This window comes from Semicossyphus pulcher, unplaced genomic scaffold (assembly GCF_022749685.1).
Source record: "Semicossyphus pulcher isolate SPU_LCO1_2020_fin unplaced genomic scaffold, fSemPul1.0.p SCAF_17, whole genome shotgun sequence".
Classification (NCBI taxonomy): Eukaryota; Metazoa; Chordata; class Actinopteri; order Labriformes; family Labridae; genus Semicossyphus; species Semicossyphus pulcher.
Genome location: NW_027211681.1, coordinates 25,207,603 through 25,279,691, shown reverse-complemented (window position 1 = coordinate 25,279,691; position 72,089 = coordinate 25,207,603). Strand labels below are relative to the sequence as shown.

At 41.1% G+C, this 72,089-nt stretch overlaps 3 protein-coding genes across 3 annotated transcripts; 1 reads left to right on the top strand and 2 right to left on the bottom strand.

Moving 5' to 3' along the window:
• Window positions 1-29,995: 29,995 nt before the first annotated feature.
• LOC138595052 (venom factor-like) lies at window positions 29,996-60,313 on the bottom strand. The gene is made up of 41 exons (XM_069666371.1): window positions 60,234-60,313; window positions 58,698-58,932; window positions 58,128-58,293; window positions 57,937-58,007; window positions 56,663-56,754; window positions 55,995-56,077; window positions 55,769-55,856; window positions 54,617-54,719; window positions 53,261-53,375; window positions 51,759-51,874; window positions 51,501-51,641; window positions 51,134-51,349; window positions 50,844-51,044; window positions 49,571-49,726; window positions 49,233-49,362; window positions 48,480-48,548; window positions 47,491-47,793; window positions 45,891-46,200; window positions 43,291-43,376; window positions 42,533-42,672; window positions 41,942-42,151; window positions 41,659-41,719; window positions 40,636-40,719; window positions 40,352-40,555; window positions 39,143-39,218; window positions 38,757-38,919; window positions 38,061-38,174; window positions 37,755-37,908; window positions 36,979-37,139; window positions 35,818-35,973; window positions 35,597-35,656; window positions 35,386-35,476; window positions 33,518-33,569; window positions 33,277-33,364; window positions 32,592-32,681; window positions 32,274-32,379; window positions 31,237-31,326; window positions 31,070-31,153; window positions 30,833-30,913; window positions 30,460-30,607; window positions 29,996-30,140 (listed from the first exon to the last, which is right to left on the bottom strand). The coding sequence occupies exons 1-41, from the start codon at window positions 60,311-60,313 to the stop codon at window positions 29,996-29,998; spliced, it is 5,319 nt and encodes a 1,772-aa protein (XP_069522472.1).
• Window positions 60,314-62,088: 1,775 nt separating this feature from the next.
• On the bottom strand, window positions 62,089-66,135 carry yju2b (YJU2 splicing factor homolog B). Its single transcript, XM_069666240.1, has 10 exons — window positions 66,078-66,135; window positions 65,268-65,307; window positions 65,102-65,155; window positions 64,933-65,015; window positions 64,777-64,832; window positions 64,620-64,680; window positions 64,368-64,510; window positions 63,970-64,142; window positions 63,741-63,879; window positions 62,089-63,402 (listed from the first exon to the last, which is right to left on the bottom strand). The coding sequence occupies exons 2-10, from the start codon at window positions 65,268-65,270 to the stop codon at window positions 62,891-62,893; spliced, it is 1,224 nt and encodes a 407-aa protein (XP_069522341.1). The 5' UTR covers window positions 65,271-65,307; window positions 66,078-66,135; the 3' UTR covers window positions 62,089-62,890.
• Window positions 66,136-66,624: 489 nt separating this feature from the next.
• gtf3aa (general transcription factor IIIAa) lies at window positions 66,625-68,301 on the top strand. The gene has a single exon (XM_069666257.1). It carries the CDS (start codon window positions 66,704-66,706, stop codon window positions 67,778-67,780), a length of 1,077 nt encoding a protein of 358 aa, XP_069522358.1. The 5' UTR covers window positions 66,625-66,703; the 3' UTR covers window positions 67,781-68,301.
• Window positions 68,302-72,089: the final 3,788 nt, after the last annotated feature.

Sequence of the window (72,089 nt, the reverse complement as noted above, 5' to 3'; positions counted from 1 at the left end):
GCGAGTGGATTGGTCATCTTCCTTCTCTCTCTGACAGGTACCTTATATCTACAGTTAAATTCATTGCATTAAAAGAGGGGATTCTGGGAAAATGTGGGCTGATAAATGTGGGTTAAAGTGTGGAAAATGTTGATCACAGGAAAGCGAGAAACGCTACAAACATTGGTTTTGTGTTGTTTAACTCTGTAGACAGAAATGTGTCCAACATCAACATCTTCTGCTCCTGTTTTTTGGATAAAGAAGCTCTGTGTGAAAAACTTGTACATGCTGTAAACTGAAAATATTATTGTACACATTTATAACTGTTCCCTCCTTACTCGTTAAAAACCTGACACCCTTTGTATCTCTTTTCTGAAGCCGACCCTGGTTGCAGAGGCTTCAGCTCATGTGGTGCACGATCAGTTTTTATTTCTATAAATAGAAACTTTGATCATTGTAAAGTTTTTTGACAGGTGAACTTGTTTCACTGTGAAGTCTCAAGACACTGTTTGAACTTCATCTTTTAGCATCTTACATCTGAACTACACAGTACAGTTTCTCACGCCTCAGTGTTCTGCATTTCTCTTTAGTTTTCACACTTAACTCAGCAGCAACCTGACCACAGAGTAAACTTTCCAAAGAAAAGCACAGACTCTGTGATAATTCAAGTCATACATGTTGATTGTGTTTCCTGATGTGCTCTGTGTTACAGTGGTACAGGGTCAGAATGGCTGGAGAGTGACGTACTCTCCTAAGATCTGTGCTGCAAAAGGATCAACAGTGGACATCAGCTGCACCTACACATACCCATCAAGAGTAAATAACAAGGATAACAAAGTTGAGAAGAAATTCTGGTTCACCAGAATAGAAGGTGGTGAATATATAGATGTTGAAACAGAATCAAAGTATTCAGGTCGTGTGCAGAATCACTGTGAGGGGAACAGATGCACTCTGACAATCACAGACCTGAGAGAGAGCGACTCAGCTGAGTACAAGTTCAGGATCATAACAAACCAGGACAAGTATTATGGTAGTCCTGGAGTCACCCTGTCTCTCACAGGTAAAGTTTTCACTAAAATATTCAATTATTTATTTTATAATTTCCTCTTTCATAAATACTGTAAATGATTGTGCACACGTGCAAATGAATAAAATGTAAATTCTACACAGGTTCAGCTCCCCAGCTGCAGGTGAGCAGACCAGATGGGCGTTTGCTCTTTGAGTGTCTCAGTTGTCCTGGTGCTTCTTCCTACGTCTGGATCAAGAACGGACAGAAAATTGAACGTGAATATTCACTGTTTTATTATCCAGGCTGGGTTGGTGATACAGACAGATTTTCCTGTGCTGTACGAGGATATGAGAAGTTCCCCTCTCCTTCAGTGTGTGAGTACATTCACAGTCTTCCACTGACATTAAACTCCTGTACGTTAAAGCTGCTGTGAGGAGTCTTTAGCTGGTTATGACCTACCTACAAAAGCAGTTGACTTTTTATATATAGTTATTTTAAGTCCTGTCACGGCTGCCACCAGGTCGGTCTCAGACGAGGTGATTTACAGCCTTTGTTTACATTTTGTACAGCAAAGTTTTATAGTGAGTGATACGATTGACTGTTAAAAGACAGCAGGAGGAGATTTTTCATCAGAACACACTACAAACACATGTACAGGACAAGATCAGCAGAGAGATAAGATGTACCGATGTGTCCACAGGGGTCGCCAAGATCGACACACAATGAAAGTTGCTCCCAGTTGCTTTAACTGCATGAACCTCAGTGATATTTGCTGATTTAATTGGCAGAATTGAGTGAAAAAAGTCTTTGCCCCGTGAGATTGTAGAGATATTGTATAATAATCTCTTCTCCTCTGTCTGCACTACAAAATTAAGCCATATCAGAAGCTTACACTTGAAATTTAGCAACACAAGTCAGCATCATTATGTCTTTAAAACTGATTTATCAGTTAACAGTCTCCACAAACACTAAACCAGGATCACTTCCTTGTTCTCAGGCCTTCAGCACTGCCGAACAGTTCTTTATATCTGTGATGTTGATGAGCTTTAGGTTTGATTTCTACCCGTGTCTGACCTTTTGTCCAATTAAAATATTGTCAGATGTGAAACTCATCTAAAATTAAATGTGTCATTACATATTGTGTTTTCTCCTCCAGATGCTCCAAAGCTTCCCTCTGTGTCAGTGAGTCCCTCTGCTAAGATAGTGGAGGGCACATCAGTGACTCTGACCTGTAGCAGTGACGCTAACCCAGCAGCTAAATACACCTGGGACAAAATTCATGGACCTCTAAACAGTCATAATGTCAGTTCAGGACCAGAGCTTGTCTTCAGGTCCATCCAGGCCTCTGACTCTGGAGAGTATTACTGTACAGCTGAGAACGAGCTGGGGAGGAAGACATCTACAAAGATCTCTGTTAGTGTTGAATGTAAGTAGACCACAGCTCTATCTATCTATCTATCCATCCACATCTGCACAGATGTTCAGGGTCAACCATCGATCAAGATTCAGATGCTTCCACACACACAACAACTTGTAGCACCAGAAGATTGTAACATATTTTTTTTTATCTTTTCCAGATGCTCCAAAGCTTGCTGCTCTGGATGTGAGTCCCACTGGTGAAATCAGAGAGAACAGCTCAGTGAATCTGACCTGTAGCAGTGATGCTAACCCAGCTGCTAAATACACCTGGTACAAGGAGAACCAAACACTGCCTAAAGAACGAGGCCAAACTTATCATTTCACCTCCATCAGCTCTGAGGACAGAGGGACCTACTACTGCAAGTCTGAGAATGTACACGGGTGGAAAAGGTCTTTGTCTCTCTTAATAGATGTCCAGTGTAAGTACAGAACAAGAGCGAATATGATGCACAGCTTTATAATATACATTATGGGGTCACAGTGTTACATACATGACCTTACGCCAAAATGTAACATGACAAAGCTATGCTAACATTTGATACAACGTTATCTGATATGAATGACATTTGTCTCTCTAAATCTCCTCCAGACTCACCAAAGCTTCCCTCTGTGTCAGTGAGTCCCTCTGCTGAGATAGTGGAGGGCAGTTCAGTGAATCTGACCTGTAGCAGTGATGCTAACCCAGCTGCTAATTACACCTGGTACAAGGAGCATGATGACTCACCAAAAGCTTCAGGACAGATCTTCACCATCACTGAGTTCACAGCTGAACACGTTGGGAATTATTACTGTGAAGCCAAGAACACAAGAGGACATCATAACTCCACCTTACACCTGATTGTGGCGGCAGGTAAGATTTTGAATTCAGCTACACACACACCTGTTCACTGCACCAGACCAGATTGATGTTAATAAGTAGCATCTTATAACTGATGTAAAGAAAAGGTCCTGTCTTCATTCCCAGACAGTTGGAGTGAGGTTGATCACATATCTGTCTTTATTTGAAGGGAATTCCACATTAATCATGAACATCATCAGGCTGACTCTGGTGCTCTTGCTGGTGATTCCTCTGCTTCTCCTGATTGTGTGGACAAGGTAAAACCATTAAAATCCACCAGTTCACTCACCTCTCTTTCATTTAGCTCCTTTAACTTCCTTTAGTTTTATAGTTGTGAATTTCTGTGATGAGTTTTGTCATTTTTGTGTTTTGACTCAATCCAGGAAGAAGACTCTGAGCTCTGCAGAGACGATAGAGGTGAGAGAGAGAGAGAGTGTCTTTGAAACATTTATAAATAGATTCTTAATTAAATCTTATCATCTGTCTTCAGTTAGACTCTGGTGCTGAGTATGAGGACGTCTCAGACTTGAAGGCCGTCACTGCAGCACAGACAGAAGACACAGAGGAGCAGGAAGACACGGTGTGAAGTCCAGTCAGGTTAGAGCCTCCTGCAACGAATAAAAACGTGCGACTACAGTTTTATTGTCACAGTTACGACTATAACTTTAGTTTCATGTGATTTTCTTCAGATGCAGATGAACCAGAGGCATGACTCACTGTGGAGAGCGAGGATGTGAAGGATGTAGGGGGAGTGGAAACATTTACCTTCTACTGCATTTGATTGTTTTTAAAGATTTTTGGGTAATATTTTATTGTAATTAATAAATAATAAATACTTGAAAATATTCTGATCAGGGTCCTGGTTTGCTAAGAGTTTAGATTGTCACACATTTATATCCAAGAGAAGCTCAGTAGAACCACAGTTTGCTAGATGGTCAAAGTATTCCTGTGTCTGATTCACATAAACAGCCAGCGTCCACAACAGGTGACGGATCTGTTTAAACTCTGTGGTCGGAAACATTAGAGAGCTAAATGATTTGGATTCAGCTTTAAAGGAAATTTCACATCAATTTTAAGTATTATTTTCTTTAACAGCTATCAAGACAATACAACTCAGATCTGTTCTTTAGCTTCTGCTTGTTTCTCACATTTTGTGTCTGTAAGGATGAAATGTGCCACAGTGTTTATTATGATGTGGGATGTTGCTGAGAGGAAGGTACACAGACCACAGAAGGTCATCTTTGAACTCTAAACCTCCTCTTGGTCCATTTAAAATACCTGGGTCCTTCATCCTAACAGAGTAGGTTAATGTTCACCAAATGTGAATCCCTTTCAGAATAAAAGCCCACAATTTATAGCCTGTGCAAGCCAGTAATTATGAGCCTTTGCTCAACTACATCAACATGTTCTGAAAGGTTGTTGCTTTTGCACTGAGTCAAATATTTTGGTCAACAATGTAAACTGACTGTAAACCACTGACACTTCATGAACGTAATCTGGATCTCGTCTGTTTAATGAATGAAGTATCTGTGGTCAACAAGTTAAAATGCAAATGTTGTCAATCATAACAAATAAAGTTCAAACGGTTAAACAAATTGGACTCAACAATCAGAGCTGGAAGGTAAAATGTTGTCAGGGTCCTGATTCAGTATCTGATGTTTCACTGTCCTCTAGTGGAGAAGTTTCAGTGGCACATTCAGGCTTCATCAGCCTGACTGCTCCCTCTACGTCCGGCTTTAAAGGAGCAGTTCACCAAAATAACATATTCACTCACTTACCTGCAATGGTATCCATCTCTTCAGACGTCTGAGGTGTTGTTTTATTTTGTTGCACACTCTGAGGTTTGGTTGTTTTTTTCTGATGGGTTCAAACTAACAGGCATGAGAGTCTCTCCACGTCTGTGTTCAGCTTCTCTCTACAAACAGCAGCGACCTGACCACAGAGTGAACAGAGAAGAAACTGACCAAGACAAAAGTTACACTTCATTGTTACCTCCTCTCTTATATTTAATAATCTGTCTGATTTTCATCCTGTTCAGTCACACTGCCTCGTGGTTCACAGGTCCAATCAGTCCTGTTCCTTCTCCTCACCTGCAGACTGTAAGGCCTCCTGCCTCAGTGCACACAGAGATGAACTGTAGAGGCCATGTGTAAATATTGATCATCAATATAAGTGATTGTTGTTTAATATGTGCTTTGTGTTAAAGTGATACAGCGTCAGAGCGACTGAGTGAGTCGTGTGTTTTACATATTTCTCAATAGTAAAAATAAACTCTATTCCTGGCTGCACGGCGGTGCAAAGGGTTAACGCTGTTACCTCACAGCGAGAAGGTCACTGGTTTAAACCCCGGTATGGGCAAGGTGGGCCTTTCTGTGCTGAGTTAGCATGTTCTCCTCGTGCATGCGTGGATTCCCTCTGGGGTCTCTGGCTTTCTCCCACAGTCCAAAGACATGCTTGTAAGGTTAATTGGTGACTCTAAATTACCCATAGGTGCACCTCACCCCTATCCGACTGTTTCCGAGCCTCCAATCACGTCTTCCCAATTTCAGCTTTGAAAGCCAATTGCGGATTTCAGAATTCTCATCTTTCCCAACCGATGGCGCTCAGAGGATTTCAGCTTTCTAGCTCCCGCCCCCCTCTTTCTTTCAGCCAATCTTAGCCATGTAAGTCAAACTTGCTACGGGGTAATGGTCTACACCAGATGCGGCGGCAAACTCAAACTCGAAGAGGAATTTCATCTCTCAATCTCAAGGTAAATGCCATCAATAAAACTATTGTCATCCATATATTACTATTGATCGTTAGCATCATTGTGGTTAGCGTCTTTGTGTCAAATCCAGTTGTAGGTAAAAGAACAAAAACACTTCATTCACTAAAATGATTATTGTTGTCAGAGTTAGAGACGTGTAAGTTATGTTTGTATTGTATTTTGTCGTGTTACATCGTCATGCATCCTGTATCTCCACACGTCGTTGTTGTATGAATTCGATCCTAACGTTGTTGAGGCCATTTCGGCTAATATATTTATACATAGAATATAACATTGCCCTATTTCATGAGCTTATTCACTATTTATGAACATCTTGTGGGGGGAGGGGTCAGTTAGTAAAAAAGAATGGGGATTTTTGCTGTGTGGTAGGCTAAATAACAAGATGAGATTTTTCTCCGTGTTGTCACGGTAACAGTGTTTTGTTTACAGTATGACCTTATAACTTATAATGGAACTAGAATTATTACACACAACATTACCTTGTGACCCTCACTTTTACCTCTTGTACCCTTCATTTATGTATTTTTGCCCTATATTCCATGCTTAAGCTCTATGTTTTATTAGTAGTTGTGAATAAGTTAATTTCACATATCTATACTATATTAACATTGACTTTGTTCTGTCTTATCTTATCTTATGATGGTAGCATTATGTGATGAGATGGTGGCATTTGATAGTGTAAGTTTTTTTCTCCTCTTTGGCCACAGATGGCTTCAACACAAAAAAAACACAGGACTATGGGTGATGATGAATGGATGTCACACCTGCGGAGGTTTGCTGCCACAGGTGTTTGGCCGTCCGATGCAGGAAACAGGCCTGCTCCCCGCCAGAAGATGTGACATGACCTCTATCAGAAGGTAGAGTTGTATAAAGCAATAAGCATACAGTTATAAATGATGAAGCTAAATGTTTTTAAAAAGACACTTGCCTATTTGTTGTCATGAAATATTACAGATTGAGAAATACCCAATGCAGCTGAGGGGGCAGGTAACTCTGTTCAGGGGCCCACAGACATGTGAATGTGGTTTCCATACTAAGAAGGTATTTGTAAACTAATATCAAATTGTCATGTGCAGATTGTTGATGTTGTGTTCTTAAAATTAATGTTTCTGCTTCTCTTTAGCCTCCCAAGAAAGTGTGGCCACCGATTAAAGTGGCCACAGCTACCATCTACTGTCAGACCCAGGGGCTATGTGACGCTGAATTTGCACAAAGATGAATTGCACTTTATGAATTGCACTTCATGTGACTCTGCTGAGTATTTTATTTCTTATGTATTGTTCATTGTTTTTTCTGACTATTGTATGTGTGTAGTGGAATGTTGTTGTGGGTGGAATGTCCTGTCTGCAGCAGACCCCTCTGTCCGAGACAAGTTTCTCCCACGGGAGACAAATAAAGATACCTTGACCTTGACCATGCAGGGACACCACTGGAGCAGTTGCTGGAAGGCATTTGGTGGAAACAGGCAGAGAAGAAAAAAAACAGGTGGTCTTTTTTGTATTTTATTTATTTTTGTTTGTGTTGTTTTTATTCATTATTGTGTTCTTTGCACTACTGGAGTCATTTGATTAATAATTTTTGTCATCATTTTTCTTATTTATTTTGTTGTGTTCAATTAATTGTCGTTCCATAATTTTGTGTGTGTGTGTGTGTGTGTGTGTGTGTGTGTGTGTGTGTGTGTGTGTGGAGATGGGGTGTGTGAAAGAGAGGGTTTGGGGGCCGGGATGTTTTTTTTTACTGTGTTTTCTATTTAGAATAAATGTGTGGTTTGTTTCTACAACAATTCTTTCATTTGACTTATTTAAATCTCAGTGTAATACCAGGAGTCAAACATGGTTTTGCTTTTTGCCCCACCATGCATGATAACACAATACAGTACCATAATATTGTGGCTATAAAATAACCCTTTCTTAAATGGGAAGGAGAAGCTAAAAGCTAATATTTTCAATTCCTTAGTTAGAAATAATGTCTTATACCTAATACAGTTCTATGAATTAATGTCATTAAAAGTTCTGAGGAAGAATGAAAATCACAGTATCACTTTCCTGCACATCATGAATGCATAATAAAACACAGCATGACAAATCATACTGATTTAATTAAATCTGAATACTAAAAAGTGTTTTTTTTATGTCATATAATTCATTTAAACTTATTTCATCTAAACATTCCAAAGCACTTTGGATTGGGTACAATTTGTTTTGATCTTTAATTCTCATTTATAGAAACTGCTAAATTAAATATTTGGGTGATTTCTCGAATTATTATGAAAAATGACGACCTGGAGGGACTCTTCACATGCAGAAGAGCCACTAAGAGTCCTCATTTTCTGTCCTTTTCTGTCTTTTTTCCCTTTTTTCCCTCTCTTTTTCCTCTTTCTTCTCCCCCTCTATACAGACAATTGTTCTCTAGCTTCCAACTTAACTTCTTTTTGATGTGGATGTTTACTGCCATTTGGCTCCTCATGTATTTTAATCATGTAAAGAGGAAGGAAATGAGACGTTTGACAATCTGATATCAGTCTTCTGCTGACTGACTGCAGAAGAAAGGCATCTTTAAACACGACGTCCTTCATCTTTGTAAGTAAAGAGAATATTCAATATGTCCGATATTGTTTAACTGCTGTGTCCTTAATATTTTTATCCTCTGGCTTGTTTTATGGTCACTCAAGTCACACAGAAAGATGAGAGGAGCAATGAGGAGTTTAACTGCAGCAGCGAGTGGATTGGTCATCTTCCTTCTCTCTCTGACAGGTACCTTATATCTACAGTTAAATTCAGTGCATTAAAAGAGGGGATTCTGGGAAAATGTGGGCTGATAAATGTGGGTTAAAGTGTGGAAAAAGTTGATCACAGGAAAACTTTTCAGAAACATTACAAACATTGGTTTTATGTTGTCTTGTCTGTTATCTTTTAAATCAAGAAATGTGTCCTATGCTTCTGTTTGTTCACTAAAGAAGCTCTCTGTGAAAAACTTTCACATGCTGTAAACTGAAAATGTTATTGTAAACAGGTATAACTGTTTTCTCTTTTCTTAAAAACCCGACACGCTTTTTTATCTCTTTTCTGAAGCCGACCCTGGTTGCAGAGGCTTCAGCTCATGTGGTGCACGATCAGTTTTTATTTCTATAAATAGAAACTTTGATCATTGTAAAGTTTTTTGAAAGGTGAACTTGTTTCACTGTGAAGTCTCAAGACACTGTCTCAACTTCTCTCTTATCATTATACATCCGCACCAAACATGCTGGTTCCTTTTTGAGTGTGATACTTCCATGTTGTGCTGACAGCTCTTTCAGGCTTTTATCTCGTTTTTAAATCGCAGCTGCTGCACAATTTCTCACGCCTCAGTGTTCTGCTTTACTCTTTAGTTTTCACTCTTAACTCAGCAGAAACTGGCCACCGAGTAAACTTTTAAAGAAAAGCAAAGACTAATAATTCAAGTTATACATGATGATTGTGTTTCCTGATGTGCTCTGTGTTACAGTGGTACAGGGTCAGAATGGCTGGAGAGTGACGTACTCTCCTACTAAGATCTGTGCCGCAAAAGGATCAACAGTCGACATCAGCTGCACCTACACATACCCATCAAGAGTAAATAACAAGGATAACAAAGTTGAGAAAAAATTCTGGTTCACCAGAATAGAAGGTCGTGAATATATAGATGTTGAAACAGAATCAAAGTATTCAGGTCGTGTGCAGAATCACTGTGAGGGGAACAGATGCACTCTGACAATCACAGACCTGAGAGAGAGCGACTCAGCTGTGTACATGTTCAGGTTCATAACAAACCAAGACAAGTATTTTGGTTATAATGGAGTCCACTGTCTGTCACAGGTAAAGTTTTCATGAAAATATTCAACTATTTATTTTATAATTTCACCTTTTTCGAAAATACTGTAAATGATTGTGCACACGTGTAAATGAATAAACTGCCATTTCTACACATGTTCAGATCTCCAGGTGCAGGTGAGCACATATGGTCCACATGGGTCTTTGCATTTGCAGTGTCTCAACAGTTGTCCTGGTGCTTCTTCCACTGTCTGGATCAAGAACGGACAGAAAATTAAACGTGAATATTCACTGTATTATTATCCAGGCCAGGTTGGTGATACAGACAGATTTTCCTGTGCTGTACGAGGATATGAGAAGTTCCCCTCTCCTTCAGTGTGTGAGTACATTCACAGTCTTCCACTGACATTAAACTCCTGTACGTTAAAGCTGCTGTGAGGTGTTTTCAGCTGGTTATGACCTACCTACAAAAGAAGTTTGATTAATATGTCTTGTTTTTTGGGTTTTTTATTATTATTATTATCATTATTTTTTTTTTTTTCACCCCATCTGTTGTACTTATGATAATGACATTTTAATTCATGATTTTACTTGGTTATTTTGAAAAAATTATCTATTATACATATAAATACAATTAAACATTAGTGGTGGGGTGTGGGGACAGGGTGGGCGGGCGGCGATTCCTGTCCGGCTGCCTGGTGGTGTGGCGGGGCCTCTGGTTGGGGCAGGTGGAATCCAATCCAATAAGCATGTGCTTCCTCACTGGACAGACTCCCTCCCCAAGAGTCTGGCAGTGGTCCATGTAAAAGACAGGACAAGAGATTTGGGCCCAGATGTTTAGCTCTAACGACGCCACTGATGATAACTCTGAAAAAGTTCTTTTTTCAGGAATGTACATGCCCTTGATCTAAAATGCAACATGTGACAAGGGTTTGTTATCATTTGATATCAACATCCTCATATGATATGAATGACATTTGTCTCTCTAAATCTCCTCCAGACACACCAAAGCTTCCCTCTGTGTCAGTGAGTCCCTCTGCTGAGATTGTGGAGGGCAGTTCAGTGACTCTGAACTGTAGCAGTGATGCTAACCCAGCAGCTTCTTATACCTGGTACAGGGAGAAGGAAGACACACCAGAAGCTTCAGGACAGATCTTCACCATCACTGAGTTCACAGCTGAAAATGGTGGGAATTATTACTGTGAAGCCAGGAACACAATAGGACGTCGTAACTCCACCTTACACCTAATTGTGGCGGCAGGTAAAATTTTGAGTTCAGCTACACACATCCTGCACCAGAATACAAAAGCATCATGTGATCTTATGCTTCATCCATCTGATTAAAACCCTTCCTGTTTGACTTCTTCAAGTCAGATAAAAACATCTTCAAAAGGTTTTTCTTGAAGTGAAAAACAAAGAAACATTTGTATCAGCTTTTATGTTTTCAGTATGACAGAAAACCTCAGCATGGTATATAGTTTATGGAGTCTTCTTGTTGCAACAGTAACATACTCCAGATTGGGAACAGAAACAAGGGGTGTGTCCTCATGTTATCTGACTGATCTGGACCTCAGATCAAGGAACACAGTCCAGATTTTATCTTAGCCGTGAATGGAGGTTATGTATTTGTGACAAAGTAATTCTTTGTTGCTAGCCCCTATTCCCTGCTCTACTGGGCTGTAGTTGGCAAGTACAATTGGGCTTTAAGGTACAATTACCGTAAACCATGCTTTAGAGCTTTCTGCAGGAGATTGAGCTTATGTTTCATGAGGATGGTCCAAGTTGACCAATTGCTCTGACCTACACCTTGCTCTTTTCACAGACATAACCACTAGTGTTGCTACCAAACAGAACTTGACAATTTCAAACTCTTAATGATGTTGTCTCTTGGGTCAAGACAACATAACTACTTGGTTTGATTTAGGACACTGATGATGATTAGGGTTGAAATATTTATTCACTCCTATGTTTTTATTACTGCTTTATTACAGCAATACCAGCCAATCACAGCCCAATACAGAGGGACTATGTAGCTCTTCATTGTAGGCATCATGTAATGTGGACTGTAACATTTTTTTCATGTTTTATCATACAACGCTCTGATCACCTTTTCTCAGGAGGAGGGAAATTACCTGTTGTTGCTGGAACAATCACTGTTGTCCTCATGGTTATTGTGTCATTCTCTGTCTTCCTGTGGATCAGGTGAGCAGCTCTGTTTAACTCAATCATCAAAAGTAAAGTTTTCAGATCTTAAACACTGTATAATATCATTTTTAATACATTCTCCTGACCAGAAAGAGGAGGGCCTCCAATGAATCGTCTGAGGCTGAAGAGAGACCAGGCATCAGGGAGCAGGTGAAAATAATTATGTATTTTATTCAAGTCCAAAAGAAATCCCCTTCTGGTTCCTGTTCATTCATACTGCTCCCTCACTGACTATTAATGTTTCCAAAGGAGTTTATGTGCCAGACAGGATAGGGAAGCGCCTTTGCCAAATAGGTTCTTGTATATTTTACTCACATAACTAATCACAATTGATCAGCTGACCTCATCTACGTGCTTTTGAATAACTGCATTAAATTTCCTTTCTCCCCAGACAGCAAGAGACATGGGCATTCATTTCTGACATAAAAGAACACTTAATACTTAGTCCAAATTCTCAAGAGTTAGCTTCACAATGAGCCTAGTTTATTGGTCAGAAATGTATTTATCTCAGGATAAACCACTTGAGATGTATTATCTTGTTTTCAGTGTGCTGCAGTGTATAAAAACTTAAGATGTGAATTTTTACTTGTTACAATGAAGGTGCACTTGCTCTGTTCTGCACCATCAATCTATCGGACAAATTATTTTTTCTTTTTTTCTCGTTTGCAATATATCCTGATCTCAGTTTGAGCTAATGGAGGGTATTTATCTTTTTCAAAGGTTTATCTTCAGTGTTGGTTAATGACCATTACATTTGCAATCATCTTCACATGCCACAGAGATATGTTAAAGCCCTCACAGCTACTTAACGTTGCTGTACTGTAATAGGAAGCTAAGTTAACAAGGACACTCAGGTTCTGAATGAATTCCTTTTTAATGAGATAGGCTGATGCATATTCATAAAAATCCTGATTGACAATTGTTAGAGGAACAGCTTTGGCACAGAGCAGCTGCTGAGACAAGTTCTCACAGTGACTGTCTCACAAGCCATGGCTGCTCCATGAAACAATTCATGTGCTGTTACACACCATGATTAAATATACACTGGGCAAATTTCTAAAAAGTATACAGCTCAGAAAGTTAAACTGCACATACAATCACTAAACAAAGTTGTCTGTGTATCTGTCTTAATAAGAAGAGACTACAGTATGTAGGTCTCATACGGGGCACCATAATATATGTTAATAATTAAACACATCCTTGAGGTCAGATTTTTACGCATATTCTGATTCTTTCTTTAGGCTGACAGCTCCCTGTGTTTCTGTGGCTGAATGTCAGTGACTAATACCTCATTTGTTGGCTGTACAAAACAGCTTTAGAAAATGGAAGGACCTTAAAAACATTGTGGTTACATGGAGAGAAAATATATGATTAACACTGTCAATCATGTTTCTGTAGGTTCTGTTAACAGCCAAAGTATGAGCACTTCTTACTGAAACTTCTAATAGTTTCTGCTTCTTATGAGATTTGAATCTAAATATATTTAAAAGTCAGGCTCCACAGATTATTACAGGCAAATAATCAGGATTTAAATATAAACTGTAGATCATAATACATACTATAACAAATATTCATATGGTTTTGCAGTAGTTCTTATCAAGTTCCTAATCAACAATATTTCCAGACATATTTTTTATATGAGCTTTACATAGCTTACATAGTCATACAGCGGCATGTTGGTGACACAGGTATATTTATTACATCTACACCACAGCTGCTGTTGTTTTGGGCTTTTCTGTACTGGATGGGACCCATTTGGAGATTGCAATATTTCAATGAAAGACCTTCCCATGTAAAATAGGAGCTCAAAATTATTTTGTCGACCTGATCAGGGACAGCTAGAGGAGCAGGAAGACCTGCAGTACGCCAGCATCCACTTCTCCAACAAGCAGACAGATCCAGATCTGTACTACAACATCAGACCTGCTCGGCCACACAGACACATGGAGCAACAGGAAGACATTGAGTACACTGCTGTCAAATTTAACCGGGCCAGTACCACCATGAGGTGAGCAGCTCATAAGAAAAGGACATCCTCATAGCAAAATACATTTACTTGACAATCATGCATTTATTTTGGCCTTCCGAGCTCTGTTGTTATCATTATCACTGATGGGATATTATTTTCTACTTAATCTATATAACCACTTGATTTTTCCCTTCAGAAGCAGAGGTCAGGAAACTGGAGAGGATCCAGCTGCACTGTACAGCACAGTCAACAAAACCTGATGACCACAACAAATATTGCATTCATACTCTGATATTTCTATTTTCTTTTTCAAATTTGTATTTTACTTATAATTTTAATAATATATTTCTAAGGATCAGCCGATCCAAGAAGGTACCAGAAGGAACAATTATATATAAACGTAACTTTAAACATTCAGCAGTTTTCGGCTTCGGCTTTAGTTTTTCCTCTGCATGTGTCATAACTAAAGAATAATGAGAGTTTTTCCTGGGTTAGGCAAGGTTGCATCAACAAGATGAATTTTACCCAAGATTTGTTTTAATTAGTGTCTGGTAAAAAAAAATTGAAATCAGTGAATCTAAATAATGAAATAATTCAAACAAATGAAATAGAGTTTAATTAATTCGTAGACGCTTACTCACCAGAATTAAAAGATGAACAGAATTAACATGAAGTGGTTTTCTATCAAGCTAAGTCTGTTAATTAGATAATAAGGCTCGGCAAAGAAGCTCCAAATCTCCTTCTTTGAGAATTTAAAAGTTACGCTTTCTCCAATGTAATTTTAAAGTTAATACTGCATCACTTTTTCAATTTGAATTAATGATTTTGTTGAAACAGAATTAAATTAAATCTAGGTTTAGAGTAGAAACACAACTGAGGTTTAAATAGAGGTTTAAATTTCATCTTTCTTCACTTCAAGCTAGTTTTTAAAGTTTGGTGCAAAACAATTTAAAGTTAAACCCTGATTAAGATAGATAGACAGAAAGAGAGAGAGAGAGAGAGAGAGAGAGAGAGAGAGGGAGTGAGAGAATGAGAGAGAGAGAGAGAGAGAGATAATTGAACACTGATTAAAGTCTAATATAGACAAAACAAACAGTTTAATGACTTGATGCTTCAGACTGGGAATTGAATTGACTGCATCTTTGCATTACTTACCGGAAAGCTAATGAGTGGCTAACTTTTACTTTTTTTTTTTTAATTCCCAGTTTAAAATTTCTCTCTAAAACACATTGATCATGTCATGATTTCATTGTTATATCAAACTGTTGCCACTGAGTGCTTATGAAGAGCCATATATTAATGATAGAAAATCATTTCCGAGGCTCTGTCATGTTCTGTCATTTCTATTTTTGCCACATTTTTGCTACTGCAGCCACACTGAGTGACAGGAAGTGGGAGACCACAGCTGCAGTCATGCTTGCCACTGTGAAAAATACACTGTGTAGCACTGCGTATCCGAGTTTAGATGTACAGTATATATATGTATATGTATTTATATACGTTAACAAAGACAAAATAACCTGTCAACTGTCTCCTGACACTGCTGGAAAAGCACTTGACTGTGTAATACTCAATGACATTTTAATGATTAATCTGAATTGTACCATTGTCAAGGGAAATATCCATGGCACAATTATAATGGTCTCATGACAGCCAAAGTCAACACCATCCACATATGACAGAGTAATGTCGTGTTAACACGTGAAGCTGAATAGTTTCTTTAAGTTTGACTGGTTATTTTGTCTTTGTTAATGTCAACGTGTCATAACAAATGACACCTAATGACAACATTCATAAACATTCATAAAGACTTCATGTTCATGACAGGTGTCATGTCATGGCTATGATGGTGTCACGTCAGTCTTATGCACACCCCTTCAAATAAAGTTTTAAAATAGAGATACCAAGTATTTAATAAAATCCACATTCTCCCTGACTTACAACATTTAAAAGGAAGCATCCAGAATGTGAAAAAACTAAAACCTAAAATAGTATATCTAATGACAAATGTCTTGCATCTAAAGTATGATGACTTTTTACAGACATTAGTAATGTTGTATTTCATGGTTCATTAAGTCATGGTGGTAAGGAAGTTTCACTGTCTCATCATGCATGGTGTGTAAAGTGATATTTCAAGCTTTCTGCAGTCTGGATGGAAACTTAGTTTATTAGACTTAGACTTAGACTTAGACTCAACTTTATTGATCCCTTTGGGATGACTCCCTCTGGGAAATTCAGTCTCCAGCAGCTTATACAGTACAATACAATAGGAAAGAATCAGCACACAGAGGGTAAAAAATACAGATCAAAATATATATATCTATCGATATATATATATATATATATATAAAAAAGTACAAAATTAGATAACAGATATTTGTGCACTGCTGGAAGGATTGACTAATTAATCTTTCAGATACTAAATTTTTCCTGTATTTTTACTAAAATGAAAAAAATAGCCTTCTCTTTTATATTATTGGTGAGGTGGTGTGGTGTGGACAACACAAGTCGTTGTTTTATCCTTGTTCTCACATCTGTTTCACAATGCATATTAAAACTTTGAACAGGAAGGAAGTGGGGTGTATTTTAGCAGCTTCTTTCTGTCTGCTAACCCCCTGACCACAGAGGTATGGCACAAGTAAAGACAACTTCTTTTAGTATTCTCAGAGCATTTGTTTGATTTGATCAGTCTGTATATGGTGTACAGTAATTATCTTGTGATGTGTTTTATTGTTACTAAAGCCAGACAGCAATAAGAGGAGCAGCTATGAGTTTAACAGCAGCAAAGAGTGGATTTGTCGTCTTTCTTCTCTCCATGACAGGTAACTTACATCATGTCACATGTTTTCTGTATCTTTACATATTAAGGTATAGTGATTTTATTGTGGCTGCATGAAGTCCTCAGATTTTTCTTTCAGACATGAAACATATCTTTGTATCTTTTTACCTAACACTTATAAAAATGGTTGTCCCGTTTAAGCCAGTGGGGGTTTTAGGGTATATACAACCCTATTTACATGAAAGTGATTATTCTAGAAGTACAGGCTGCCGTTGACTTCGACTCGAGGCATTTTTGAATACAGTATGCCAAATTTGGACTTGTGCATTTGGTAATTTGAACTGGGCAAATTCAACTCAGGAATTTAAACTCTGAGAGCACACTAAGAGACCTTTGTGCAACAATGAAACTGCCTTATGGAGCTTTTAACCTATTAATAGTAAATGGTTATAAGAGGACTGCTGCTGTCATTATGGATTACTCTTCAATCAATTCATCGTAAAACTAGTAATTTTAGTTGTTCTTTATTATAAATTATAATATAATGTATATCTATAATCTATTAAGGATATGGTGGAGCCTGATCATTGAGGCTTTCTAGGGAAGAAGAAGGAAATTCAATACTATTCTTGATTTTACAGGGAGCACAGAGAAGAATGTAAAGAAGCTAATACGGGAGAACCACGATCTCTTTTCCTTGTTAGTAATTGTACAAGTGCATCAAAACTTTAGACCAGCTTGAGAGTCTTTAGAGACTTGTTAGGACAGGGTGATAATAATGGGTCGCAACATTCGAACATAGGTGCAACTAGTGTATTTACAGATTCTGCATGAAAGTGCAAAATCTGTAGGCGTGGGACAGGATGTTGGAATATGAAGTGTTCTGGCTTCTGTTTGTAGTCCTCAGTATTACCCTACAGTGTTTCAGCAGGCTTTGGCTCTGTTCATGAAAATACTCAAAAGGTCAAAAGGGGTGGAACGGAATCCATAATGCAAACCAGGAACCCATCAGCAGTCATCTAACAACGATTAAGCTTTAGTTACTATATATAAACAGATACCTGCATGCAAGTGCCACTAATCAACCCCTCTGCTCAACGCCAAATACATTCTAGCTCCTCAAGCTGCTAGTTGGACTGTAAACAATGGCAGCGCATGTAAAGGAAGTCTTGACCAAAAGACTTGAAGCCCCAAAAGGTTAGCCGTCACTCCCAGAGGTTATCGTTGTCAGATGATAGCTGATGGGTTCCGAGACTGAGAAGTAACAAATGTTTGGACTAGGTTTTTAGCATTCTTTGAAGACAGGATGGGCTCGCGTGAGTTCTTTAAGTTTTACATTAGCCTCCACAAACAATCAAATTGTGATCATAGTTTCTGATGTGCTCTGTGTTACAGTGGTACGACTCAGACTGGCTGGGGAGTGACTTACTCTTCAAATCAGATCTGTGCTGTAAAAGGATCAACAGTGGACATACCCTGCACCTACACATATCCATCAGGATGGAATGAGCAGGAAACTGTAGTTGAGAAAACTTTCTGGTTTACTAAAATGAATGGAAATGAACCTGTTGATCTAAGAACGGACTCAGAGTATTCAGGCCGTGTGCGGTATCACAGTAATAAGAACGTCTGCACTCTGACAGTCACAGACGTGAGAGAGAGCGACTCAGCAGACTACAAGTTCAGACTGATAACAAACCAGCCAGGTGGGAGTTTTACCGGATCACCTGGAGTTACTTTATCTGTCACAGGTAACGTCTTTATTTAAGTATTTCTTAGGTTCTTATGTTATGAAGATAAATCTTCATTATCATAGAAACTGTACTATGAATGTACGTATTGTGAAGAAAACCTGTTCATCCAAAGCTCTGCTATAGGCAGAAGATTGAACCTACATTCTCAGTTCAAACACAGGATGTGTCTCAGGATGTGACTGGCCTCCCTGATCTGGTTTTGCTCACGTATCCTGGCAACTGTGTGAAGCTCCTGTCAGCCTTCACATGCACCCAATTGTAAAACTTCACACCTTCGATCGCACCTAAACCAGCTCTGCTTCCTGAATATAGACAGCTACATGCAACAGAATCTCTGAATTCTTAGAAGTATCTTTGAAATGAGATCGTCTTTACCATACATCACCTTTCCACACTTAATCACCCCCTTGACATTTCCTTTGGTTTTAATGTTACAACGGCAAATACAAAGGATTTAATGTAATGCACATTATGTGGGATATTACATGGTACATACACATTACATCAAAATTAGAGTATGAAAAGCTCAGAGTGGTTTGCTGTGAAATCTCTGAGATCAGGTCCAACCAATTGCCCGCATGTTGACTTTTGCATCCAGCAAATGTCTCCTTTTTGGTCTGCTCTTGATTGTTCATCAAACTGTAAAAAGTCCAGATTAAATCTTTTTGACTTTTACAATGTAACAGTGTTTAATTGAAAACGTTCAAGAGGGGTGAATACTTATGCAAGGCACTGTATCGTTCCCAAGGTGTAAAAGTGAATATCCATGTACTTACACTTGTGTCTGATTAGAACTTATATTTGTGTTCCTTCTTTACAGATCCAGATCTTCATGCGAAGGTGATTAATTCAACAGCCTACCGAGGTTTAACCTGGGCAGAGCTGAAGTGTCACAGCAGTTGTCGTCTACCTGATCGTCCTTCCTACGTCTGGTACAGGAATGGACGGACAATTCTGAAAGAAACATCTTCATTTTCAGACATCTTTTATCCTGCAGACAGCTTTACCTGTGCCCTTAAAGGTCATGAGGGTTTTCCTTCTCCTGCAGTGTGTGAGTTCATCTCAAAGTCAACCATACCAGAGTGCCATCTGGTGGCACATTGAACCTATTGCACTGCTCAGTGAATGCAAGTATAGTAAATATGGATTGCCTGACTTTCTTTTTGCTATGACACCCTCTAACATCTATCTATTTATCTAACACCATCTCTTTTGCATTGGGCTCCATAGGATAAATACAACCTGCTCTGTGCTGCAGACAAATGTAGCTGTTTCAGTTTTATTAAAAAAGGTTTTATCTTCCAGGTGTCGGCAGTGAAACCTGCCGCAGAGTGACGTACGCTGCCAGGAGTATCTGTGCCTTCAAAGGCTCATCAGTGGACATTTCCTGTACTTTCAACAGTTATGCAGCGATCACATCAAAATTCTGGTTCAGTCCTGATCGTAGTCACTTGTGGAGGTTTCCCTCAAGTCCTGAAGACCTGAGTAAAGACCCTCAGTATGCAGGCCGTGTTCAGGTCCTTGAAACAGAGAGAGGACGCTCCACTCTGAGAATCAGTGACCTGAGAGAGAGCGACGCAGCCCAGTATCACTTCAAATTCAACACACGAAGCTTTGAATGGACGAGCAGTTTACCTGGTACATCTCTGACTGTCACAGGTACTCAAGAACACCAACGGATATTTACACAGTTTAATAAAACCATGTTGTTTTATAACTTTCTATTAAGGCTCCCTTAAAGGGGTTAACATGCTGCAACCAGTGACTTTATTAATGTGAAACAACCTTTTTAGTTAGCTCAGTACTTAATCAGAGAGACTACTTTATTGACACTTTTGTTTGCCATATTAATCGGCCATATTAATCCACTAATGTCTTCAAGTATTTCACTGATCTATTGCATGTGTGCTTTTTTACTGTGAACCAACAACAGTTTGTTCTTCCTGACATACCCAGCTCTACAGGTGCAGGTGACCAGAGCTTCCTGGACTTCTTCTGAGACAGAGCTGAAGTGTCTCAGCAGCAGCTGCAGTCCATCTGGTCGTCTTTCCTACGTCTGGTTCAAGAATGGAAAGAAAATTCAGAAAGAAACATCGTCTTTTTCAGACTACTTAGACCCTGCAGACAGCTATTCCTGTGCTTTTAAAGGATATGAGGACTTCCCTTCTCCTTCAGTGTGTGAGTTTAGTCTTAAGTCTCTCACTGATATATCCTCATCTGGTGGGGCCTGTGATTCACTGTACATTATACTTTGACTGCTGATGTCCCATGAGAATGTGACACATTGTTTTTAATCACCAAATGCTTTAAAAAAGAATATAGATTATTTTGTTTTAAGGATTGAGTGTAAAGTATTTTGTTTAAATTCTCTGATGGCTCTGCTGACAGAATGATTTAAACAAACTTTTGCTTGTCTTGCTCTGTCTGTCAGCCAGCTTCTCATGACATTTTGTAAGATGCAAGAACCCAAAAGCCCAGAAAGAAACTTTAAACAAAGAACTATGGTCACATAAAAAGAGCAATCATTTATGAGAGTGGTAACTGGTCAGTTACAAGATCTCTGCAGTTAAGCATCTTTGAGGAAACGATGATGTTAAAATGTTCCACAGGTTGGAAAGATTAAACATTCATTGTTTAATCCACTCAGGATTATCTGATACGCTTAGAGGCTCTTACTGGAAATAGCCAAAGATCTTGTACCCTCTACTTTCTGTCTCTGCTTTAATATACAAGAAGAACATGTGTGTTTGGTATTTTTAAATATGTGTCTTCACTGGTTACAACACAAACTCACTAAAATGTGTTTTATCTTAGGTGTAGATGGTCAAACCTGCAACAGAGTGATGTACAACATCAGAAGCATCTGTGCTCTAAAAGGCTCCTCGGTGGACATTTCATGCACATACTACAGTCATGAATCACATGTTGCATCAAAATTCTGGTTCAGTCCTGAACGTGGTCATCAATGGAAGAATCCTTCACAGCCTGAGGACCTGAGTGAAGACTCCCAGTATGCAGGTCGTGTTCAGGTCCTTGAAACAGAGAGAGGACGCTCCACTCTGAGAATCAGGGACCTGAGAGAGAGCGACGCAGCCCAGTATCACTTCAAATTCAACACACCAAGCTTTGAATGGAGGAGCAGTTTACCTGGTACATCTCTGACTGTCACAGGTACTCAAGAACACAAACTCATACATTTTTACTGCTGCCAAGTAAGACACCCATAAAGGGCTTTACACTCTTAAGCAATTTTGTAATGATAATAATTATAATACAATTTTATTTATAGGCTCCTTTCAGAACACTCAAGGTCACCTTACACGGCAGAGTTAAAAACAATGCAACAATAAATCAACAAAATTAACTCTATATAATTTATTTATTTATAATTTATTGTGTAAAGTCATTATGTACAGAGGTTTAGTGTGAGGGATCAAACTGCATATGCAAGTTTAAAAAGATGTGTTTTCAGATGGGATTTGAGAGTCAGTGTTACGGATGTCTGGTGGGAGGGAGTTCCAGAGGAAAGTTAGATATCTTTTTTTGATTGACAGAGGAAAGTGGATAGTGTCGAAAACAGGGAAACAGAGAGGGGATGACATGCAGCAAGGGGCCGAAGGCAGGAGTTGAACCCGGGGCTGCCGTACCGAGGGCTGCAGCCTCTGTACATGGGCTGCAGATTTAAACTAAACCAGCGTCCAACCACACGGCTTTTTAGGTGTTTTTAAAGAAACCATTATGAATGTTTTGCAGATTATTAGTTACTGACCGTTAATACAAACTTTTGGGGTTGAAAGGCTCTGAAAAAGTTTTGTCTCATTCCCATTCTCAGCCTTTCCTAAACTTGTAACAACACTGCAGTTATTATAAATACCCATCCACGCACACGTAATAATTTGCTAAGTAACAAGTAGTGAATTACGACTAAATGATCTCTTGCCGGGTTCACCTTCAGTACCTTCAAGGGCTGAAGAAATCAGATTATCCCACTCTTTTAGGGGTGTTGATCATTTCATTTACAGATGCCTTGAAGTATTTCACTTCCGACTCTAAATAATATCATGGCTGTGTTTTTAACTAATGACATTTGGCTGTTTTCCTCACGTGTCCAGCTCTCCAGGTGCAGGTGACTGGGGTAACAGTCCACCAGGGTTATACCGAGGCAGAGCTGAGGTGTCACAGCAGCTGCTCTCCTGCTGCTCATATTTCATATGTCTGGTTCAGGAATGGACAGAAAATACAGAATGAGGAGAAATCCTCTTCTAAAACCCTGTTTGATCCAGGAGACATTATCTATTGTGCTTTGAAAGGATTTGACAGTTACAGTTCTCCCTCTGTGTGTGAGTTTACGACTCATTAAAATTGACATAAAGATTCTATGTGACATATGGGCAGCCCGTAAAGCACTAAATACTATACATATCATATTTGCTTCTTAACCTTTTAAACCTATTCATGTTTTTATTATTACTGCAGATGCTCTGAAGGCTCCTTCTGTTTCAGCAAGTCCTTCTAGTGAAATAATGGAGGGCAGATCAGTGACTTTGACCTGCAGCAGTGAGGCTAACACAGCAGCTAAATACACCTGGTACAAGAAGAACCAGACACTGCTCAATGAAGAAGCACAGCTTGTCTTCAGATCCATGCAGCCTGCTGACTCTGGAGAGTATTACTGCACCGCTGAGAACAAGCTGGGACAGAGAGCATCTGAGAGCATCTTTATTGATGTCAAATGTGAGTGAAATGTAAACAACATGCAGCCTATAAGTCCAGGTTTTAATAAAGGCTGGGTACTAAAATTCTCTCTGACTTTCTGAGTAATTCTGGGTAATTTGGATGTTTTATTGACTTTAGGTAATATGTAGCTGATTTAAAAGTTAACTTATTCAAGAATCTAGACGAGATGATTATACATGTCTTCCTCTATGTGGAGAGGTCTTTTTAGAATAAAGAGCAGATGATATCCTCTGGTGAGATGGAGGGCAGGGACTCTGACACGTAGCAGTGATGCTAACCCAGCAGCTTAAATTAACACTGCCTAAACCTCCTTTAGCACTGAGGACAAAGCGATTTATCACTGGAAGCCTGAGAATTAACATGAGGAGTTTAGGCTTTAAGTCAGTCTTGACAGATGTCTAGTGACGCTATTATGTACAGGTTCTATATTGACCACAAATGGCTCAGAGGTAGCAATTAGCGTGTTGATTTGTGCTGTTGGTGAAAGGTTGGCCCCTTCTTGTTGCTGGCAATCAATGACTGTAGATGGACAACACGTCTCCATCTGCTCTCATTGTACGAAATTGATGCCAAAATAGGCCCTGTGATAGGCGCTGCCATCTTGCGATGGTGACGTCATACAGAGCCAGAGACTGCGCAGTAGAGATCGGCGAGTGAAGCGGCGGTAGCCACTTCCGCTAACCCAAACACACACTTAACTTACCGAAAAAACAGCAAGGATCCCGCACGCAGGCGTGTTTAACAGCAAAACAGCTTCTTGTGTTGGTCTATGTTAACAACTGACTGTAGTGATTGTTTTGGTTACGTTTCCTCTCGACGTTCGTCCTCCACTCTGCTAATCCGGAACTGATTGGCTGCAGGAGCCGAATTTGTCATCAGAGCTGTCAATCATTATTTAAACAGCATCAAATTAAAAATAAACTTGTCAGAAAAATGAACACTTGAATGTGAATCACCATGATAATAACTAGCTATAATGACAGAAACCATGTTTGAGAAACATTTATCAGGCGTGATTTTATAGTTTGACCCATGTCCCATCTGTTAACATGGAGGAGGCGGGCTTTATGACCTATACTGCAGCCAGTCAGCAGGGGGCGCCCGAAATGTTTTGGCCTCACTTTTAGGGGGCTGTCATGTCGTCCATCTTTTTATACAGTCTATGCTGGCAACCAAGGACAAAACTGGGCTCAACATGTGTGCTGACATAATGGAATTGTCTCTCTGTACATTTTGTCCTCCAGATGGTCCAAAGCTTCCCTCTGTGTCAGTGAGTCCCTCTGCTGAGGTAGTGAAGGGCAGTTCAGTGAATCTGACCTGTAGCAGTGATGCTAACCCAGCAGCTAATTACACCTGGTACAAGGAGCATGATGACTCACCAAAAGCAACAGGACAGACGTTCACCATCACTGACTTCACAGCTGAACACAGTGGGAATTATTACTGTGAAGCTCACAATGAAGGAGGATGTCATAACTCCACCTTTATTCTGATTCTTGTTGCAGGTTAGTTTCTATTCACCTACTGTACATATACACAACAGCAGAAATCAAAATACATCAACACATGTAATACAGGGAGAGGAGAACCTGTTAAACTTATGAAACTGCTCTCACCACATCTACACTAAGATGGCTAACAACAATAAGTCTGGAAAAACAGGCATTGTGTTTTAGAGTTGGAGGGAAATTGGCACCAGCAACGACGTCTGTGGACTTTAATTCAGTTTGGTAAATGTTAGTATCGCACAACACAGGTGTCATTAGCATGGCAAGCAGATCATTGGGATTTTTCTGTTTTACCTCAGTGCAGAGGGCAGGAATGACTGTTTGGCTGGTCAGAAGAAAACATTTGAGAATGACGATCAAAGCAATCTTTTTCAGATTTTTTTGGTCTGACGACAGAATAATGTTAACGCCTTATAGCTTATATTGGCATACATAGCGTGGTTGTAGTCCTTGTATACATTTAGAAACATATCAGATGATTTGAGGAGGACATCACCTTCTTGGTGGTGATTGGGGCTGTTTTACTCTTTAATTAAAGTTAGCCACTTCGTCCATGCAAATTAAACATATTAAGTATCTGTGTTTGGTACCTCAGTGCTTTTTTTGGGGCCTTTTATGCCTTTATTGATAGAGGAAGGACAGTGGATGGAGTCAGAAACAGGGGAAGAGAGACTGGGGATGACACGCGGCAGAGGGCCGAGGGTGGGAGTCAAACCTGGGGCCGCTGCATCGTGGACTGTAGCCTCTGCATATATGCCCCCGATTTAACCGCTGAGCTAAACCGGCGCCAGAATCAGCTTTTAAGCAATTCTGCCAGCTTTGATCACAGGTGAAAAGCGTTTTTTTGGTTGGAGTTGCAGAAAATAAGTTACGGACAGAGGCATGGGTAGGTTTTCTGGAGTTTTCTTTCAGGTTTTACATTTTTTATTCTGTAAAGAGCTTGACCCAGTAAAGTAAATGTATACATTGATAGAGATCTTTGTTAATACTATTTCAATTGTCCTATTATATTACTGTCCAAAAAGAATCTTCATTTATTCTAAAGAACCAGGCGTTTTATAATATTGTTATTCTTTTCTGCCAGTGGACCTTAACATCACAGTAATCAGTTGTCATTTTGTCACACCTACCCAGGAGCATGGACATCAACAGCTGTTGGAACAACTACAGCTGTTGTCCTGGCTGCCGTTCTCCTCTCTATCATTATATTGATTAGGTAAGCAGTTTGCTTTCATTAAATCATTGTTTGTTAAAGTCAAATTACAATGTGTTACAACTTTTAATTTTGGCTGTCCAATACATCAATCACAACATGAAAATAGTCCCCAAAGTAATCTAGGAACACTGGGGACACTGTTCCAACAAAGTCACATGACGAAGTAAACAGGAGATTGAGCAGATTGTACAAAAAGTCGTTTTAGTTTAGCCAGATTTTCCAAATGTCTTTTTGATAGTTAAACTGAAATTGAGCCCCTTAATGTCGGGGAAATCTCTCATATGAGAGTCCATTGTTACTGTTACCAAATATTTAAAGGTAAATCACCAAAATCACAAAAAAAAACAAGAGTTTCTTTGAACTGAGATTTCTCTTTCATTAAATCAATGAATATGTAAAAAACAGTCATTTTAAAATTCTCTTACACAGGAAAAAGAAGTGTTCCAAACAATCATCTGCGCCTGGAGAGACGCCAGACAACCGGGACCAGGTTAGGAAAAATGATTTGATGATTTCAGTGCAAAAGACCACTCAATCTGTTTTCTAAGTTCAGTTCAGACTGCTGAGTCACACGTTTTACCAAAAATAAGAAGCTGTGAGTTATGGATTTGGCCTTGTCCTGGTTGCTTGTCATGTTGGTATGAATAGGATGAATAGTGCTTTGTTTCTCGACTTTTCCGTTGTAATTGACTGTCATGTTTGATCATCAAGGTACATCATGACTTCCACTCCCACGTAAACATAGCATGCAATCCTAAAGGGTATTTGGGAGATGGAATTCAATGGGTTCCAAGATGGCCCTTGTCTATTTTTGCAGTCACACTAAAACCTGTTGGATGAGGACGTTGGCGAAGGACTTTAGGTTGACCCCAAAGACCTGGTGGAATACCTTAAGATTTTGCATTGCACAGGATGTTTTCAATGCGGGTATAGGGAGTGCAGGCATTCACTTTAGGATATGGTCAGAGGAACTCTTGAACCTGACGACTGACAAGCTCTCATTGAAAAAGACAGGGATGGAGAACCTGGCAGAAGACCTGACAATATTGCTGGTGAAGATTATCTCTTAATACAAGCCATGTGATCCCTGTAAAACCAGACAAAAAAGCAGGGTCAGGACCCATCCCAGAGGAGTTTAAAAGAGTTGTATAGTATGCGGAATCTCTAGGCACATCCAAGCAGTGGATGGTATCCAGTTTGGTCAGCTCATGATTGTCTAATGCATTTTTGTAGGCATTACCTCGATATGACTTTCACTGCATCCCAGAGCCACAAGTTGTCCCATGGTGCATTGTCAGACTTGAGCTGCTGGGGTCATGCAACATTGTCTAAGGATTTGCCACACAAACTTATAATGTAGCGAAGTGTGAGCTCAACAGGCTGATTCATGCGTTGTCAACAGTGATGTAGGCACAATACTGGACTGTGTTGGCGAAGAGAGAGCTGATGACCAATGGTTATATGCTCCCAATGTAGCTTTAAGCTAACAGAATAGAATTATATTGTGGATGCTAAGCGCCCGGTTAGGATTTCAGATATTTGGAAGGAGTAGTTACTGGAAGTGGTTCACGCATCTAATCTCAAAGCTTCTGAAAAAGTCCCGGAAGAGGTAGGCATTGTGAGCACATATAACCGGGATTATAATTTGGAGCAGACCAAGAACATATTGAAAGAATAAGACAGGACTCCCACTGGGGCGGCTGTGGCTCACTGGTAGAGGTCGTCTCTTAATCGGAAGGTTGGGGGTTCGATCTCTGTCATATGTCAAAGTGTCCTTGGGCGGGACACTGGAATCCAAATTGCTACTGAAGGCATAGCAATCAGTGTATGAATGGGAATTGATCCTGATTGGAGATTGGCACTTAAGCCTTTGCCATCAGTGTGTGAACGCGTGTGTGAATGGGTGATTGTGACATGTAGTGTAAAAGCAGCTTTGAGTGGTCGTAAGACTAGCAAAGCGCGACATAAGTACAGTCCATTAACCATCAGAAAAAGCTGCAGGACAGAGCTTGGGAGAAGAATATCTTCGCTCCTCTGCTAAGCCACCTATCACCAAGAACAAACCCTGATAAGCAGTGAAAAATGAATGGATCGCAGGCAAGAAGCTAAAAAACATTACGTTTGGAAAGAGCAACCACAATAAAATCATGACATCCTTGACAAGTCTCTTGTTCTTTTTATGAAAAATAATATCTACAAACCTCTAAATTCAGTAATCGTGTCCATGCAGTGTCTCACTCAGAGCAAGCAAGAGGAGCAGGATGACCTTCACTACGCCAGTGTTCAGTTCATCACCCACCAGCCAGATTCGCTCTACTCCAACATCAGACCAGCTCAACGCCACGACAGAAGAAAGAAGGAAGAAGGTGTTGAGTATGATGCTATCGCATTTAACAATCGCACTGCTGCTCCGAGGTGAGCAGCTTTTCTCATAAGAACATTATCCTGACGTTAGCTTGGAAAGGTTGAGCATCTTTATTTTAGGGCTGTGTTCAGATCAAAAGCAAAACATATGATAGGCTTATGGAACTGTTGACCACAGGTTGTTTTAATGTAACCTCAGAATATTCACCCTTCCCAATATATTAGAAAACATAACGACATTGTGTCTGGGTTCATAACATCACAATTTGGTCAGTTTCCTTTTCTCCAGCGACCATGTTTGGATGAACTTAACTGCTGCTTCAAGCTACAAGGTAGATGACGTATAAGCTAGGTCAGGCTCGGCTTGGCTCCGAGATCGGACAGAACATTTCGAATGCAATCTGACGCCGTCGACGTCAGGAAAACACTTACAGGCTTTCACGCAACAAATAAGTAAACAAATTTCTCGTTCGAGTTCGAATTTTTCAACTCACGCAAATATGTGATTAATGCTAAATGTGTGGACGCTCATTTTCCGTGTAAGCCAGCGTAAACATTGGGTCTTTGCATCGTCTCCTTGTGTAATGGCCTCACCCAAAAAAATTCACTTTGCTTTTCATCTGAACCGCATCAACTGCTTTTTTATTTTAGGGATTATGTTTTGGGCCGTTCTTGCTCTTATCGATTGTATGCTGAAGAGAGGCAGGAAATAATGGGGGAGGAGAGTGGGCGTGCAGCAAAGGGCGGGAGTCAAACCTGCAGCCGCTCTACAAACTGATTGACTGTATCCATTTCTTTGCTGTTGTATTTACATTATGTAGTTTTACCTGTTACATATCACTCCATGGCTCTTTGTATCATTTAATATCATGCCTGTAGAATTCATGAATATTTTTTTTCCTCTGAAAACCAGAAGTCAGTAGCCAGCGGGCTTGGTTTTTCAGCTGCATTGTACAGCACAAACAACCGAACCTGCTGAACACAAAGGGAATCTTCAGTCTTGTATTTTCATGAAATCATTTGTTTTATTTCAAGCCCATCACTGGTTTGATACTGTATAACTCTTAGCACAGAACATCTGAGAATACATCGTTAAGACAACCACACATCTTTGAAAGAAATTTGTATATAAAACTTCAACATAACAGAAGACAGAGGTCTTTATTTCTGGGCAGCATAAGTTTGCTCTCAACAATGTGTCAACAGCTTAAAGCCCTTTATTGTAAACGTAATTTATAAGAATTTATCAGACCATTAACTCATAACAAAATGTTTACTGCTGTAATAAATGAAGTAATAAGAATGATCATTTTACCATCTGGCGGTATTAATAGGTATAAAAAGTCTGTAAGGATTATGAAGATTGGTTCTTTTATTTAATATGTTGAATTAATCACACATTTTTTTATTAACAATATGTTTAATTTATAGCTTTAAGAAGCCATTGTAACAGCTTCATTACTTGTCTTTTTATTTTTTTAAACCATTCTATAAAAGCTACTTTTGTCTGTCAGCGTCATTTAGTTCCAACTCTTTCTTATCTTTTTAATCACAGTTAAAAAATAAACCTTTATTGTCCTATTTGCACATGATGGGCTAAAATGATCAATGACTCTTTGTGCGTGCAGTTCTTTGCCATCCTTGTTACAACGTGGTACCTCTACACCCTGCAGGCGTTGACAGACAGTTCATATGCAGTATCATCCAGGCTCTTGCATTTAGCCTGCATGGTGGGGTTGCTGGAGCATTCTGCGGGCGAAGGCCAGCGCTCCACCCAGGTGTCCTTTCCTAACATGTAGATGTATCTAACAGACAGAAAAAAAGACAGGAAAGATAGTTTTTGTATGTAAACAGGTCATAAGGCTGTGTTTGTGCACAGTGCGTCGAAAATGGCGATGATGCATCTTTTACTGCAGCTTCACAAGTTTTCTCAAACCCCAGTTTCATGCAGCATGGCTGCTAAAACACCAGTAAATCATTTAGGTTTCTACAAGATATAAGGCTTTTAAAGCACAAGAACATGCAATGGTTTACAATGGGAAACCCACTATTTGTATTATGTTAGCTTATACACATGAAAAGTTTTGTTACAGGTATATATATATTTGTTCTTGCTCCCCTTACTTGTTGGTTTCATTGTCAATGTTCCACTGGTCCTCTTTGGGGCCGATGATGAGGTACTGGGAGCCCTGCTTCAGTTTCAGATCGTCCCTGCAGCCTCCATGAGACATGAAAAACCTCCTCTGGCCCACTTCAACTCCAGCCTCCAAACCTGGATGATAGGAGGAGATTCAGATGATATAGTTGCATTTGCTTTGTATGCATAGATCGATAAGGGACACTCTGATGACATAAAAGGAAGTAACAGTGCTATTTGTTTTGAAACTCTTCATCTGAGGCCATAGCGGACTTTCTTAGTAGTATTCCCCTGTACACTTTTTTTATTTGATGACAAAAAAAAGAGCAGACAGCCACAAAAGACCACTGACTGACTCACCCAGCTTGATAACTTGTGTGATCTCCATCTCATATTTGTCATAGTAACTCTGGCTGACACTCAGCACCTTCACCTGGAAGACTAAAACAAAAAGAATGTGTAATTTTTGTATGTTTTTAAAAAGGTCTGCATTCATGACCCATTGAAATTTGCTGGGGATGTTCGTGGTTCAGAGAGAATGGATCGTTCTCTCTCAGTGCATGTGTGCCTGTGCGAGTGTGTGACAGCGCATCGTACCGTGATGTAAAGACTTGCACGCAAAAGTCTCTCTGTCTTCTTTGGGAAAGTTCTCACTGTCGGATTTGGAGACGCAGCAATCACCTGGGGATTATACGCAAATATCAAGTTAATTGAAAATAACAGACAGCATCTAATGCAGGGTTGCAGACACATGTATACTTTACCCTGCGTGCAGCGGCAGACGTTGTCCCTGCAGATCTGTGTGAGCTCCTCCTTGTCCTCCTGTGGAGTGTAAGTACGGCTGCAGCGATGATCTGTGACAAAGACAGAGCAGAGATACAACACCATCCACCATCATACTGAAAGGTACAGTATTTTCTAACACTGCAATAACAATAAATATAGAGGACACAGAGGACTACTTTATCAATGGGTGTGGTAAGGCAAAATCTTATTTGTTTGCGTCATGGGCGATCCAATCCAAAGCCGGCAGCTCTGAGTATAGCTGTACACACCTGGCATAAGACTTTTCATTCATCATTTTCCTTAACGTATAGACATATCTTTATCTCTATCGCAGCAGAGAGAGAGTGAGAGAGAAATCGCTCATGTTGGAAGAAAGAGAGGGAGCAAGTGAGTGTAGAGAGGCTGTCTGCGAGATATAGAAACTTTCTCTCACAATAAAGCCTATTTTTTACTCCACAGTTGCGTGAATTTTTACGAAAAAAATATATATAGCAAAAAATAATTCAATGCACTGTCAAAGTAAATCATAACCAGGCTTGCTCCAATGTGTAAACTATGTTTCCAAATGCAGGAACGACATGGGAAATAATAAAACCAAAGACACCAAAAGGAGAAGTCAGGCAGTCACTTATCATCATTGCCTTGGATACAGAATATAGGCGGTCCTTCAATGTCGCCCACGTCCTTCAATTCATCCCAGTACATATCTTCGAGTTTAGCCCAAATGATCAGATCTCAATGTGTCTCTAATTTGTCATAGGGTGCTTTTACACCTGTACGTAGAGCTGTCACTCAAGACGCATGTTAATACCAGGTGTGAACAGGGCCTGGTCAACTATTTATTTATTGTGTCATAATGATGTAGTCTGAAGAAGATCTTACCCGGCTTAGAGGAAAAAGATATGCCATTGTTGTATTCAAATTCAACATGGAGTAAATATGTATAGAAGAAGAATTCTCTTAAGCCCTGCTGTAATGTGCAGTGAGCTGTGACAGCCAGGATGTGTTCTCCTACCAGGGTTGTAGTACTCGTAGACGGTAACTGAGGAGGGCTGCAGGAGGCCCACTTTGAAGCTCTGCTGAAGCCTGAAGATCAGAATCTCTGGCTCTTTGTGAGACACCTGAGAGGAGGACAGGGGAGGATCATTTAGTGCAACAGAGAAGAAGTTTGATTAATAATCCATGCATGTAATTAAAAAGACTTGCTCTGCGCTTTACTAAAAGGAGTATGCTAATATTTAATTAAACCTGCTTCTTGGGGTATGAACAGATATAAAAAAGGTAGACGAGTTTTCATGGAAGGACAACCTTGAATTTCTCTGAAGTATTTTACCTTGAACACGTGGATGATCAGAGAGCCTCTGTCACTCAGGTTATCCACAATCTGGAAGTTGCTGATGTAACGGTCCACTGAGTTGGACAGCTGGACACACATACACATACAGAATTAAAGACCAATTTCATCTTAGCTACCACTCTTTATAATAACGATGGAGCTCAACTCTTGTAAGCTTCTATCCGAAGGGGTTTTCGACTTAATACACATTATTTTTCCAAAATAAAAGCAAAATCATTGGTTTTCAAATGTTGTCAAACATGATTTAACATTTTTAAATCCATTCATGACACAAAGACTTCCCTTAAAAGGATAATAAATGGTGTATAATTAGACATGCTGACTGTGGTTAGATGAGTAGAGGAAGCTAAGTTACCAAAAGGTTGAAATAAATACATTGATGCTACTCCTTTTAAACATGTAGTTTGCAATTAGGATTTTTGTATAGTTTGTTTTTTTTATGGTTAGATGTTTGAAACAAAATAGGAATCAATCATGTGTGTACAACCCTATCAATAAACCTATTATAAACCATTTAAATCCTTTTAAAGAAAAGCTTCATGGTTGGGATCTCATTTTCTATGATTGTCCAACAAATGGACATGTACTCTACATTAGCAGGCTGAACCCAATAATCTCTACTGCTCTATCATTTCAGATACTTTAATTTAAAGCAGATTACCATCTCCAGGTCGGAGTTTTCCGGAGTGAAGCCAGTCGGTAAACTTATGTCCAGAACCACCATCCTGACATCCCTGGGTCCTAAAGCCCTGTGGGGGGAGGAGGAGAGAGACCAACGCTGACAAATGAAGCTTTAACCTGAGAGGATTTCAGCTGAAATTCAGTCTTCTTTTTTAATAGAGTTGAACATATATATTGTTATCATCTGTATTATGTACAACCAGATGTTTATAATAACTCACCTCACTTTAATGGTGATCTGGTAGGATTTTTCTACATCAGCTGGAGGCTTTTCTGTTATAGGACAGAAACAAACAGTATTCAACGTAAAGGGTTGCTTATACTGGTGACTTAAATACACAGCATGTTATTATTTATTTAGGGCAATACTTTATAGAAATACATTTAATATATTTGATGTTTTTTCTTTGTGAAATGTTGAAAAATATTTGTCTTAAAATGCACTTTTTGAATGTGTACATTTTACATATTGCATTGTTTTGTATGTCATAATGGATCTAATGTATAATGCATGGTCTATATCAGTGGTTCCCAACTGGTGGGTCGGGACCCTAAAGTGGGCAAAGTTGTGGCAAAAAGTCTGTGCTGCGCTTTTATTTTGAAGGACATGGGTTTCCTATGAGGTGCGTGCAGTCATAGCGTAGTTTATTCACACTCTCTGTATTCTCTGATTGGTTAATCCCAGCTACAGGTACATTCTTGAAACTCGATGAGCCCTAATGTCGTTGCATTTATCATGGACTTTTTAATTGAATTCATATTGTTCAAAAAGGGTTGCTAATTGAACAAATTGTAGAGGGAATATTTTCCTCTTATGCACGGCCACTTGCTGGTCATTTTGCTCGACTATTATATTGTTGTGTTTTGTGATGTCCAGGTCCAAACTGCACCATTTTTCATAAAATAAATGGTTAAAAAATTTCAGAAATGTGGGTTGCGATTTGTCATTAAGGAGGTGGTGGTGGGTCCTGAGCGACCGGCAACCTCAGGTGTTGAAAAATGAACCCAAAGCACAATTGCAAAAAACTGCAGTTCCTCGAGTGGCCACTTGAGGCTCCAGAAAACAAGAAATAACATTACAGCAGGTGGGAAAATGCCCATTTTACATCAGAAATAAACATGTTTATAGCCTGGTACAAAAAACAATTTTGTTATAAATAGCTAATTTTATTGTGCAGGATAACTGTACGGGGGGTGAATCTTTTTTATAACACACAAATCATCATCTTAGAAACTGTTTTCTGCTTTGATTTGCTCCTGTCATGGAAAGTGTTTTAGGTTTACAATTACAGACCAACTTAACTTGACCTAAGACAGTGATTCCCAAACTGCTGGGCTTACCCCCCCTGGGGGGCACGGCGGCATGACAATGGGGGGCGCATCACCATTCCTGTGTGTTTTTTATCTTCGTTTGGAAAATGTAGCAGACGGAACTATGTTTTGACCCGGACTCATTTTCGGGTGGCACAGTACACAAACGCGTTGCCCTGGTGATTTCCTTGACAGATTTCACATTCAGACACACACAGAGAAAAAGTCTAGCATTGCCAATGGACAAATATATCACAGGGGCGAAAACAAAAACAGCTGACGCGTCAGATACCAACAAGAAGACGTCAGCCGACGTTAACGCTGACCAACCGCCAAAATCCAAGAAGTCAAGAAAAAATTACGACGCTTGTCTTGCTCTACGATTTACAGCGAATATGGTCGGAGATGAAGAGAGACCTGTCTGTGTTATATGTCTGAAAAGTCTGGCAGCTGCAGTTAGTTGTTTTTCTTAGCACAGATTGAACTTTATTGTTATTATATTTCTCTTTGAAAAAGTCTGATGGAGCAGTTGAAATTGGGTTTTTTTGCACAGTAAATTACTCAGAGAAAAGTGAAAAGAATGGTCACGATCTTGACTTTCTTTCAATAAAAGTTAAACTTGACCCATTTGTGACTATTTTCTTGGGGCGGGGGTCCTGGAAATGTTTCTTTCTCCAAAGGGGGGCATGACAGAAAAAGTTTGAGAACCACTGACCTAAGAGGACAGAGAGCAACATGTAAAACACTGTGTGTTGATTAGAGGGTGTGGAAAATGTACCGCTTGATTCTTCAATAGTGACGTTGAGCTCAAAGTGCTGGCAGGGCATTTTCTCATCCACCTCATGCAGCTGGTTGTAATAAGTCACGACCTTGAGGCAAAACCACAGACGAGGAACACGTCAGCCACAAAAAGACATTCAAATAATGGTCAAATAAAATCTGCTGACTTTACTTAAATTAAAAAGTTGCTCACTATAGTACGATCATACCTCCAGTATTCCCTGTCCATTCCCTCTGGCTTCCACTTCCAAATCAAGATCACTAGGCAACTACAGAACAAACGCATCAGAGGCGAAGATAGATGTTAGTAAAATACATCTGAACTCAACTGTGAGCCGTGCCAAGGTACTACACATCAGATAAAATACATCATGATGCACGCAATGTGACTCCTACTTATCATCGCTACTTTAACATTCATGTCTCTCACCCTGGAGGAGCGAGCGGCATAAACAGTCCTGGGGTTGAAATGGTAGCGGATCTCCCGGCGTCCTGTCATCCTGACATCCACATCCAAAGTGAGGTCATCAGGAGGAGGCTTGTTGATCAGGTACTCTGACAGCGCCTGCAGCACCACCATGGTGGACTGGGAGAGGAAAACACAGCTGTCACTGAGCAGTTTCCACTTTAAGGTAACATCTGCTTCCTACATTTTATGATTACAGTTTGTGTGCAGGAATGGTCTCAGTGCGTTTTTGTGTTATCACAAGCAACGCTGCACAAATGTAGATACTGTTTCTGTGTCAAAGTTCAGGCACCAACGAAAGAGGCAGGTTACCATGATGTGACCACATAAAGTCCTTACGATTTCTTGAGATGATTTACTTTCAGATACAATCTCAAAAAACTACCCATCATATAAGGGAATATAATGAGAGTGAAAACTTTGTTAAAACAATCATTCGTATCATTCATCAGGTATGCAGGCAGCCTCAAAGGCCCTCGTGTTAGGCAATATGAGGCTACATACAATAAGAAGAGGACAATCATCAGCTGTTGGATGTTATGTTACACAGTGTGTACAAACACAGACAGCTATCTCTAGCTGTACTCATTTTTGGTGATGCTGCAAACCAAAGGTCTATAAAGCTTTATGGTAATTAGGATTTATTGTATTTTTAACTTGATTTTCAGGTAGTTTATTCATTAAATTCAGCCAAAACGTGAAACATTTTGGTGAAACTCGTCTTAGGTGAAATATATATCTTGAGCCGAAACACAATGCTGAAAAGGTCCCTGTAATAAGCATTGGTTTAGAGATATTAAGGCCCTTACAAGTTGTGATAAGTGTTGGTTATAGCATCATAAACATGTTTAATGTTCGGTTATGAGACTAGTATTATCACTTATTATATTTGCTATAATATGGACCACAACTATAAATGCATACTGCTCCCAAAGATTGAGAATGAAAGTCCATGCTCGTATCCTTCACTCGTTCATAATTGACCTACTTTGCCATGACCTCTCAGATGATCAGCATGAGGCAGTACACACAAATCAGAGCCTCGAACAGGTGAATCGACTTAAAAAGACCGAAAAGAAGCTTTTGGAGTTTGCAAATAACAGCTCAGCTTCCCCTCGCCACTACCTGAGTGGAGCCGAAGCCTCCTCCTCTCCTCCGCTGGCTGTTCAGCCATTTAAACGGCGCCGCTGCTTCCTGCATCCGCCCCAGCTTGACCAGAGTGAGCAGAGCGTAGCCGGTCGCCTCCAGCGAGAACAAGGGGTTGTGTCTGTCGGGCCAGTGGCCCCCTGGAGGAGAGAGCGTGGAAGAAAGCTCCTGTGTTAGTTAATAAGACATATAAACCATCATTAACTCGCCATATAATTATCTATTCTGAATTTCTGTTATTTTCTATATCCTATTTCCTAATATAGGAAGGAGATGTTTCTGCTGTGAGTCACAGTGCTTTCCAGCTTATTGAAGACAAAATCATTCAATATAAAATACTTTATATTTATTTATTTCAATATAACTGTTTGTAACTGTTTGTAACTTGTAACTGTTGTAAAATATTTCTTAATTTTAACTAAAACATACAAAGTAACCTGGGATCTAAATAAAGGCCAAGATGCAGAATAAACCCTTTGGTGCAGAACATCTACTGAAGTGGACAGATGTATTATCAGTGACAGAAGAAAGGGGTACAACACAAAACATATACACATATAACAATCAAATACAAATGTAAACAATATTTTGGGCATAATACAGCAACTTAAATGGCTAAAAATGGCCTCTAAATATCTGTTTACTGCAGTGAACGCCTGCATTGAAAGGATAAAATTAATAGGCAGTTCTTTAAGTAACACAGAGTGACTTGATGTTTTTGCATCTCTAGACTGTACAAATTAAACTGATAATACCTTCAGATGCTCTGAGTAAAGCGTGTGTTGGGTTATAGGGCTCAGCCTTCCCCAGCAGAGCCAGAGCGTAGGAGGTGATGGCCACAGTGTACGGTCTCCTCCCCAACTTCACCAGCGCTTTCCTCAGGTAGTCAGCCGTCTTACGGATAGCTACCTATACAGCACACAGATATGACACACAATAGTTTAATGTACAACTACTAATTATTTCCCATTCATAAGTCATTTACAGAAACAGTTAATAAAACATGAAATGTAATAGCTTAAAAGAAACAACCCCGGCAGATAATGTCTTGACTGGCTTACCTCGGTGTTAAAATTTGGATCAGTGCAGCGGATCCCAGCCTGCTTGGCCTCAGCCAGCGCTATGAGGACGAAAGCTGTCAGGGTTATTTCTGGGTCGTCGCCACGAACGCCGCCCTGGAGACAGACAGGCAAGAGGATAAATAAACCCAGTTCATTCCTATTTCTTTATATCAGATTTTCTTTTTCTTTTTATACATTTCTAATTATTTAAAATGCTGTACAACATTTGACTCAAAACACCAGGCCTGAGCCTGTAAATTTTTCTTCCAGACATTATTTCTTCCTGTAAAATTGTGTTCTTTTAATGCTGTAGAAAAAAGCTCATTAATTATGAGGAAATAACAATTACTGTTTATGTTTTAGTTTTCTCTGGAAAAAGGATATACCACAATGTCAGTTATACCGAGAAAGGAAAGATAAACACAGAATAAACATCAAAAACTGCCTCAATTATAACAAGTGTGATCTGACTTTAAGTTTATCCGTATATGTTATTTAACAATGAGTACTAGGGTACTTATTGAGTCATCAGCCAGTACAGTACCTACATACAGTTAGTGTTGGACTGTTTGTTTAATCAGCAGGAAGTGCATTTACTAAAGTAAACAGAAAAGGGATCAAGAAAGACGGCCAAAGGGAGGAAAACATAACTTCATCTATAATCGTGGTGTGTTTTTAAGTGTGTGCGTGTCTCACAGTCATGGTGGTGCTGTAAACCGGATTGTCCTCAACAAAGTTCCCTTTCAGGGGCCGGTGTTTGTTCTTCACCAGGTAGAGCAGAGGCTCACACACTTGCTTCTCGTTGATGCCAACGATAGAGTGAGCCATGGAGAAAACTTTGACCACGTACGCCGTGATCCTGACATTCAGGGGGAGTGTGATCAGTATTGACGTCTAACTTATACTTCTTATCTAACAGATTAAATAACAAGAGATAACTGACAATGGAGTTGATTTTCTTCACTATTTAACAGTATAAAATGTAATATCTCATGCACTTTCCTTAGAAAGTGAAGTAGCATCAAAATCCACATAGCCTTATTGTAGCCTATCTGTAGTGAAATATAAAATGTTGCCATTACCATGTGCTTGCCCCTTCCCTCCTGTAGGGGGGGTAGGAGCCATCACTTTTTCTGTATGCTAGCTGGTTCTCGTAGCCTGACAAGAAAAAACAGAATAGAAGAATTGGAAGATGTGCTCTGAAGCGTAAAGACATCTTAACTTACTCATAATGAAAAAATTTAAATGAATAAGAATAATGAATGACTTCATCCATCCATCATCAATCCATCTTGCAAACTAGTCATCCATCCGTTGATCAAAGCTACAGCCATCATGATCAGCATCCATTCACACATCAGCATATCCAAATAGCCATTATCTACTATCCATGCAGCCAAATATATATCCCATTGTACATCCATCCATCCACTGATCAATTGATTGGTCAATCTATGTAGTCAATCCTCCATCCATTATACACACATCCATCCAACTACTAATGGATCCATGAATCCATCAACCTATGAAGCCAACTCTCTCATCATCCATCCATCCATCCATCCATCCATCCATCCATCACTTCTACTACTACGTAGTGATCCATCCACCTCTGTAGCAAACATTCTCATCCATCGATCCATCCATGAATCCATCGCACTACCTGCTAACCCATTGATCCATCCACCTCTCTAGCCAAAACTTCGCCTTTCTATCATCCATCCATCGCACTACCAATTGATCTATCTAACTATCTAGCTGAAAGTCATCTATCATCCATCCACCCATTGATCCATCCATTCATCCCTCCTCCTATCGATCCGTCCATCACTCCAGCCGACTCCAATGTTTTGAAGTGGACAGTATTACCTCTCATCCATCTCTTACACATCAACTCATGTAGCCAACACTGTATCGCTTAATGCATTCTACTTACCATTTCCTCCATCATCCATGGCACTACCTATTGATCCATCTACCTATATACCCAAAAACATCTATTATCCCTCCACCCATTGATCCTTCCATCCATCCATTCATCCATCTAACAGTATTTGAGGTCATCCATCTCTTACACATTCACCCATGTAGCCAACACTTCATCCATCAATGTATTCTACTTTCCATCCATCCATCCATCCATCGCACTACCAATTGATCCATCCACCTATCTAGCCAAAACTCCTACATCCATCCATCCATCCACCCATTTATTGATCCTTCTATCCCTCCACCCATTGATCCATCCATCACTCCAGCCATCCACCTATCCTTCCTTCCTTCTCTCTCACCTCTCCTAATGTATCGGAGAGCCTCAGCCTTGCGCTGCACCCCTACACTCTCCCAGCCATTTGTTCGGTCCAGGTAGAGGGTGGCGATGAGTGGCAGAGTGATGGTTGCCAAGTTCTGCTCCACACAGCCGCCGGGCATCCGAATCAGAGAGGCCAGAGAGTCCTCACTGATGGAGTTATCGATGCTGTCTGCTAACACATTCCCTGGAATGAAAAGGAGAGGAGGAATCAGGAATCAGTCCACTCTTCTTGGTTCACTTATCGCCGCTCTGTCACTGACTGACCTCTGACATTGATGAATGTCTCCGGCACAGAATTCGGCACAACTGACTCCAGTTTGACCTTGCCAACACGAACAGTCTGATTTCCTGAGAGAAACAGAGCAACAAAGTTACACTTCATAGATATCTTCCAAAAACTCAGATGGTACATTTCTTGATAATAACAAAAAACAAAACATATTATCAACACCTGGTCAGACCCAACAATCACTACACTGGAGCTTTAAGTGTCCGGGGTTTAGAACAAAGAGGTAACAACTAAACGATTGATGACATGCTGGCCCTGGGCAGATGTCATTGCCAGTTTCTGACTAACACAGTTGTCATCTTCATGCCCAACGCCCACATTGTGTACTTGTGCCTATCTGTTAGGGCTGGGAAAAAATATCCATACGGCAATATCTTGTGCAATACATGTATATATGGCGCTCTAAACAGGTTTCCCTGTGATTTTAACACATAACTACTTCATGACTCCTCGCGGTGGCGCTTGATGATGTGAGTGAGGGTTACGTGAAAGGAAATGATTGGCCGAAGATGACGTTAATCAGATGTTGTGATGCATCATTATATGATTGTCTTGCAATATATCAATTATCACAGAATCACTGTATGGTTATATTGTTGTTATCGTGGGCCGCATATCACGTGTCGTGAGCTACCCTGCGACTCCTACCCAGTGGGAGTTGTCTATATACGCATTGTTGGCATGATGCTATATTGAGGCAGAAGAAAGCAACTGTGCCACCAACAATTGTCTGGGTGAGTTCGCACCCTGACCCTTTAAATCCATGATATAAATAGGAATTCGCCGGCCTGTAAGTGCACCTAACTTTACCAAAACAAACCTATGAATAATCAAGAGACCAACTGAACCGCTTGGTGTCTTGCGCCTTACTTGCAGTCGCTTCAGGTCAACTCTGATTGGAGGACATGACTTACATATGAAATCCTATAAATGTGGCATATGAATATGCTGTTGACAGGAGCTAATAGGAAAACAACACATCACTGAGATCGTCTTACCTCCCTCAGCAGACGGGTTCAACACAGCACTAAAAACTTCAGTCTTCTGCACTCCATCCATCTGTTCAGGTTTACAAAAAAGTTAGAGTTAAAGCATATTATATTTTAGTTGAATTTGACTTCAGATCATTTGTGTTTGCACACTGCCTATAAATTAAAGTACCTGCTACATGCTACATGAAGGAAGACAACACACTTTTCAGCAGCTGACTCAGACTGAAACTTTACCGCTCCCCAGCCTGATTATACTGCCATGACATCTTCATCATCAAGAGCGACTCACCACGACCCGTAGAGACTTCTGGATACGGTCTCCTCCCGTCATGTCTCTGCCGACCACCATCACCTCCAGAGGAAGCTTCCCCACCACCAGCGGCACGATGGTGTAAGGCACCACCACGGAAGAGCCGGCCGCCAGTGTCAATTCCTGCGTGTGTCTGTCCTTGAAGGCAATGCTGCACATGCCTTCTGTCTTCATCAGCACCACCCTCACCTGAAAGGATTACAGTCACGACATATTCAAGATTTTTTTGAATCTTATTCTATTGAGTTAACTTTCAGAGGAAATACAATTGATCAGTTCTAGCAGGATGACCCTGAGGGTGGTTATGTTGGTTGTCAGTCTATAACTTTGGTCTGCACTAAAATAACTGCTTACTCAAAGTCGCACATACAACATAGGGCATATATTAGTTCTCTCACCTCATGTCACATTACAGTTCCATGTACTTTACAGAAAAACCACCCCTGATGAGATGATGATCAATATACCTGCATTCCAGCATCATCAAAAGTGCAACTGCATCTAATTACAGCCTAACAGAGCCGCTAGCATGGCTGTACGCCCACATCTACAGCGAGTGGTGTGTCTTACATGCAGGTCTTCGTAGCCGTAGTTATGGACCACAGCTTTAATCTCGACCTGCTCGTTCCTCGCCACTGAATACGGCAGCCTCAGGTCCACAAAGAACTCCTTCCATGCTCTGATGTTGTAAGGCTCGGCAACACAGAAACCTGCAGACATTCAGAGGTATATTATTGATGGGTTGTCTACACGTGTACATGAATAAGCATTGGAGCATGTTATAGATGTTTTTTTAGGACAAATTGGTCAGCTTTTGTTGTTTCAGTGTTTAGTGACTGAATAGGGAGATCATTTCATCCATTCAAAGTTTAAACTACATCATCAACTTTCATTTGAAATTCTAAAATAAGATTTTTTTTAAATAAATGAGTCGATATGTTGGAGTATTGAGTCATTTTTGGTTTAAATCAGCCATTTTTGCTCAACAAAAACACTGAAAAAAGCTGCAAGCAGCAATAATCGGGGTCTAACAAGATCGCTCGCATTTGGATGTTTGTTTCTTAATTGTCTGTAGATGATCCTGACAAAGTTTCAGGATGATTGGCCCAATCGTTCCTGTTGTCAGAAGTTGAAAATTACTACTACTACTGGAATAAAGTTGCAGAGGACTCGAGGGAGTATGTTTAAGGTCAATGAGCTTTACTTTATGTTCCTGAATAGAGGTGGTTTTAGCCAGGGATAAAAAAGACATAAACCATAAGCTCGAGCCTCGCTGTGGACCCTATTTCCTTAGGAACACCTTGACTTCCACCTCCTCCTCCTCCTACCTGTATGAGGGGATGAACTGACGGCCAGAAGTCCCCACTCTGTGATGCTGTCGGGCAAGGGATGGTCCACTCTCCTGGAGGCCAACCTGTGGATCAGATTCAGTTCGTTATCACTAGTAAGTGTAGTAGCAAAAAAGTTCCCTGAACCCTCTTGTCAGCCACTTAATTTCAATCTCCAATAGATAATACAACTTGGTTGAAAAACTCAAAGTCAAAGTCTTCAAAAAACAAGCAAACACTAGAGACTGGCAGAATCTGATGCAAAAAGAGTTTATTCCCGTTTAATCAAATAAACCCGAGCCCATCCGGATGAGACTGCCCACAGGTTAGCCGCTCGGTCTTATATACTCTAAACCCTTAGCTTAGGATTCTACTTTAGAGCTTTAACGCTTTGGATTATAAGAACTTACTACTATAAAGTTTCAAATTTTTTTCCAACATAAGGAGGTCCAACAGGCTTTAAATTAGTAGATATAAAGAGTGTGGAGAATACATGTATAAATGTAAATTTACTTAGATCCTGCTTCAGTTTCATCAGCTTGCTGGTAAAATGTTAACTGTGTGTAAAACAGTTACAGCGGCTTTGCAGTTTGAGTTGACTAATGTATTTCACAATGCACTTACAGGAATCTTTACTGGTGCAGAACATGAGTGTATATGCACACACACACACGGTTGCACACGACAAAGTGACAGAAATCAATGCTGTTTGTTAAGTATGAGGAAAGAGCATCGGTATTATTGATAGTGAGTTGTTTTTCCGAGCTGTCATCACTGAGCAAACCAAACATGATGCAACACAGGAGATCCACAGGGCTGTGTGTTTGGTGTCGCATGATGAAATGGAGTGAGTGGCTTCAGATAGTCTGATAGATAGTTTGTGGTTCATTCTGGAATTTTCATCACACAGGGGGTTGTTTATGTACAGTGTTCTTTAATTATCTGGGACATATCAGACCAAAAAAACAAAAGATAGTACGCATCTCGTGCTGCCGAATAATAAAATGAAGGTTTTATTTTCAAAATGGGGAAGGAGAGTTAACTATACGCCTGGTGCTTAAGTGGTTAAAGTTTTGAAAAATAAGCTATTTTCTTGTTTCCTCTTTGAAAAACGGTGAATGACCAAAATTAGCAATTCGCCATATAAAGAAGAAGCAGTCAAATTTGTGATGGTCGCTTCCAGTGAGTGCACAACATTTCATGTCCTACTCTTCAGTTTAAAGGATAACTTTGGGATTTTTCAACCTGGCCCCTATTTTCCCACGTGTTTGTGTGGAAGTGACTAGTGGAGACAACAATTATTGAAATCGATCCAGTATTCAGGGAGGGAGCACCGTCCGGCAGCCGCCGAATGAGATACAATGTAACTAAACGAGGCACCGGGCATACGCCAATATACAGCCAATAAAAGCGGTTGTTTTTGCTACTGACAGGCTCAGATCGTTATAATAAGTGTCTGACAACACTGTGGCAGCCATGCTACTTTACCTTATGCTCTCTGTTGTTGTCTGTAACCAAGTCCCGCTCACGGAGAAGTCTTGAGAAGACTTGTTGCAGGAAGAAGGAGAGAGGAGTGAGAGAAGACGAAGAGGGAGAAGTGCCGTTTGTAGTGTTGGAGTACAGAAAGCGTTGCTCAGCGCTATCTAAAAGATTTTCATGGTCGAAGATTTATCTGATTTCTACGATTCACTCCTCTCTCCTTCTTCCTGCAACAACTACGGTCTCGCGAGACTTGGTTACAGACAACAACAGAGAGCATAAGGTAAAGTTGCATGGCTGCCACAGTCACTTACACACAAACACGTGGGAAAATAGGATCTAGGTTGAAAAATCGCGAAGTTATCCTTTAAGTAATGTTTCTTTGTTTCAACTTCAAGTTTTTTGAAGTGACTGACTGACTCTCTTCGGATTTCCGCTGCTGCTCTCGTCTGTCTTTCTAATGTATCAGCATCCAACCAACACTATTCTGTCAGTGTCTTCGTCTGAGGTGTGTCTGATCCTCAATCACCCCAGCTGCCCTCTCTCGTCCTGATTACCTCATGTGTTTTTAGTCTCTATGTTCCTTCACTTCTGTGCCACTTTGTCTCAATACCTTTGTTTGACCTTTTGACTGTTTTTGGATCCTGTTTTTGCCCAGTGATTTTTGAACTCTGCCTGATATTTCGAACTCTCAGTCTTGAGTTGTGCATTTTTATCCACCGTTTGTGCCAAGCTGTGTTCGACTTAACCCTGTCAAAATTCAAGCACTACACAAGTTCGTACCTAATATACAAAATATACTTCATCGCAGAGTACTAGCAGACGTATCGACATTAAAACAAACAGAACACCTTGATTGAAATATCTAAGGTGGAAGGGTTTTCATACACTGTTCGACCATCAGGTATTTGTGTTTACAATCTGATATCGTTATTCTGTATCGTTGTTTCTGTGCATATTTCTCTTCATCTATGCAAATGCAATTGCAGTGCGAGGACTAATAAAAATGCTCTGATATGTTGAATCAATTTAAAAGAAGGATGCTGTTCCATCAGATGATGTTTAAGGTAAAATAAGAGAATATTCTGCTTCTCATATAACCTCTGTAACCTTTCACTCACCCGTCTCTGTCTGGCTGGCTGGGCAGGTCAACTTCCATCCACCAGGACTCGTAGAACTTGGATCGCAGATACACTTGAGTCTCATCCAGATATTCCCAATCGTCCTCCTCGTACTCTTCATTGTCCTCCTCGTACTCCACGTTCTCCCTCCTCGGTGCCGAATATAGTACTTCTTCTTCTGGCCTTTTGTACACATTTGTATAGGTCATGTGCACTTCGGGGTTAACCCCTGATAATCCAGGTGATCCACGTAATCCAGGTTCTCCAGGTAATCCGGGTACTCCAGGTAAACCCCGTGTATGTGACCAATCTATGAGAACAGGATTATATATGATTAGCAGCTCTTATTACATATCTCTATTATATACCACCCTGAAAGCTGTTGATATGTCGCCACCTACACCGACCAATTTAACTAAAAGGCGCCCTATTGAGTTTTCATGTACACAATAAAAATGTATTTAATCGGTGTTTCTCACTGAAAATGCACTCTTATTAAGGTCTAACAAATGTGCTGAATCCATTGCATTCCTCATAAAACATTTTTGGAAAGCCTATTTTGTTTTAGCAAAGTGTTTTACATCAATGTTCACTTGCACAATGCACACTCTCATGAGTACACGATAAAAATCAACGATACAAATCTACCTCAATTAAATGATTCAGATTAATAGGTGAAGCAATATCAACTGGTCAGTCCAACATTTTTTCTACTGGCTCCACCAGAAGGTCAGTCTTGGTTGATGATAGCCAGTTATTTTAGGGCCATATTAAAGTTAAATATTAAACCTGAACTAAAGTGAGTGCTTAACAGACAGATAGTTAACCGACATTAGAAAAAGAAAGTCGTGCGTACCGATGTTCCGCACGCGAGTATAGGCTAGTTGTCAAGGGAACGCCCTCTCAGAATGCTGCGGTTTGTTGGGAAAAGGCGCACATTGGTCCACAACGTCACCAAACCCGACTGGACATATCAAACTCGAACAACTCCATCCGACAAACACAGACTGTCGGCACTGACCCGACAGTTTGTGTTGTTGGAGTTGCTCGGCGTTTGTCTTGTGCAGCCACCTTCAGAGCCTACATCTATAACTGGACTGTCGTCCCCCTCTGTCTGCAGAAAACAGTTTTACAGATTATTAAAAGATAAATAGTTGTCTGATGATCGCCAAGTGGTTTAGGGATTGCAATTCAACCAATGGTCTCTTTCTCCTCTCCACGACAACTGTTGTCACTACCGACAACAAAAAGTGTCTCTCTGCGACTGGTTCTGCATTTATATAGAGACTTCCAGCAGGTAGACAAATGTCGTTGGATGATTCGCTGTGAAAGTTGGTTCAGACGTGCATGCCTACATCAAATGAATTAACCAGATTTTTCCTCTTGATCCATCATCAGATGAAATGTGTATTTATACCATAGATTATTATGGAATACCTGCAGAAGTAGTGATATTTCCATCAGCCCCAACTATAGATGTGATTATTAGCAAACTGTAGTAATCCATCACATTAAACCAAAGCAAAAGTTAACTTTTAAACACTCCCTGCTCAGTAAAAACAAACAGGATAGAGAGGTAGGACAAAGGTGCAGGAATTACCAAATCTCTCCCGGCTGAGGTGTACTTTTCTATATGGAACTACATCTACTTTAGCAAAAGGTCGGACTGCGAATCTTGGACGAACTGTGGTGGTAGGAGGAACTGTGGTGGGTGGTGGGGTGGTGGGAACCTCAGTGTCAAACACTTGGTTCCTGTAAGTGGCGCAGCAGTAGCGGAAGGCCCGGATGCACTCCCATCCCTCTGTGATGTAGAAAGAGCGTCTGGTGCAGGAGTACGGCATAGGGATCTCCCTGAGGCCGTCCTTACAGCAGCGTTTCTGCAGCTTCTCCTTGTAATGATCCTCTGGAGGCGGAGGGAGAGGGAACCAGAAGACTGTCAGTACTAATGATGTAGTCATTAATACAACCAATGAAATAGCAATGTGTAATGTGAAAGAGAGAGTTTTTTTAGCCTCTTTTTTTACAGTTGTTGATGCTTTTAACATTAAAATAAGTTTGGTAAGATTTTGTTCGAGGCTCCTCCTTCTGATGGGATAGATGTTTGATAAAGCATATGGAGCCAGGACCAAAATAGACAAACACCGTGTCATTATGTTACTTATAAATTGAATAATTGTTAAAGTGATTAGCTTGGGACCACCCTGGACGTCCATGAGAACTCTATAGGGGTCCCTAGAATCAGTGGGTAATGTAACCTGCACATCACAAAGTTAGTGACAAGCCGATGAAGAAAGTGGAACATAAAGAAGCTTAAGAGGCGGATGTTTTCCTACGAAGACCTAACCAGAGCTAAAGAAAGAGGGAAAATTAAAAAAATTAAATTTCCAGTTGGATATTAATGTTGCTCCAGTCTTGACTTCTTCCTTCCCAAAGTGGTGAATTAATGCAATAAGTTGAGACACTGTTCAAATGAAACTGAAGTTATTACAAGCAGAGACAGATGATCAGATCATGGATCGTTTTCACCAGAAGCTCAATGCAGAATGCTCCCTCCCACCTGGTAAAAACAATAACAGAGAGAGGACTCACCCAGCTGGGCTTTACGCTGCAGCAGCTCAGCAGAGCGCCTCCTTCTGGTACTGCTCGGGCACTGCAGGGCTGAAGAGAAGTGAGAGAATGAATACATCAAGGTTAAAGAGGTTTTTATCCTCTCGTGTGCGTCTCTAATTTATCATCGTATACGCACATCTTATTTCTTTATTTTCATTTCTTACTATATCTGTTTATGTCTGTAAAGTGGTGCTGATTCTGTAACATACAGTGTCAGACCGGGCCACCTATTTAAAGATCACATGTGATTTCAGTATTGCTTCACTTTGAGCAAACACACAGTGCAAACATGGCTTTCAGCTGCTCCACAGACGGACACTAACACACACAGGGAGCTACTTTTTACAGCAACTACTTCGTAAATATGACAGTTCAGGACACTTTGTTTTCCTTATATATATATATACACACACATATATAAGTTTATTGTTTTTACAGTTGATAGTAACAAAAACAGTATCTTTCTATTTTAGATTAAAAAAGGTCGTTTGTTAACCTGGCTCATCACCAACCAGTATTTTCACTGCAGACTCTTCTGCACCAGTCCTACATACCCTGATCCATTTGACCACGAGTTTTTTGGATCTCAAAAACAAATTAACAAAAACAAATCAATAAAAACTTCCACAGTGACCCAAAAAAGTCGCAGGAATTTGTTAAACTCTGCAGATTGAGTAATCCTGCGACCTAGCCCGTGTTCTACTCCACATGAATCGGGGGGAGGAGAGCTACCGTTTCTCGCCATCGTTGTGAACCCGGTGCTGGAGGCGAAGAGCAGTCCTGCCTGTGAGAACACCGCCCTGGCATCTCTTCCTCCCCCTCGAGTGCAGCCGATGTCTCCGTGCTCCACCGTGTCCCAAAGCTGCGGGAAAAGGAGCCATTAAGAAGGAAGTGACATGAGCTTTCTGCTGTTCAGCACATTTAAAAAAACACGAGTGATGCTTGTCGAGTGAAGAAAACTTTTTTTGACTTCTTTTTGACTCGAGTCTGACCTTATTCATTTTTCATCTTTGTGATTTTCATTTAAATTCACGTTTAAGTGACAGTGGTTGTAACTCCAACACACACACCTTTCGCTGAGTGAGCCTGTCCCTGTTGAGCAGAAACACGGCGTTGTCCACAGCGACCATGCTGACCTTTGCCCCCGGATCACCTCTGACCTGAAAACTAACCGTCTTTCCAGGCCTGTAGTCTCGGTGTATGCCGTCCACTGGACCCACACTCAGCTGTAAGAGAGAGCAGTTTTCTTTACGATAACAATAATCATGTAAGGCATGTTTACCCCTGTACTCATATAGAGGACCTACCATACCTTCTGACTGCATACAGGTGACAATGCAGATTTAAATGATCAAAAGTTACTTTGTCTCGTTTTATTAGAACCTACAATTTGTCTTCTTCTTGCATCATTGGAAGAAAAAGAATGAAACACATAAAACATCTGCGACCTTCTATTAAGAATGAATTGAAGAAACCTCCATTATGTTACATTAATCAACTCATTTTGTTTCCAAATACCTCACTGTAACGTTTTACAACAATGTGAAGCCAAACTTTTTTAATGAAATGATTTAATTTATTTCTCTTATTTTCCATTTTCCTCTCTCTCTCTCTCTCTCTCTCTCTGTCTCGCTCTCCCTCTATCCCATCGCAGAAGAAGGGCTGGGGTTAGGGTTAGAGACGGGGTTACACCCTGGACTGGTCACCAGTCAATCACAGGGCTCACACACGGCTGTGGCTCAGTGGTAGAGCCGGTCATCTCTTAATCGGAAGGTTGGCGGTTCGATCTCTGACTGCTACAGCCGCATATCGAAGTGTCCTTGGGGCAAGACACTGAACCCCAAATTGCTCCTGGTGGCATAGCTATCAGGTAAGAATGGGCAAAGATCTGATAGGAGGTTGCACTTATCAGTGTGTGAATGTGACATGTAGTGTGAAAGCACTTTGAGTAGTCGGAAGACTAGGAAAGTGCTATATAGGTACAGTCCATTTACACGTAGAGACAGACAACCTCTACTCACACTCACACCTACGGGCCATTTTAGAGTCACCAATGAACCTAACGAGCATGTCTTTGGACTGTGGGAGGAACAGAGGAAGAGAGTGGGGCAAAGGGCCGAGGGCGGGAGTTGCACCCGGGGCCGAGGACTGTAGCCTCAGTATATTACTGCTGATTTAACCGCTGAGCTAAACCAGCGCCCGCGATAAGAATTTTCTTATCAAAATTTTCATCAAACTAATTTAGGAGAATATTTATGAAGATATTGGTGAATTAGGCCCAAAATCTTTAAGCTGAGTGACCCCTTTTAAGTGACCCCTGAGCCGGAGCCGATGTTCACTCACCCCTCCGACGCAGGAATCCACCACATCCACCCAGATGGAGTCTGGCACCACCTCCTCCTGCCGTGCCGAGGGGATACTGTAGAACGCCACAAAGCGGAACGACGGCAACATCTCTGGGGTGATCGTCAGTCCGACGCTGGTGACCAACTGACCTGTCACTCCCACACGCTCGGCTTGAATGATTTTACCTTTATTCAGCACCTGGGAGAGTTTAGGGACAGACTCGTGATCACCTGCCAATTGTTATACTTTTACTTTCTACTCTGCAGGTATATTGTTGATGTGCTCACCAGGTAGGTGATGTGTTTAATGTCATCCCTGCTTGACTGTTCTGCTGTAGAGATGCTCAGCTTCAGGGACAGTCTGTCTCCTACAGACACCGTGTTGGTCCCCGTGGAGATGTACAGGTAGTTCCTTTGCCGGCGGTTAAAGGTGACGTACGGCCGAACACTGACCTGATGTTTGGCCTGCTGCTCCGGTCTCAGCTCGGCCTGGGTGGTCTCAGCCTGGAAATAACAGACAAATTAAACGCACATTAAGGTTTGTAAATGTTTGGGAATTTGCAATACTGACTGATAAAATATGAAAGAATTCAAGGATTAAAAAGTAAAAACAACCAAAGCTGTTTGGGTAAAATAACCATGCAGTCGTTCTTACAGTGATGGTTTGCGGGTGCAGACTGCTGGGCATGTTGATGGTGGCTCTGGCGGTGCCGGAGACGACCAGGGGCGTGTCCAACATGTTCACCTTGACCGGGACGTTACGAGCCGGGGAGCCGTCATGGTGGCTCACCTGGATCTGGACAGGTCGGGGGGAGAATTCACACATTTTATACACTTTACAGTTTTTATTCACATTTAATGAACTGATAATATCCAGTTTTATTTGATAGTTATCACAGAGTCTGGTCCTTACTGTAAAGTCGAAGGGCAGGCCTGCCTTGTAGTACTTTGGTATGTCTTTAAAGGATAGGACAAAAGGAGACTCCACGATTTTAATGCCAGTCTTCTCTGCCTCGACCAGGTCACTGCCTGTACAGGAGACAAAACCGGGTCAAACTGCAGATGACTGATAACAACAAGCATGAATTGTTTAACGAATCTAAAACCAAAGGCTCGGCCTCAAGCGAAGGAGTTCAAGTATCTCGGGGTCTTGTTCACGAGTGAGTGAACAGGCGGATCGGTGCAGCTTCAGCAGTAACGCGGAGCATTGTACCGGACCGTCGTGGTGAAGAGGGAGCTGAGCCTGAAGGCAAAGCTTCCGATGTACCGTTCGATCGACGTTCCAACTCTCACCTGTGGTCATGAGCTTTGGGTAGTGACCGAAAGAATGAGATCGCGGATACAAGCGGCCGAAGTGAGTTTCCTCCGGAGGGTGTCTGGGCTCAGCTAAGGAGATCAGACATCCGGAGGAGGCTCACATCGAGAGGAGCCAGTTGAGGTGGTTCAGGCATCTGGTTAGGATGCCTCCTGGGCGCCTTCCTTTGGAAGTTTTCCTGGCACATCCAACTGGGAGGGGACCTCGAGGCTCGCTGGAGGGATTTTATATCCCGTCTGGCCTGGGAACGCCTCGGAATCCCCCAGGAGGAGCTATTATCTATTTTAACTTTTTCATTTCTGTCACTGTAGGAACATTTTGAAGGGCTTTTTTAGATTTCCAGAAGGACAATTGCAGGACAATTGTGAAACAACCAGTTTTTGTTCCAGTGTTTTATTGTTTGGAAAAGTAATTAGATATGGAGCCTGTCATGTCCATCAAAGTGCTGAATTCGTTTGAGATGTCATGTAGAAAAGGAATGGGATATTTGCTTTCAAACATGTAGAATCCACCTTACAGAGTTAAATTCACAGTTTGGTGTTTTTCTCCTCAAATAAAGACAATTATAGGACAAGACGAAGGCCAACTACTCTGACAAACAAAGAACTCCACTTGAAATTTATTTAGAGCAATGTTTCAGTACAAAAAACTCTCCATAAAGCTATTTAAAAAAATAGTCTCTGTACCAAATGTTGTACTTAATAAAACAAACAGGATCCACTTGCCCTACATTTCCCAAAAGTTGAGTCACAGGGCAGAGTCGAAGTTTGTGATGGCTTTGTTTGTCCAGAGGGGTTAAAGGTCATGATTATACACATCTGACCCTGGGCTACATTTCAAAAGTGGAATTTTTTGGGATGACTCCATTGATCCGTCCTGTACTGGGAGAAAATACACAGCGGTCTGATGTCGACATTTTGAAGAGTTTGGTTTTACTAGGCTGGAGTTCAAAGGACAAAGCAAACACACAACACAACCCACACCACTGTTTGTTTGAAATCCTGTCACACTAACACGTCCTCATGTTTCAGAACCTTTGAGTATTATGTGTGCAGGTTTGTCAAAGGGTGGACTTTTGTCTGAGGACATGAAGCTCTTACCTGACTTGGTGAGCACGGAGGCTTTGACGTACACAGAGTTTCCCACCAAAGATCTGATGTCGGGGTAAGCTCTCTTTATCTCCTGCATGCTCAGTGTGACGACTCCTCCATCCAGCTGCAGGAAAGCAAGAACACAGCGATGCGTTACTGTTACAGCAGACTTAATAATTAGTTACAAACACGTATCATTTTGACAAAGAGAATCTTCATTCAAGGTGCACTTGGAAGCTTTTCCTGGAGCTTTCCACTGATACGGATACTGGTTAACCAAATGACTTAACGCCTCATTCTGCAGACTTCTGCAGGTTTAACCCCCTTTTAGCTTATTGTGTTGGCTCACATAAACTCTATGATTAAGTCTCATGGCTCTTTAAAAGTAATGGCAGACATTTCCAGCAACAAAGCTGAAAACGTAAAAGTTAGAGCAATAAAAATCCAAAACAGTGAGTATTGGATTTTAGTCAATGAAGTGGAATAAAACTAAACTCCAGGATTCTTATGTTTCCTGCTGGAAGTATATCAGCCTTTTAGAAATGATAAGCTTAAGGTATATCAGGGCTATGTTGACATGAATTTGTTATGAAGCCTTTCAAAGATGCATTAATGCAGCTTCCAACATTGACTTGTGAAAACCAATGACTGTATACAAAGATGGACGACTGCTCTCATTCTACAAAATTGAAGCAAAACTAGCCACCGTGATAAGTGCTGCCATCTTGAGATGGTGATGTCATTTGGAGCCAGAGTTGCGCAGTCGAGATCGGCGGGTGGAGCCGCCGTAGAAACTTTTGCTAACCTAAACACACACTTAACTTACAGGATAAAAACCAGCAAAGATCCCTCATTTCGGCGTATTTAACAGCTTCTTGAGTCAGTCTGAAGCAGACGTTCACAGATAAGGAAAGTTCAATGACTGTAGTGTTAGTGTTAGTTACGTCTCCTTTCGCCGTTCCTCCTCTACTCTGCTACTCGGGAACAGAACGCTGCAGGAGTTCGATTTGTCAACAGAGCTGTCAATCATAATTTTCATAGCATCAAATAACTGCTTGTCAGAAAAATACCTATATAATAACTAATAATATATAAATAACTATAATAACAGAAACCATGTTTGAGAAAATGTACTTTGATTTTATAGTTTGACTCGAGTCCCATCTGTTAACATGGACGAGGCGGGCTTTATGAGCTATACTGCAGCCAGTCAGCAGGGGGCAATAGTGAGGGTTTGGCTTCACTTTAGGGAGCTGTCAAGTTATACAGTCTTGTGTGAAAAACCCAAAGCTGAGGCTCAGCAATCAGGAGCAAAAGCAACAAAAGAACAACTTAGGTAGCTTTTGTGACGGAGCTGTGACTCACATCTGACACCTGCTTGACTGACGGCAGCCTCCTCATCTCGTTGTTGATCTTCACTCCAAACACCACATAGGCTGTCCCCTGCACCGGCTCCCCGTACAGGTACCTGAAACACAACGGTAAGTCACACACAATGATTTCCTTATGCATTCAAACATTCAGGAAGAAAATCCCTTCGTCATTAGATTTACTTGGTTTACATGTTCTCCAGGTGCAAGGGCAAGAAACATTCTGCTCATCTTGGCTTTGTGGGAGACTAGTCCTGAATGTCACCATCTTGGTTTTGGAGCCAGAGGTATTTGGATGTCGGGTGAAATGAAAGTCGCGACGTTGAAAAGTCGCCTCGTCAATCATAAAGCATACCCTGCTTTAGCATAGATTTTTCTATAAATAGGATCCTAATTTACAAAATGATCAACAAGCTATATTGAAGAAGACTTGAAACAAGCGACTGAGACCGTAAACTAACTAAGGTAACAAAGCAAAGAGAGGTACGACTATTTTCTCAATGATTTCCAAACAATCCAACTTTTCTTTGCAACCAGTCGCCCCCTGCAGGTCGTTAGAAAGAGTGCAGGTTTATGGCACTTCCTCTTCGGCCTAACTTTTGAAACCAAGAGTCTACGAGTAATATCTTGATAATTTTACCCTATCCCGCCCTATCGTGCTGAGACTTTCACAACTTGTTGCCTCAAGGTTGTCTTCAGAAAGCCATGTTTTATAGTTTCTTTGCACAAGACAGAAAGACCTGGCTCTAAATCTCGTTCACCAAGGACACAGGAGACCGCCGTTTGAGAAAAAGTCAACTGGGACTTTTTGTTTTGACCCGAACCATATTCTTGTCAACATTAACCGCACACTTGGTTAGGTTAATGTACCAAAACTACTTGATTAGGTTAAGAAACATGGAAAAGGTTCAAATATTAGGCAAAGTTGACATTTGGTTTCACATGGGAAAGGAACAGTGGCCTCTCTGTGAGAGTCCTGGATTTGACAGCACAGCAGGCAGGATTTTGGAAAACTTTTGAGGAAGAACAGTGACGTGTTCAGTCAGTACTAGTGTGGGTTTGAGGGTGTCTTTACAGGAAGAGTAAATGAATGTCGACGAAGGATGTATAATAATAAATAACGTGTGTGTGAGTGTGTTAGATGAACCTTGCTGAGATCTCTACGTTTAGTTCAGTGTCATCCAGGTTGAGGAAGGACTTCCTGGGCGTCAAGGTAACGTTGAAGGCAGGAAGCACTGAAACACAACAGACCATAAATGTAGCATTGAAGAGCTTCAAACGTCTTTCAACAGTCAGAGTTAACAATGGTTTCTACAAGACAGAGAAACAGCGACTGAAGTGATTAGCAGAAAAGGAAGCACAGATTAACTAACCATATTTCTTCACCACGAAATTGGAGGTAAAAGTGTTCTGCTGCCAGTGGTCGAACTTTGCGATCACCTTCCATGTTCCTTCCCTGCACCAAACAAACAGATCACTTCAAGCTAAAGTTAAGGGATCACCAAAGTTAGAAAGATTTATCCTTTTGTGTTCATGAAAGATTTTAGCAGTTCATCAAATAGTTGTTGAGATACTGAAGCTGTCTCAAGAAAAAATCCATACATCAATCCTATAATGATGATAAAAGACACCATGCTCAAGAAAGATGATAACTACGGAGGCCCTAAGTGGACATGCATCCATAAACTTTATTTACTCTGTTGTCCGTGAGTTAATTTCCAATTGTTTTCTAAAGATCTCGACTTATTTATCTCGAGATAACAAAGCTTGTTAAGTTAATGTTTTTATGTTTGTTTGGGGATGCGCTTTATGATCATCTGACGTTACGGGGGTGCAGCGTTGCTATCTCGAGATAACATCTGTAATTACTTGTTATCATGGGAGTACATAAAATGCTGTTGAAGCCTAAAACAAACATGCTTTTGACCACTGAGTTGCAAGGTCCAATTTGTAGATAGATCCCTGGATAAACACCGTCGTCACCTCTTAATCCTTTTGCAGGAGGAGACTTTGAGAGATGAGCCAAACAAATGGATCTTACTTGACGATATCAGAGAGTGGAAAAGTGTCCTTGAAGACGCCATCGATAGCTCTGGTCCTGGAGATCTGTTTCACCACCACGTCGTCTGTGTTCTGAAACACACGCACAAACAGGTCCTTTCAGCTTGTATGTTATAACCTACAACTCAACAGGCTATCACAGAAGTGCTATAAAACAGATTGTGGGGGTAGCTGTCAGACGAGCATTAACTTCACGCTCCCAAATCTTTCTATATTTTACCTGGCAGGTGATACGTTTGAATGTGAAAGGAAAGCAGGATGAGATATGTAGTGAAAGACACTTCTAACACATGAACAGGACAAGATCAGCAGAGAGAAGAAGTCCCACTTTGTCCACAGGGGTCGCCAAAATCAACACAAACCCAAAGTAACTTACAGAAGCTTTAACATGCAATTTAGACGTGACATTTACTCTGTCTGTATCTAATGCTCATTTTCAGGAACAGCTAATCTATGAAGCATTTTTTATTTCATTCATTTCATTTCTAAAATGTTTTAAAATATTGAAAACACACCTTAAACATTGTTGTTTGAACAGACGTAGAGTGTAAGGCCATGTTTTTGCCTTCGTTTCCCAGAAAAAAACGTCCACACAAGCACGGTTATAAAAAAATCCCCATCCAAACGAAAAACGCAAAAACAGAACAGACACGCTGTCATGAAAACGCCACACCAACAGGTGGTGATATAACCCTGTCATGCAAAGAAGAAGAAGAAGAATCGCGGCCAATCAAATGTCTGAAATCTATCCCGATGCCTTTGTTCCTCAAGGTAGTGGACGAGTAACTGTACATTTATGTGTAAACATGTAAAAGTTTGCGCGGTTAGAAGCATCACTATTTTTATCACGTCCGTCATTTTGCAAGGAATGTTGCTTCATTTGTGACGCCTCACAAACGGCGCACAACCTGCCGTCACAAGCCAAAAACGCTGTTTACCCCGTCTACACGTCTCCGTGGAAACGGAGTTTCTAAAAGTCTTCACCCTGGCTGGAGTTTTAAAAAACAAGTGTTTTCAGTGACCTAATACGGAGTTTGTGTGGACGAAAGGACGAAACAAAAAGTATATGTTTTGAAAAATACTCATGTATGTGTGGACATGGCCTGAACCCCAAAAATATTCAGATTGAGATGACAGAGCAGAGACAAGCAGCAAATATGAAGGTTTTGTTAAAAAAATAAAATTAATAAAAAAGATACTTCTGTTTTCTGTCAACAAATAAATTAGAAAATGAACGGATGGTTAATTTTTTACCTGGATGTCAATTGTGATGGAGCTGTCAAAAGCCTTAAAAGACGGAGAGGACACGAAGGCTCTGAACCGAACTGGAATGGAAGAAAGAGCGAGAGTAAAATGACACAGCTGCAGACCTTAAATGTCCAGATAACAGATTCAACCCCACTTCTTCTCATCATCTTCTTTATATCTTCATCTTAACTTCTCACCAGTGTCTCCAGGGTTGTAGATGGGTTTGTCGGTCTGGATGAAGATGTATCCTGAGTGGAAGGACACCATCAGCGTCCTCTCCTCGGAGTGGAAGCCCTCAAAGTTCACCCTCAGATACACAAACTTGTTCTTGTTCTCTTCACGATTCAGGAGGTCAGAGGGAAGCTGGGGCAGGAGAGAGAGATGCAGGTTGATGTTTGGAATTCATCTTGTGTTGTCTGTGAAGGTTCTCAGTCATGGTCATTCTAAGCTTATTCTAAAAGGCAGCTGGACTTGGTTGAAGCTCTTGAAGACGTTTCACCTCTCATCCGAAAGGCTTCTTCAATTCTAAACTGACTTGTGGACAACTCTGAACTTCAACCAAGTCCAGCTGCCTTCTGGATTAAGCTTAGTTTTATCCAGTATTTCATATTGGCCATGATCAGATAAAATGTATCAGCATTGCTTTGATTATAAATACATCTAAATGCATTCCTTTTCTTAAGTTGGTGCACTAAATTACTTATTTAACATCTAAGTCAATACCATCTTAGGTTGAAAAGGTAAGAGAAGTTAAATGTGTGAGTCACCTGTATAGATTTGAGAGTGTGGAATCCATTCTCCTGGTTGAGCGTGACCGAGTCCTGCAGGAGCATGGTCCTCTTACTGAATTCCTGGATGGTGATGGAGACGGTGACAGGGTTGGTCACACCGTCCGCCTGCAGGTAGATGTTCTCCTGGCTGTCTGCCCTCAGCAGGTCTGGAGCCAGCAGGGTGAACCTGCAGGAGGACACCACATCACGAGGCAGGAGGTGCAGGCTTAATCTGGGGTGGTTCAGCCAGAACATACAGTATATAATCATAGTATAGTCATCTGATATGTAACTGCAATAACCTCTGAATTACAGGAACGTTCTCTGTGATGTGGCTGAAACTATAACAAAAATGGACAGTGCTCAGAACCAGGACAAACAGTTCTAGATCTATGGAGGACAACATTTTAAACATGACATAATAAATTCATATTTAAAGACCCCTCCATGGATGGGCCTGTCTGCTTTTAAACTGCAGTGTACCGAGGACAGGCTGAACAACACACTTTCAGATCGGCAGGTTTGTCTTAAAACATGACTGACGCTGGGCTTTAGGTTGAATCGATCTCTCTTTGTGTTCCTCACCACACTGACTGCTGCTCTTCGAGATTTCAGGTATCTTTTTGACCTGAGTTACATCCTGGCAGTGTGAAAAGGGCTTTAAGGGCCCGATCAGGACACGTTTTAGCAGCTGGGGGTGACTTTTTTGTCATTGTTTTCAATGAGAGGCTTTTTGCGTGCTGCTTTTGCTTTGCAGAGCGCCTCGCTTTTTTCCGCTCTGTGCACTTTGCGTATTTGAGGAAACGCTCCGAGCGCCTCGAGTTGAAAAAACTTCAACTCAAAACAGAAAAGCGCCCGACGTCATGGGCGTTTTTTCTCATTGTCCAATCGGATGGAAGGAGAGGCGAGCCTTCTGTCAGTTTACAATGTAACGGTTAGGTTAATGACAGCTAATGATTCGGTGGTTGCTTTAACAACAGTAGGAAAAAAAACAGCCCCCAGCTGCTAAAACGCGCTGTCTGATTGGGTGTTTACTTCCACAAAAAAGGCAGTGCGGTGCGCCTCACGTTTTACAGCCTGCAAAGCGCATTCTGTCTGCTCGGGCCCTAAAGCAGCATTTATATCATTATGTTGAAACATATTTGTAAAATTCAAATAGTAACATCTTGTTAACTAACTAGTTTAACACCACATTTTAGTTTTGGGTCCATTTTGAGACGTCACAAACCTAAGGAGCCGATCCCGTTAATGGACGGGGTGACGCTATGCATATCATTATGCGCAACCTTTGGCAACCACTTCGGCGATGCACGAGCCAGCTGTAACCATCTAAGTTTTGCAAACTCACTACTGAATACTAGCGTTAACATTGCTACTACTAATTACTACATTTCAAGCTAGCTAAGTTTCAACAAGTTGCCAGTTAAAGATGGCAGAAACAAATAGGGCAGTCTGTGAAGAGCACAGACTCATGAGTCAATAATGTTTAACAAAAGGTATAAACGGTCCAAACAGTAAGAAACAGAGACGTACCTTCTGAAAGGATCAACCTGCCCGTTGGCCATGCAGAGAAGCATGAGGAGTGAAATGTTGTGTAGCGTCCAGAGACCCATGTTGACTGACCGGGAGCCTCAGTGGACTGTGGCCACTGGAGGGATGATCAGATACTAAAGCAGACCCCCCCCCCGTCCCCGTCCCCCATCGTTATCAGACACTGTCAGCAGGAGAGGAGGAGCTGCAGAGTCTGATCAATAATGGTGACCTGATGTAAAACACAGCGCAGGTTTGTTGGTTCTCTCACGCTCCACCTGCTGGCAAACCTGCATGTTAATACTTCCTTACACGGACTACATATTAAAGAGGGAGTATTATGCTGTGTCACATTTTAAAGCATATATTTAATGTTACAGTGTTGGAGGTTCAGACTAAACGTGGGTGAAGTTTCTGTAGGTAAAAGTATGTTGCAGTACTCCCCAGGCTTCTCAGCTCAGTCTGCAGGCTGCTGTGAACGCCAGCTTTCACAGTTTTTTCTACATGCTGCACTTTGTGACCACAGCCGACTTCGGAGAGCTGGCCAATCAGAAGAAAGTGGGCTTGTAGGGGCGGGGTTTCTTAAAGGGACAGAGCTGACTGAGTCGTTTCAGGTAGAGGCGGTATGAGGGCCTGCACGGAGCACCAGTGTAAGAAACATAATGAGTTCTTTTAACTGTAAATTATGCTAAGCTACTCCACAGGTACCACAGAGTGAAATATGAAGCTTAAATTAGCATGATACCTGCCCTTTAAAGAATAAAAAAATATTCAACATTAACCCTTCAAATAGTTTAGGATAGTTGTCTAAAATACTTCATCTAGGGATGCACTGATTATGCTGCTAACAACATCTACCTTCCTGTAGTATCTGGTGTTCGGCAGGGCACCAGGCGGACAAGCAGGGAGCTACCCTGCTCACATGCAGGCAACATGAGAGTCAGCTATTGTGACATAATTCACCTATGCTACACCAAAAGCTCTAAGGCTAGTTAAAATATCTGCAAACATTTTGTTGTACAAAGTTTGAGAAGCCTAATGTTGCCTTACACATAAACGAGCGATCAGTCTCATACGCACAGCGAGGCAGACAGATTACTGAAGCTGTGGTCGGCAAATTAGGAAAAAACAGTCAACTAGATTTTAAGTATTTACCCGAAAAAGACCCTCTCCTCCCAAACACGTGAACATGAACGGCCTGAATACTTCAGCTGGATGAGTCCATTTGTTAAAAGGTGAAACTTTCTGTGATTACTGTCGTCGTCACTCGTGTTTTCATGCCGTTGTTTCAGGTTTACTGGAGACACTGTTAGTGGACCAACTTTTAAAAATCTTCAACCGTGGTCACCGTTTCAGAATGCCTAGATCAAATATTAGACGTTATCTTTGTTTGCACTTGAGCTGTGAAATTTCTGTATTTATATCTTTGGCGTTCTTCTTTATGTACCTGTCTTGATCAAATTTCCTTGGAAATATAGATAAATTTGAAGTTGTTCTCCATCCATCCATCAATCCATTATCTATACCGCTTATCCTGTTCAGGGTCGCAGGGGACTGGTGCCTATCCCAGCTGTAATTGGGCGAGAGGCGGGGTTGCACCCTGGACTGATCGCCTGTCAATCACAGGGCTGACACACAGAGACAGACAACCTTTCTCGCTCACACTCACACCTACAGGCAATTTTAGATTCACCAATGAACCTAACCAGCATGTCTTTGGACTGTGGGAGGAAGCCGGAGTACCTGGAGGGAACCCAGGCCTGCACGGGGAGAACATGCAGACTCCACACAAAAGAGCCCACTTGAAGTTGATGTGGACAGTCTAAATATTTTGGAATGTTCAGGAAACAAATTCAACTCCAACAATAGCTTACCTGTATTTTCTTTTAACAATATTTCACATGTAATTTTACAAGGTGCCACGTTACATGTCTGTGGGAATCTAAAAAAAACAAAACATCACGTTTAAAGCTAATCCTGTAGCGTCTGCATAGAAGCCTTCTCAAGAGGGCAGATAATCAAATCATAAAATGTATATCAATAAAATTCACTTTGTATTTCACATATTTTGTTGAGGTAAACAATAATATTTCCACTGTGTAGGGCTGGATATTGTTAAAAAAATTATAAAACCAGGACCAATGGTAGCACCTGAAGTGTAAAGATACAAATCTTTTTGGTTCCCATCATGTAAACGGACACATTCAGCCATGAAAAATGCCACTACCTCTCATCATCAAGATGATTGTTACATGTGCACATTTTAAGACTGTTTAAACGATAAAATTTGTATTAAATAAGCTTCACTTTGTACATTTTGGTGGCCTTACCCATACACCACAATCTGTGTAGGTTTTAGCTGCTGGGTAGTTTGCAAATCACATACGGAATTTAAATCTAAGAACACGTGCTGTGACTGGCTGCTAGAAAAAAAATCTAAATTTGGGAACAAAAAGGATCAAATGCAGGATCAGGATCATTCGATTGGAGCAGTTAGGGTGAGTGAACCACCTCTCTTTTTTGAAGTGAAAAGCAAAACATGTAACAGCAGAAGTTCATGGCTAAGACAAGCACCTCGGGTTGTTTTCACTCCTACAAAATGACACCTTAAGTTCCGTTCAGTGAGGACTGAACCTGTCCATTCAGCCTCTCATTCAGCCTCACTGTCCGGGGTCTGAGTCTGAGTCGCTGTAGTCCGCCACCAGGGATGTGACTGCTCCTAAACTTGTGCCCTGTTCCTTCTCCTTCCCAGAGTCCTTTGCATTTGTCAGTGCTGCATTGGCCTCTGCTGTGATTTTGACAAGCGTCTCCCTGGAGATACAGCCATTTGTCTCTGTGACCTCCTGTCCAAGGGGTGGTTGTGCTATACTGGGCGCTTCCTCTCTCTGAGCCACCTTTGAAATCTCTCCATCACAGGTGTTGATTTCAGGTTGTGACTGTCTGCGAGTGATGGTGGCGCAGGGTTCAGTTTTGATTCCTGGTCCTCCTGAGCGTTTGCGGATCAGTGGGCTGTGTGAGGAGCCCAGAGCCTTGGCCACGGCTGCTTCTTTCCCCTGCATGCCGAGCTTGTGGAGCAGGCTGCCTGCAGCACTTCCAGGTGTGGCTGAGGTGGAGTTGAACCAGGAGCGAGTGGAGATCTCTTTCCGCTTGCTGTGCTTCTTGTCCTCGTAAGCTGATGAGAGAGAGGAGGGGAAAAATGAGGAGGACATTTTGAAAGGCGTAAAGAATATTTAACATTTTAAACTTTTTTTTTTAACTTACAAGGTTTTTCATTTCCAGAGGTTAACTAGTTTACAAAACAAACTGAGCTGGGAAGTTTCCCATTAGAAAGTCTGTTTGTATGTGAGCCAATTTCTAAAGAGCTTACCGAAATAAGATTAAAATATTTAGAGAGTTTGGCCATGAGATAAAGCAAAAATAGTCTTCAAGATGTCCCTTAAAGAGGTGCAGAGACCTTAATAACTTTATTTAGTGTGTCTGTGAGAGTTTAGAGTGTGTTTTGTTCCTTACAGTCAGGTGCCTGGTAGGTGAGCAGTGCTGCCAGTTTCTTGTCCTCCTCCTTCTCTGGCAGCAGAGGGATGGACAGGTTGGTCCTCATCCTCACCGTGTTGTCCTTCTCCTCCTGATCAGCCAGAACTTTCTTCTCCGTCTGCATCCCCCAATAACAAAAAAACAGCTCATTGATAGAGTGCAATGCAATTTAAAACATGTCAATATTTTACACAAGTGAAGTACAAACCCTGAACTTCCTGCGGAGGGAGCTGTTGAGCTGGAAGTCGTTCTTCCAGCCGGACTGGTAGTCTTGGATCTCGGACAGAGAGGGCAGAGCCTTTTTAAGCTTCTCCTTGTCTTTCCCGCCGTGGTCAAGTTTGAACATGGCATCCGTCTCGAGTTTCTCCTTCTCTGTCCGCTCTGCACGGGGAAACAGAGAGGAGAGTTCATTATCAGGTGGCAAAAAGACTAAAGCAAACATGAAATATAAAGATATCTTCATGGATTGGCTATGCACTTGACAATGCATGATCAGAAAAATCTTTTGTTATTGTCATTTAGCTGATTTCTAGTCTAAATTACACCTCCATGAAGCAGAGTAGTACAGCGAGAAAGCCACTTATATTTCAAACATTAATTCTTTACCTGTGGTGAGGATCTGCTCATTTTCCTCCATGTCCCAGCGCTCCTCCTTCCTGCTTGCGCCACTGACTATAACGTAGTCGCAGGTCGCCGGGTCTGTCTGCATCTCTATGTAGTTGACACACAGATGGCACTTCATCCTAAACCTGGTTGGGAAGACACAAAAAGATGTAAATATACAAATCTCTTTACTGTAATTTGAACTTCAGAGTTTAAAGTTCATGTCAAACGTAACCCCAGTTCTTCTGTGCCTACCTGTAGATTGGCGTGGTGTAGTAGTTCCCCACTTTCTTCTTCTCTGCGTTGTAACGGACCCCTGTACAAAGCAGCACATCAGTGTGAGTGGACATGAAAAGACACTTCATGACTGGGAATCTGCCTAAATCATTGTCATGTTTTTCTTCAAACTTACCCATGCCAATGTGGTTTTTACAGCCATCACACCAGATGTTGTAGGGCATCTCAAACCTTAACAGATGAAAACAATAAGTTAGAACTTACACTTACGCTAGATGTCAGATGATGCAGATGATAATCGTTTGTCATTTTTCTGTACGTGAGTACAAACCTGATGATGAGGATGCCCTGGGACAGTTTCCTGGCCCTCTCCCGCAGAGCGTGGGTTTTATGGTAGCCATTGAGCGACCCATGCTGAGGACAAAGAAAATCTAAGTATTCATATGTAACTAGGTATCTATACAAAAAAGGTAAATGGTGATTATTGTCATCATACACACCTTGGCCGGATCAAAATCTGGAGGGTAGTATTTGTTTGTTCCTTTTCTTTCACCCTGTCAAGAAAACAGAGCAGGCTACTTAGGCACAGAGTAAAAACTGAGGAGTTTAACCTTGTGAATATTTGTATCCTGACAGACACAGCGAATTGCTCCGTTCATGGCTTACCATTGTGACGACTGGATGTCTCACTAGTTGTTACTTCAACCTGTTTTCATCAGATAAAAAGCAGAAGTCATGTCACTGACACTGACACTATACTGTAATGCTACCAGTAACATTACATGTGAATATATATATAAAGTTGCAGCCAAAAGGGTTTCAGACATTATAGCTTATGAAGCTAAAGTTAGGCTATGTGAACAAAAACATTAACTGGCAGTATTAACCGGTTAAAATTCGTATCGGTCGGTTAACGGTTAACCAGTTAAAGAGCACATCTGTGTTTAGAACATTAAATGAACTATAAAGATTTACCAGTATCTTAAGCATGTAATCAAACAGCATTCAGGTGTACTTTTGCCCTTACATTTATCCAGAGGTACAATGATCCCTCACCAAAGTTACTTATGCAATTGTAAACAAAACAACTACCTACAGTTAACAGTAACGTTCACCAACTGATTTGGCTACGTAGCTAACGGACGCTAGCTTAATGCTTGTTAGAAAGGGGATCTGTATGTCAACCGTGAGTGCTTACTTTGTTTTACAATTTTATAGGTAAAAATTAAAGCGACGTATGATTGCACTGAGCCTGGTGTGACGTTCTTTCATCGCATGGGAAAGCAATTAAGCTAAAATCAAGCTAACTGTAGCAATAGCTAGCTTGCTATGTAACGTCAGCGACGTCAGCGTCCTTGTCAACATATATAAACACCATGTAGCTAAGTGGCGACTGAAAATAAAACAATTTGGATCAGTATTTAAAATGCGTCGCTGACATGTTAGCTCTTGATCAAAAACTGAGGACATACTTACAAATGCTCTTGTAGCTGCACAAGCAACCATAAACCAAACACACAGAGGGCTGATGGGTACCGTTGACGTAACTTCGCATTCACGTACTGTCGAAATAATCGGAAAAATGACTTCATCTTGGAAAATTCACTTGAAGGCTCCCTGAAGTCTACTGGGATAGCGGGGGAAAATATTTGTACAAACGTAAGCAAATGCTGTTTTATGGCAAAAATAAATACATAAATTCACGTAATGGATCATTTTTTCTTTTTAATTTCCTATGGGTTGGAAGCCTATTTCCAATAGGTTGGAAATTAAAAATAAAAGGTTGTAACCCTTAGTTGCTGTCCATGTACAGTGACCTAGATTAGTTCTAAGCAATAAAGTATAACATATTTGCTTAATTTCCTCTGTCTTGTTCCCACATTACAACTTAGAATGTCGTGAAGAATTCAAAAGTTGGAAAATCGACCTTTCAACCTGGGAATTCCGAACAACCGAGAAGCACCTGAATGCAGGATGACTTCAGGAAGTGGCGTCACGTTACAAAGGATTGTAGGAAGTACCGGTGACGGTCGGACAACGTGCTCCGAGAAGAGCAAATTATTTTTGACTTGTGTTACCTGTCATTTATCAATGCCGCTGAAATGGAAACTAAAACGGGACCGCAGAAACGTTACATCTGTTCGTCTCCGGACTGCTCGGCAGCTTATAACAAACAATGGAAATTAGACGCTCACTTGTGTAAACACACGGGAATTAAGCCGTACACATGTGAGCACGATGGCTGCGGAAAGTCGTTCTGTAGCCCATACCACTTGGCCCGGCATGATCTGACTCACAGCGGCGTGAAGCCTTTTCACTGCACCGAGGACGGCTGTAAGGAGGCCTTTACCACCAACACAAACCGGACCAGACACATCAGCCGCGCTCACACCCAGGAGCAGAAGAAGTATGTCTGCAAAATTGAGGGCTGTGGGCTCGAGTTCAAGAAGAACAAGCAGCTGAAGTCTCACATGTGTGAGCAGCACACTCAGCTGCCGCCCTACCAGTGCACTTTTGAAGGATGCCAAATGCGATTCACCTTTCCCAGCAAGCTGAAGCGACATGAGAAGGTGCACAGAGGCTACCCCTGCAAAGAGGAGGGCTGCAGCTTCACAGGAAAGACCTGGACAGAGTACCTGAAGCACAGGAAGGAGCAGCACAGGCTCACCCTGAGGTGCGACCAGTGCAGCAAGGTGTTCAGGGACTCCTGGTTCCTGCAGCAGCATCAGCACGTCCACTCTGACATGAGAGTGGTCCTCAGGTGTCCCAAGGATGGCTGTGAGAGGTCATTTACCACAACTTTCAATCTGCAGAGCCACATCAGCTCATTCCACGAGGAGCTGCGTCCCTTCACCTGCACCCAAGTAGGCTGTGGGAAGACCTTCGCCATGAGGCAGAGTCTCCATCGTCACAGCATCGCCCACGACCCGCTAAGGAAGAAGATGAAGAAGCCTAGGAAAAAAAGATCTCTTGCTTCCAGGTTAAGCGGTTTCGGTGAAACAAAGAGAGTGGTCCTCAAAAAGAGGAGGTTGCCTGAATCTGTCACAGGGTCTGCACAAAACAAGACTGATCCACCTGTTCCTGTCGAGTTGGTGTCCCTCCTGCAGGACACATCCCTGCTCTGCAGCCCTGCTGTGGACACACTTACTAATTCCCTGACTCCACCTCTGTCAGTGTAGAGTCAGATGAAGGCATTCACACCAGCAGACGAGGACAGAAGGCACTTTATAAAGCATTTGTGATGTTTAAGCTAGCTGTTGAAGGTCTTGTTGTAACATTTATTCCACCAGAGCAAAGTCATCATTTAAGAGCATCAAAGGCTCTTTATTTGGACACAGGGGCTTATTGGTTGGGGCTGGGACCTAACCGACTAAATTGCCAGATTATTGATTAATATACATGTGAAGTCTTCCTGAAAATCAATTCTGAATGAAGGAATCAGCTCAGCTCGCTTGGGACCTGTTTCCAGTGTTCCGTCCTTCTGGCTCATATCAACAGGAATTATTTTCTGTTTTTAGATGTTTGCGGAGTTCTTTTTTATATTCTGGAGCCATGAAATTCACTCTATTTGTGCTATTTTTATATAAGAAAATATATATTTTGTCCATGCTGTTAATAAGATGTTAATAAGAAAATCTTGCGTCATGAAATGTGCACTAAAATATGAGTTTGCAGAAGAAAGTGTTTAAATAAAACCCGTGGATGCTTTGATGAATGAACTTTGTGTCTGAATAGTATTTATTGCTCTTTTTAGTGGGACTCGTAAAAATGAAGTATTTTCCAACATTTACACGAAATTAATGACTTTAGTTTCCATTTAGTATCAGACAAAATGTATGTGTGAAGTGCAAAAAACTGAGTCTCTCGTGAATAGTTCTTAAATTCCTGTTTTGCCTTTGGTCTCTTTCTAGATTTACTCAGAACTTCAGTTTTTTTTGTCATTTGACTCTTAAAACTGGCTGCTATAAATGACCGAGTGTGAATTTGTGGTAAGTCCTCTTGTTTCAACATAACACTTCCCCTGTGCACAAGGCCAAGTCCATAGAAGTGTGGGGAAACACTTGACCTCATCTCCATCAAGCAACATTTGGATGCGCTGGAACGGCGCCTATTGTGGCTGAATTCCTGCAAAGCCCTGCAGTCAGGTTCCAAAATCTGATGAAAATACTTCCCAGACAGTGGATATGATATTCTTCAGTGCCTGCTGCCTCAGGCTCACATGTTAACCATCACATTTGAGTGAAATGTTGAGGTCTGCTCACAAGATTTAATGTTAGCATGTTCCAGGAGTCTGCAGCTTATGCCACTGACCTGCACTTCATATCAGAATCGGGATTTATTGCCAAGTAGGTTTACACGTAAGGAATTTGTTTTGGTGCAGAACAATGAACACAGAACTACATTAAAAATAAGTAACAGGCTTAAATAGAAAAAGATAAAAATAGGGAATAAGAACAAAAATATAAATATAATGTACAATAATAAATCTGCCGAAGGAGGGGTGTTTGTTGTCGGTGAAAACCTGCAGATTCTGGAGCCTTGATGACACACGGAGTGTCTCAGCTCTGACCAACAGATTTACGACATAAACACGAGCAGCTCCGTGCAAGTTTGAGATTCCGAGTCTAAATCCTCTCTGAATATTTCCCGTTACAGGAAGGCAGCTCCTGCATTCCAGCCCCGCTCGGCTCAGACGAGCCCTAAAAGGCCTGACTGTCTGACCAGCTCATCCAGGAATTTACAGCATAACTCATCCGATACGTTTTCATACGATATCAATGCGTAAAATGTTGCGTTAATGTGTAATTATTTCCTTTTTTAATACCGTCCTTTAATGGGGCTGTTGCTTATAAAGAACGGATGTTCACATTAGTCAGCTGCACGAATAAAAATACACACAAACACGGAACAATGGCTGTTTGAATGTGTCTTTAACATGTCCTCATCAACAATCGCAAGTATAATTTTAGTTTTCTGACATAATTTGGAATAACTTTTCTTTAACAGGTAGTACTAACTAAAGTATCAACTTGTTTTTATTTTCAGTCTCACTGTTTTCTTCATACTTTACCTCTTAATTTATAGTTACAGTATTTATCTTTTTGATTTTTTTACCTCTCCATATCAGCTTTGGCATGGACTACCTTTAGCCCAGGCTGGAGACGTGCCCGAGCCTCAGCAGTCTGGCTGCCTGCATAAAATCCCAACAGGCTAGATTCATTTTTTAAATAGACATTATGTGAAGAGGTGCAGCTGGTCTCATTTTAAGATCGAATCGAATCCGGGTTCAGACGTAGCGGGCCTTTCTGTGTGTAGTTTGCATGTTCTCCCCGTGCATGCGTGGGTTCCCTCCAGGTACTCCGGCTTCCTCCCACAGCCCAAAGACATGCTCGTTAGATAAATTGGGGACTTTGAAATTGCCTGTGGGTGTGAGAGTGAGCATGAAAGGTTGTCTGTCTCTATGTGTCAGTCCTGTGATTAACTAGTGATCAGTCCAGGTGTAACCTCGCCTCTCGCCCAATGACAGCTGGGATTGGCTCCAGCCCCCCGCGATGCTGAACAGGATAAGTGGTATAGATAATGGATGGATTTTTTAATGCAGTAGAAGAATTAAAAAAAGAAACATGTTGATTATCATGGTTAAAATTCCCTAAAATAGTATACGGGAGTTTGGAACTACTGTAATTCATTTTTAATTGTCAACATCAGATTATCGTACGCCCCATAAATCCTCCAAAGTAGAAGATTTATTTCAGTTTTCTAATAGAATGGGTAGACACAGAGGAAGCAGTACATCACAACAAAGATATTTTTGTCAGCTTCATGAGACAATAAAAGAAACGGGCTGAGCGTGCAGGAATGTGCCACAGAAGAATCAGAGGAGGGATTTTCTCATCGAGATCTATGATGTCTCAAGAAAGATTTAGGTGTGGAGTGCAAACCAGACGATTGTGACACTTATACAGGGAACTGAAAGCATCCCAGAGGTTATAAAAGATGTCATGTCACTGTTAGGAAAGCCGGGGCATCGGGGAGAGAGAGGGTTGGAAGAAAGCAGGAATTTTTGCCCTGCATGTATTAGTGGCAGTTGCACATGTGTCCCTTAAAGGGCCAGTTTGCCGATTTTAAACCTCAGTCCTATCATGCTATCATGGGGAGCTAATGCCATCATGGTAGGAAAAAATACAATTTGGCTCTGTGCCTTTGGAGGACGCTAGCCGCTTCTCCAACGGGTCCTGGAAAACCTCTGCCAGACAACGTAAAACGTGTCATCTGGCGGAGGCCAGGGAGCTCACTAAACTACACTTCCTCAATCCAGGACGCCCACCTCCGATGTCATGTCTCGTTCAAAATCATCAGGTTTGAAATGAAGACTGCAGACCTGAAGATTGCAGCGAAAATGGGAGTATTTCACTCCTGCGTCTCTCGCTGGGCCCTTACTTTCAGAGGGAGGGGCACAATGCATGCTGGGTGTTGTAGGAATATAGAATGGGCGAAACCACGAGCTGTTTGTACAACTTTTCTCCACAGCTATGGCGCCAATTTTAAATGTTATTGCTTCTATCGATTACAGAGAACACCAGCTTTGACTGACAGGTACCAGGGGAGAATCGCTCCTTTAAGGAAGAACCCTTCACTGTGTCTGTAGAGTTACAGTGTCCAACAGCAGATGGTGGACGGCTCACTCACGTTCATGTTGTATGTAATTAAATCTATTTAATATCCCCTCCACCACGTTAAGGTAAGGAATCTTTAAGGGGATATTCCAAACTAGAGGTTTGAAAATGTTAGTCCCCAAACCAGTGGGTGCTAACACACTAATAGTTATGATTATCATGTTCATCATCTTGGTTTTGTAAACATGCTCTTAGCATACTTGTATGGCTAAATACAGGAACTGTATAAGACAAATGTTGGGGGCACTGGAGGGAAGGTCGTAGGAGTGCTGAAGCTATAATGAAACATTATCTGAAACCATCTGAAATCGATCCAGTGGGTTAAGATATGTCATCGGCTCGCTGCTGAGATATTTCAATCTGGACCAAACTAGTGAACCGACTGACTCTCGTAGCGGTCCCCACAGGGTCTAAGGGCCTACCACTAAAGATTATCCTGTGCGTTACCACAAGTTTAAGCTTTCATATTTAGCTTTCAAAGAAGAAGTGTATTTTCAGAACATCATCAGATGCCGTTTTCAGATCTGGCCCGGTTACCACTCCCTAAAAATGTTGTGTGAAGTTTCCCTTTTCACAGAAATGGCTGCAGCGTTCTTTCCATTCCTGTCCTCTGACAGCCCTGAATACCAGACTGCTCCTTTAGGCCGCCATCCAAAGGGATTGCTCTTTCTCCACTGTATTTCTCCCACCACCTCCTCCTCTTTCCTTGGCCTTCATCCTGCTGTCTCTCTGAGAGGTGGGAGGAATGTGTCCGGCCCTTAGTTTGCCCTTTGCCGTTCTTGTTTTCTGTACACATTACCGGGAAATGGAT

Excerpts from the sequence above, each read along its gene's own strand:
- LOC138595052 (XM_069666371.1), bottom strand. The coding sequence starts at position 60,313 with ATGGGTCTCTGGACGCTACACAACATTTCACTCCTCATGCTTCTCTGC. Across the intron at positions 54,720-55,768 it reads AACGTAGAGATCTCAGCAAG|GTACCTGTACGGGGAGCCGG; the intron begins GTTCATCTAACA and ends GTTGTGTTTCAG. Across the intron at positions 40,720-41,658 it reads GAACCCGTCTGCTGAGGGAG|GAAATCAGACTGTTCGTGTT; the intron begins GTAAGACGATCT and ends TGTTTCTCTCAG.
- yju2b (XM_069666240.1), bottom strand. Across the intron at positions 64,143-64,367 it reads TGAGCAGATCCTCACCACAG|AGCGGACAGAGAAGGAGAAA; the intron begins GTAAAGAATTAA and ends TTCCCCGTGCAG. Across the intron at positions 63,880-63,969 it reads CCCTCCGCAGGAAGTTCAGG|ACGGAGAAGAAAGTTCTGGC; the intron begins GTTTGTACTTCA and ends TGGGGGATGCAG.
- gtf3aa (XM_069666257.1), top strand. The coding sequence starts at position 66,704 with ATGGAAACTAAAACGGGACCGCAGAAACGTTACATCTGTTCGTCTCCG.